At 36.9% G+C, this 62,781-nt stretch overlaps 1 protein-coding gene and 1 pseudogene across 1 annotated transcript; one reads left to right on the forward strand and one right to left on the reverse strand.

Annotated features, from left to right (window-relative positions):
* Positions 1 to 36,250: 36,250 nt before the first annotated feature.
* LOC133286241 (chloroplast envelope quinone oxidoreductase homolog) lies at positions 36,251 to 45,682 on the reverse strand. Its single transcript, XM_061483631.1, has 4 exons — positions 45,533 to 45,682; positions 38,799 to 38,940; positions 38,113 to 38,204; positions 36,251 to 37,319 (listed from the first exon to the last, which is right to left on the reverse strand). The coding sequence occupies exons 1-4, from the start codon at positions 45,593 to 45,595 to the stop codon at positions 36,630 to 36,632; spliced, it is 987 nt and encodes a 328-aa protein (XP_061339615.1). The 5' UTR covers positions 45,596 to 45,682; the 3' UTR covers positions 36,251 to 36,629.
* Positions 45,683 to 54,097: 8,415 nt separating this feature from the next.
* Positions 54,098 to 54,642, forward strand: LOC133286242 (RHOMBOID-like protein 13; annotated as a pseudogene).
* Positions 54,643 to 62,781: the final 8,139 nt, after the last annotated feature.

Raw genomic sequence — 62,781 nt, forward strand, 5'->3', positions numbered from 1 at the left:
TATAATTTTATTTAGAATAATATAAAATCATGTCCTTTAAAATAAAAAATATTTTCCCTTTTTTTTTGTAACTAAATATTTTCCCTTTAAAATTTAAAAAAGAGGACTAAAAAAATAAATAGACAACCTTATAATTTTGAAGAAATGCTTATGATAAAATAAATAAATTTTCTCTCTTTCCACCAAACAGATCATGGATTTAAAACAACAGTTATTCAGTAATCTAGATCTATAAGCGAGCACAAATATCTAGAATTTTCTCCACCTTTCATATATATATATATATATATATATATATATATATATTATTAAGACATTTCTGTTTCAGAATATGGTAGTGGACTAGTGTCATCTCTATACAAGTCCATGTATCATATATATTTGTCATCTTCTTACGTCATATATGTTTTTATCAATTAGGTAGAATAATTACTCCTTTTCAAAAAATATAACAACTCTTGTTGATAATTTTTACTAAATCGTCGTGAGTTTGATTCATGTTGATGCTCCTTCATAGGTCAATTACATGTAAGTACCACTGTAAGCACTTGCTGAAACATGTAAATAGAACAATTTTACCCCCTTTACTCTTGTCCCTTTTATGTAACCCTGCTCAATCATAATTTGAGGCTATATGATCCAAAGAGTTATCTACTCCTCTTATATAACTCAAAAACATTAACATATTGAATAATCTATGGACATTTATACTAGTAATTGACACTTCGGTATCATTCACAAAAATTTTAGAAAGCTAAATTTTCCATCCACATTAGACTCATCAGTCTTTACAAATAATCTTGTTCAATCATTCACAAAAAATGTCGATGTTGATCAGACTAATTATTAACCAAACAAGAACAATAGTGAAAATAAAAGTATAAAAATAGAAAGAATGCATGGTTACGTGACTTGTTGGTTATACAAACTCAAAGAAAATACAAATGAATGGAGGTCAATCTCAGTAGAGAACAAATCTGGGAAGCCAAAGAATTAAATTTGAATCCCATTTACAACTACATAGACAACAAATAATTGGTGTTATCAACTACATAGACAACAAATAATCCGAGTCAATCATTTGTGTAATAATCCGAGTCAATCATTTGTGTAGGATCATAAAGATCAAAGTCAGAATCAAAGTCCAAGTCCAAGTCTTCATTTAAGATTGAGCCTATTGAGCTTAAATTGGTAAGATGTGAAGCATAACTGCCATCCTGGCTTTGGTCAGCCAACCCCTGAAATGGAACAATATTACTTGTTTGCCTAGGACTAATCATCTCACCAGATGAAGAGGATATTTAAAAGGACTGACTTGCTGGGTTGCCTTAGACCTGATTCTTTTCAGTCGAAGTCTTTATTTCTGCAGCAATTAAAAAAAACAAATAAAGTTCTATAAATGAAAAACTATGGTTTTATGAAATTAAAGCAGAAAGGAAAAGAAAAAAATACCTGCAGATGGCTGGCCACATGCGCCCTAGTAAGATGCTTCTCAGCCTTCATCAATTGAAGAATTTTTCTAGGTACAACCTCTGCAGTCAAAAGAACATACAAATGTGTCAGACTTCATTAACAATAATGCCATGACATCTACTCCAGTGCACTACAGATTAGGAAGAGTATTTGAGAAACCATTCAAAATAATGTTGAACAAAAAAATACAGCAATTGGAGAAATACAACAAACATATACTTTTGCAATACAAAAAAAAAACCCAGAGTTTTCACAGGAATGGAAAAAGGCATCATTGTTCCATTTTTGGCAGCGAATGGAAGACACAGTTGGGACCAATTGGGCAGCTTCAACTCTCATGAGACCAAATTAATCATGATCGAATTAAGGAAAATTTGAATTTTGATTTGTTCAGTTTTCGAGAGATGCCAAAAAAGTATATTAGCTTACTCCAAGGAAAGGATTACTGAAATAGAGGAATACATGGGCAATGGATTTGTTTGTTATTTGGAAATGCACACTGGTATTAACAACGGAGAAGCCATTTTTTATTTTGGTGCAGATTCCAATATTATGACAGAAATTATATATCCAAGTGGGGCTGAGACAGATGTTCGAAGAATTATGGTTGGATTCTGGGCAGTGGATGTGAAGACACTTGTGGAAATAAAGTTTGCAAAGAGAGGTGATGGAACTAGTTTTCACATTGTAATATTATTAGGATTTGATTGCTATTTCTACACAAAAATATAATAAAAGTATTGCTAAAATAAAGCAGAAACATCAATTGATTGACCAATTGTAGCAATTAATAACAATTAAGATAACAACTACTTTGCATTGTAGAGAAAGAGTGAATAACTTACTGTCAACACCCAAGTCATTAACAGCGGCCACAAAACACCGACCGATGTAGCTCTTCGGTCCAAACAACCCGAGACTGCTTTTGGGTTGATCGGTCCTCTTGGTTAAGACCTTTCTCAAGTTCTTCATGAACTTCATCCTTATCTTCTTCCATCTTCTGAGCTTTTTCATCATCTTTATCCTCATCTTCTTCCATCTTCTCATCTTCATCTTCATCTTCATCTTCTTCCATCTTCTCAGCTTCATCCTCATTTTCATCCTCATCTTCTTCCATCTTCTCAGCTTTTTCATCATCTTCATCTTCTTCCATCTTCTCAGCTTTTTCATCATTTTCATCTTCTTTCTTCAAAATGAGGAAAAACCAACATGTTATCATTCCAATCGAAACCAACATCTAAATATTGCGAAAAAAAAACGAAAGAAAGAAAGAAAGAACCATTAATATTTAAAAAATAAATAAAATGGAAAACCCACATATCTAAATATATCCAATGTTAGTTTTGTTAAATAAAACACCAACTGAAAAAACTAACAAACTCAACTAGACAAAATCAAAAAAAAAAAAAACCAGTTAATAGTCCAGTAATAAGATGTCTGGGCAGACAGAAACAAAAGCACACAATCGAACATCCACTGTATTATCAAGAAAAAAAAGAAACAAAATCGAAAGAAAAGAAAAGCAAGAACATAATGGAAAAGCCACACCCTCAATATTGCCAGAATAATAAAGAAAAAGAAAGAAAGAAACATATATTTCATATGGTATTGACAAAAGACAAGCCACACCCTCAATCTCTATTTTATTTTCAAGAAAATAAAAGGCATATAATCAAACAAAGGAAAGAAAAGAAAAGAAAAGAAAGGGCAGAAGTACCATACCTAGGTAATGACACCTTTGTAGGAGTGTTGCCAAACAATACAGGCTGGTTGGGTCATCATCTCCCACTGCATCCCATCTCCCATTGCATCTCATCTCCCATATTCATCCTCATCTTTTTCCATCATCTCAGCTTCATCCTCATCTTTATCCTCTTCCATCTTCTCATCTTCATCCTCATCTACTTGCATCCCCTCTCCCATTGCATCCCATCTCCCATATTCATCCTCATCTTCTTCCATCATCTCAGCTTCATCCTCATCTTCATCCTCTTCCATCTTCTCAGCTTCATCCTCATCTTCATCCTCTTCTACTTGCATCCCATCTCCCATTGCATCCCATCTCCCAAATTCATCCTCATCTTCTTCCATCATCTCAGCTTCATCCTCATCTTCATCCTCTTCCATCTTCTCAGCTTCATCCTCTTCTACTTCCATCCCATCTCCCATATTCATCCTCATCTTCTTCCATAATCTCAGCTTCATCCTCTTCCATCTTCTCAGCTTTTTCATCATCTTCAACATGATGAAAAACCAACATGTTATCATTCCAATCGAAACCATAGATATTTAAAAAATAAATAAAATAGAAAACCCACATATCTAAATATATCCAATGTTAGTTTTGTTAAATAAAACACCAACTGAAAAAATTAACAAACTCAACTAGACAAAATCAAATTTACAAAATTAAAAAACAAAAAAACCAGTTAATAGTCCAGTAATATGATGTCTGGGCGGACCGAAACAAAAGCATACAATCGAACATCCACTGTTATCAAGAAAAAAAAGAAACGAAATCAAAAGAAAAGAAAAGCAAGAACATAATGGAAAAGCCACACCCTTAATATTGCCAGAATAATAAAGAAAAAGAAAGAAAGAAACATATATTTCATATGGTATTGACAAGCAACTGTTGACAAGCCACACCCTCAATCTTCTATTTTCAAGAAAAAAAAGAAACATACTGTATTTTCAAGAAAAGAAAAAAGAAAAGAAAAACGAAAACAAAAGAAAAGAAAAGTAAGAACATAATGGAAAAGCCACACCCTCAATATTGCCAGAATAATAAAGAAAAAGAAAGAAAGAAACATATATATTTCGTATGGTATTGACAAGCAACTGTTGACAAGCCACACCCTCAATCTTCTATTTTCAAGAAAAAAAAGAAACATACTGTATTTTCAAGAAAAGAAAAAAGAAAAGAAAAAAGAACACAGTCGAATATCAGCAAGAAATATCAGCAAGAATATGATGTCTGGGCAGACAGAAACAAAAGCATACAATCGAACATCCACAGTTATCAAGAAAAAAAAAGAAACGAAATCAAAAGAAAAGAAAAGCAAGAACATAATGGAAAAGCCACACCCTCAATATTGCCAGAATAATAAAGAAAGAGAAAGAAAGAAACATATATATTTCGTATGGTATTGACAAGCAACTGTTGACAAGCCACACCCTCAATCTTCTATTTTCAAGGAAAAAAAAGAAACATACTGTATTTTCAAGAAAAGAAAAAAGAAAAGAAAAACGAAATCAAAAGAAAAGAAAAGCAAGAACATAATGGAAAAGCCACACCCTCAATATTTCCAGAATAATAAAGAAAAAGAAAGAAAGAAACATATATTTCATATGGTATGGACAAGCAACTGTTGACAAGCCACACCCTCAATCTTCTATTTTCAAGAAAAAAAAAGAAACATACTGTATTTTCAAGAAAAGAAAAAGAAAAGAAAAAAGAACACAGTCGAATATCAGCAAGAAATATCAGCAAGAAACCCACATACTCAATCTTTTCAAGCAAGAAATATCAGCACATAATCAAACATTTTCAAGAAAAAAAGAAAAGAAACGAGAAGAAAAGAAAGGGCAGAAGTAACATACCTAGGTATTGACACCTTTGTAGGAGTGTTGCCAAACAATACAGGCTGGTTGGGTCATCATCTACTTGCATCCCATCTCCCATATTCACCAATTCCATTGTCTTGATAAAACAATCCAAGAACAAGAGAAAGAAACAAGCAAGAACAAGAGAAAGAAACTAGGAAACCCAAAGAAACCAAGAAAACTTTAAGAAGGAGTGAAAACAGAGAAAGAAACCCTAAGAAAACCTTAAGAAAACAAAGAAAGAAACCCTAAGAAAACCTTAAGAAGAGTGAAAAGAGAGAAAGAAAATTTTTAATTTATATTTTTTGGCGGCAAAACTATGATGACCGTTGTATTCTCTTAACTCTTAACTCGTAAGTTATTTTCGTCCCTCTGAAGTTCTAATTTAGCTATTCTTAAAATTTATTATATTTACTAATTTATATTAGCTAATGTATATACATATTAAAAAATATATGTGTGGATGGACAGCTGAGAAATATATATTCTAATTTTAAGGAAATAAAATTCATTTTAATTATTAAAAATATGAGACATGATTGGGTTGAGAAAAAATTCATCACAATATATATATATATATATATATATATATATAATTCATTATAGTTTGACTAATTACTTTGATTAATTTAATAAAAAAACCCGCGATTCACACTGAAATAAATATAATCATAATAATATTTATTAAAAAATTGGCTTTACTAAATGCTAACATCTTTTAAACAAGAGTAACAGAAGAAAGCTTGAGAAGAAGCATTTACAAAGACCTTAATCTAGATGACTTTAAAGAAACTTTGGTTATTGATACCACCATTTAGAAAAAAATTCAACAGACGCTTAAACGAGGATTAAAATGCAATGAACATTATTTACCCCCCCCCCCCCCCCCCAAAAAAAAAAACAGAAATGCAAAGAAGATTGAGAGAAGACAATCTTAGAGTTCTATTGGTTGTGTCCCCACAATCACAACATAATACAGAATGAAGAAGAGGTACTTACTTACCAGAGAGGTGACTACTTCAGTTGTTTGATGATATACTTCTGAGGGATCTACACCCCAGAACACTGGCAGGACCTTGGTATATTTGGTTCTGCTCCGCTCCATTATTACCTCCTTAAAACATTTCCAGAGAAAATAGTAAACCAGTGGGTTCCGGAAGTGTGAGGAGGGAAATGAAGTAAACTAGAGCAGAAATGGAAAGCAGGAAAGTAGACGGACTACTATATGAAATAAATGACTGAAATTAAAATGCAGAAATTAAAACATAAAATAAATTTAAGGTGAGAACCCAAGCTGTATACGGTAGGCCGAAGTCAAACTTGGGTGGAAGGATGGAGAAGAGAAGAGTTCATTACATAAGCAGATATGAAATAAAACTTTTATTCAAAACATAAAGATGGAGATTACAGTTACAGATTGAAAGATTAAAGAGAAAACAGAGAAGAAGAGAAAACTCAGAAGTACCTCGCAGTCTCTCTCTAGACTATCTCTCTAAACTCAGCTAATAAAAGGATGCCTTCAACATACTGAAGCAACCCTTTAAATAGATTGAAAAATCACTATTGCTACAGTACAAGTTACATGACCGGTACTGTTTGAACAGTGTAGGTTAAGTGAACAGTAACTGACTCGTGATGCTACAGTTTCTGCCGACACTTTGATTACGTCACTGTATGCGTCACCTTATGCTGACATCATGCTCATGTCATTTTGCCATCAGCGTTACTACAGTGGTTTTCTTCAACAGTCTTCTGCTAAGTTGATTCCAAAACAATCATCCTCATTTTGGTAGAAGTCTTCTGTTGAAGAAGAGATAGAAGGAGATGAAGAACCTGTCTTCTGTTTAGAACTCTCAACTTCTTCTTGGAGTAATTGAAGAATACCTTGCAAATTCTTTGCAAAATTTTCTTTGCTGGTTGATGCTGCTAATGCTGCTGTGATCTGAGCCTTTTGATTCAAGAAAAGGGAGGTTTCTGGATCAGCTGGCTTGATGCTTTTTGGATGTTTTTTAAACCAGAGCTTGACATTTTCTGGGTAAGCTCTTGAAGCATCAAATTCTATCCACCATTTAACAAAAGCTTGTCTCCTGAGTAATGGTAGTCTGATGCCTGTTTTCTCGCCGTAATTGTACTGCCATGAAAATATCCATGCCAGAGAGAACTTTGAGAAAAAATGCAGATCTATTGGAAAGGGATCTGCTAGATTGTCAAATTTTTTGGAAAAGATTGTCATTCCTTCAAAGACTTGTGGAGGAAGGATATCAAGGATTGGTCCAAAATAATCCCACCATTTATTAAACCATTGCGGGAAATTATATTGGATATTTTGCTTAAAGTAAATTAACCATGAATGTTTGTTTTCTTTATTTTGCATGAAGAAGACATTGGTCCAGGCTAATTCATAGTCCCAATAATTATATCCAATTGGATCATAAGGCTGGGAAAATTTGGTTATTTTATTTGGATTTCCATATTCTGCTGGGGTGATCACCTTGAGAATCTGGATGGTTGAATGAGTAATAAACTCAGGGTCTTTTGGACTCTTATAGTGTTTGATGGAAATAGAGTTTGAATCAAGTAGAATAAACTCATAAAAATTTTGGGATTTAGTTGGAGAATGTGGTTTGAAATGAAATTGTCGTCCTTTGAAGTCTTTGGGGAAGATCTTCACAGGAACCTTGGTTGGTTTATTATCCCAGTAGGATGGTTCCATTTGGATTACGTCTAGAAACTTGTTCTTTGAGACATATGGTGTTTGAGGTTTTGGTTTCTGGGTAGAAATAGGTTTGGGTTGGATTTCTAGGGCCCTGTTTGGACGGTTAGAGATCTGCTTGGTTTTTAGGTTATCAATCAAAACAGAAAGACTTTCTTCCTGTTCATCTTCTGAAGCTATTTCAGCCCAGGTTTTCTTTGGTAGATGGGTCAAACCTTGGTCTTGGAAGGCTTGAAGTGTTTGGATTGGCATTGCATAGTCTGCTTTGGATTGTTTAGAAGAGGAAGTATCCTCAACTCTTTGGGTAGATGACCCAGTTTGGGGTTGGGTAGATGACCCAGATTGTTGTTGGGCTGGAGACCCGGTTTTTTCTAATTTTTTAGCTAACCCGGCCAGGATTAGCTTTCCTTTCCTCTCTTTAGAAGAGGTTGATTTTACCGATTTCGGCATGACAGGACACTGTTTATCTTCCCTGCAGAAATTCACGAGTGAGATAATCAGGGAGAGAGTTTGAGGTGCCTTTGAGATATTCAATTTCAAAATCAAAAACACTTAAGATAGCTTGCCATCTAGCAAAAATTTGTTTAGATGCTAGATTCTTTACGTCCTTTTGTAAAATGTCTTTTGCAGATTTGCAATCAACACGGATTAAAAACTTTTGATTTAATAAATCAGATTGAAATTTTGAAATACATAAAACAATTGCTAAAACTTCTTTTTTGACAGTGGAATACTTTTGCTGTGCTGAATTCCAATGTTTTGAAGTGTATGCAATGATATGCTCTTTGTCTGAGACTCTCTGTTTAAGAATGCCACCATAACCTATGTCAGAGGCATCAGTTTCAACAATTTTGAAAGCCTGAGGATTGGGAAGATAAAGACAAGGAAGTTCCTTTACCTTAGCTTTGACCTGTTTGACTACGTCAGTATGAACATCAGTCCAGGGAGGAGGGTCTTTCTTAAGACGATTATGGAGAGGCTTGATTAGATTATTAAGCTGAGGAAAGAAGTCAGCTACATAATTTAAACAACCAAGAAATCTTTGTAATTGAGTTTTATCAATAATTTGATTGGGAAATTTGTCAGCAAATTCAATAGCTCTACAAATTGGAGTAATAGTCCCTTGATAAATAGTATGACCGAGGAACCTGATTTTTGTTTGAAATAGATTGATCTTTGATTTAGAAAGAGCTAAACCACTTTTCTTAATTACATCTACAAAAATATGAAGATGTTTAAAATGTTGATCAATAGATTGAGAAAAGACAAGAACATCATCAATGTAGACGATAGTGAAAGTTGAGTATGGATTGAAGATATCATTCATGATTCTCTGAAATTCAGAGGGAGCATTCTTCAGTCCAAAAGGCATTACCTTCCATTCGTATTGACCAAATGGAACAGTAAAAGCTGTCTTGTAACATTCATTGTCATTGAGCTGGATTTGCCAAAACCCAGATTTCATGTCAAATTTAGAAAAGATTTTTGCTGAATACAACCGATTGAGAAGATCTTTCTTATTTGGAATCGGATACCGAATCCATTGAAGAGCTTGATTAAGAGGTTTGTAATTGGTAACTAACCGTGGAGATCCACGCTCAATTTCAGATTGCTTATTGACATAGAAGGCAGAACAAGACCAAGGACTCTTGCTTTTCCTGATGAGACCTTTAGCAATGAGATCAGCAATTTCTTTTTGACAAAAGACAAGAAGTTCACCACTCATTTGAATAGGACGAGCTTTGGTTGGGATTTGCCTTTCATTAAAATCCTTTTCATAGGGAAGATCTACGATATGTTTTTTCCTTTGCCAAAAAGCATTCGGAAGATCAGAACAGATTGTATTTTGGATTTGTTCAAGCAAAACTTTGATCTTTTGTTGAACTTCAGGCTGCTTTAACTGATTTTCAATATTCTTAAAAGAAATTTCTTCTTTAAGGAAATTGATTTGTTTTTGTTTGTAATGGATAAAATTCAAATCTCTTATGATGGGTTTCTTAAGAAATTTAAAAACAATTGGTTTGTCCAAATGATAAGTAATTATACCCTCATCTGTGATAGTTAGAGGAAAAAGAGATTTGATGAACGGAGTTCCAAGAATAACTCCATTTTTGAGGTTTTTAACAAGGAGAAACGGTGTTTCAACTTTTAAATTATCATTTTCAATGATTGCTTTCGGAAGTTTATAATTAACCTGAAGTTTTGAACCACTAGCAGTACTAAGCCGTTCAGAAGTCTTTTCAAAATATTTAGTAGGAATTAGACCTTCTTGAATGCAGTTTGAATCTGCCCCTGTGTCAAACAGAGCTTCAATTTCAAGGTCAAAATTACCTACATTGAGTTTGATTGGGATATAGAATTTTTGAATTGTTAATTGATTAATTAATCCTAAAAATTCTTCGTCTTTAAGATTTTTATCTTCATCTGGTTTAGACAGAGTATTTTCCATACTCGTTCCCGTTGATTCTTCATTTTGTAATTGAAGAAGGATGTTCTGATGAGTTTGTTGTTGTTCTTTGATTTGTTTAACTTCAGTTTTGAGAATATTGATCTCATACTGAAGATCTTGGACAGTTATAGGTTTGACAGTAATACTCTTTTCTAGTTTTTTAAGGGTATCTTTAAGATTAAACTTATTAGGAACCAACAACTCTTTAGATTTAGAAGAACTGGTTTCCAAGGATGATTTTAATTTTGCTAAGTAAGCTTTCTTTTCATGGGGATCACTGATTGAATCTATGACCTCGAACAAAAGATCTTGTTCTTTAGTCAAGACATTAATTTCTTGCGAGGATTGTGAGTCCTCACTAGAAGATAGATCATCTTCATGAATTTGGTTTAAATCTTCTGAGGATTCTTTTCCAGATTCTTCATCCGAGGATTGGATTAGAAGATTATTGATTTGTTCTTCAATAGAAGGATCAAGGTTTAGGTTATTTAGTTTTTTCTTAAGCCTACAATATTTACTAATATGTCCAGGTTTACCACAGCTGTAGCAAATAGTTGGCTTAATTGGTTTGGATGTATTTTGTGATTTATTTGTTTCAGTATTTGGCTTAGGATTTTCATTTTTAAACCTTTTATTGTAATTGGGTTTCTTACGAAAATTCCTAAAAGTTTTAACCTGTTTTTGTTCCTGTTTTTTATGTTTTTTAGGTTTTGTAGTACAAGGCAGACCAAATTGTTCACAAAATGATCCTAGATCTTTACGATTTTGAGTTTTTTCTTTTGCAAGTTGACGTTGGATTTTATCATCTTGACAGATTTTTAAAGCTACCTTTTGGATATAAGCAACTAATTGTCCATAACTTAATTGCTCATAAGGGATATCTCCAGTTAGAGATTGATGACGGATTTTATCCCTAACTTTGTCTCCTAAAGATTTTGGAAGACCAGCTAAGAATTTTTCTTTCCAGAAAGGTTGTTGACTATCATCTCGAGTGTAAACCCTAGTTAGGAAGGTATCTTTATACCAGCGAAAGTCACCTAAGGTTCTACATTTAAGATTGGATAGGAGTTCAGCAGAACGATCTTTCCATAAGGATGGATCACCAATGAAATGTTGGATAATGGTGAAGATTAATTGATTAACAGCATCTGGAATAGTTTTTCCATCAGAGACTATAGGAATGCCATCAGGATCAACTTTAATGGCATTAAGAACAGAATTTTTTTCATCTTCAGAAAGATAATTATCCCACCAACCTTTGAGTTGACCAGAGAAGCCAGAGACAATAATATTGACTATAATTGCTTCAGAACAATTATGAGAAGTTTGATAGGCAGTTGCAACCATAGTCATATGGTGCATTATATTGAGTATGTTATACTCTGATTGACCATCTATGTTCCATTCATAGACGTTGTTACCATTAAAACTTTTGAAACTTGTATTCTTTTCTTCAAGTAGAAGATCAGGAGCAGTTGCTTTTTGGTAATAAAGTTTGGAAGGGTTTCTCCAATTATTAATACCAGTTATAGGATTAATTTTAATTTCAGATTTGTTATCTGACTCAGGAGATTCATCATAATGATTCAGAGTATTGATAGTTTTTGACCGAGTGTTATGTTTATGAGACTGTTGAGTCTCTTGATCAGAATGTTGTGGGGTATCAGGAATGGTTAATGTACTTAACTTCTCATCAATTTTTTTAAGAAATTCATCCTGAGACTGAGATTGAGCAGGTTTTAACTTTGCAAACTCTTTTCTAAGTTGATCATTCATTTTGAAAGGTTTGAACAAAGGTTTTTCTAAGTTTTTAGAAGAAGATGCAGAGGATGAAGGTTCAATAGTTTTGATAAGTTTTTCACCCAAAACTTGAAGATATTTGTTGGTGTAATTAGATTGCTCAATAAGATTTTTAAAATCCATTGGAGAGACTTGTTCATTTTCATCTTTTAATTTAAAAGGTGAAGCAAGAACAGACCTACTTTTGTTATCACAAACTTTTGGGAGATAGAAAGAAGTTGTGGGAGGAAATTCAGACTTGATAATCTCTCCTTCTTTCAGGTGCCAATCAGTGATGACATTAGCAGATTGAGGAGTCTTGAATGGATAATCAATGTCCTGTTGGACAGAATAAGCTTGAAACCAATCAAAGAAAGGAATATTTAACTCTACTTTGTCAAGAAAGTTATAAAATTCTTCTTGAATTAGTTGTCTTTTAATTCCCTTATAATTTTGGAAGAACCATTCTTTTTGAGGAGACCGTTCCTCAGAATTAAAGTCTTTCCTAAGGGTTTCCTTATCTATAATGAACTTATATAACATCATAAGAATTATGCATAGAGGAATAGGTTGGAGATTGAATAGATTTTGGGGATTGGATGATACTTTGTTCATTTTCTTCTTCTTTTTGGGTATATGAAGGTTTAGGAATAGAAGAAGAAGTGTCCAAACCTTGGAGATGGAGATTGAACCTACTAGGTTCAGAGATTGTAGAGAAAGATCTCCTTGAAAGAGCAGATTGAAAATCTTCAGAACGAAAATCTTGAGTTTGAACAGACCTGGAAGAACTTGCAGAACTGAAAGAGTTTCTTCTATCGAAGATTATTTCAACAGCACCACTTGGGAACTGCTTGATTTCTCTAAAGTTTGGAGTATCTCTTGGTTGAGCAGGTGTTGCCTTCTCAAGTCTCCATTTATCTGGTAGGACTATGTCAGTCCAACGGATGGTTTTGGGAACAGTGACATTTGCTCTAGACATGTCAGTAAGGAACAAAGTAGTTTCCCCAGTTTTCTTGGGTTTAAGAACCCTAGAGATGGAAGAATTCAATACTTTATATTGAATCCTAAAAAGCAAAGCTGCTGGAATAGATCCGGATTTCATGTCCAGACCACTTGTCTCAATGTTCAAAGTTAAGACATCCAAGATATTTTTATCTTGAAGACTAACCATACGATCAGGATAACAATTGAAAAAGATTGGTCCATTGCTTAGGCTTGTTTCAACAGTTCCAAGTATAGAATCTGTAAATTTGTTATGCCTTGTATCACGAAGGCATAGAAGAACAGAAGCATTTAGACCTTCAATTCCAAGAGGTTTAATAGCCACTTGGACACATCCGATGTGCAGATAGTTATAACTTTGTTTATGAGTTTGTATAGACGATTTTGAAAGTAGTTGAAATTCTTCAAATTCCTTATTTAAAGGGATATTTCTTTCAACTGTTCTGATGATATAGTCAGATTTCCGAAAGAAGTTTCCTTCGGGTTTGTACAGTTCATTAGTTGGAATTCTGGGAATTTCCCAGTTATCCAGATCTTGATTGATATCTTCAAAGGAGATTTCTTCTTTAAAAATATTTTTTGTATGATTTTTAACTCAATCTTTATGTTATATATATATATATATATATATATATATATATATATATATATATATATATATATATATCTATGTATGTATGTATGTATGTGTGTATACATGTGTGTGTGTGCGCGTGTATAATGACCCGTGAAAAACTGCAAATTCAAATATCTATCCTTTGTGAGGATGAGAAAAGAAATTTAAAAGTGAAGAAAAAAAGATAACAGAAAAGATGAATGGAAGAAACAATTAAAGAGAAAATTTATAATTCTCTCCATATACTCAGATGAAGAAAAAAAATAAGAGAAAAAAATGGCAATTAAGGATGAAGTTATTAGAGCACTTTATCAATTAGTTTAATTTTAATATCAGGGTAAAATTATTTATACTTGCATGTAATAATGTGGCATCACGTTATTTAATAAACTTGACTATTTTTTTTTTTTTTGATAGCCATAAACTTGACTATTTTAACAATGGTATAAATTGTCAAATTTATTAAGATATGTAATTAAACATAAATATTAAAAAAAAATTATATTGATAAAAAATATATTATTAAAATCTTTGTCTATCCCCTTCTTTTTACAACTTTTAATTTTTTAAACTCATCTTAATTGAATAGTTGGTTTCAATTATCAAACTTTTTGTCACAACTCCAATTCTAGGGTTAGACATAATTGAATGGTAAAAAAAATTACTGATGAAAAGAAAATATTAAAAGAAAAAATATAACAAAAAAACTAAAAATTAAAAGCATTAATATTGCTATTGAGCATGAATCCAGTTTTTATTAAGCAGATGGCAATATATATATAATCTTCTCTATGACAACTTTAGTTCATTGTTTACCAAATTAACCTTAAAACAGGTCACCAAATCTCTCTCTTGGTCAAACACGTGTTTGGTGAGGTCTGTTTTGAAAACGATGTGGGGTTCACGTGTTAGCTTATTTTAAAGTAAAATGATCACTGTCTCATTCGGAGGGTCATGAATGTGTTTATGCACTTTCATAAGCAACATGACAACGACATTATTATGGTTGAAATTTGCATATTTAATTTTGTAGCAGCCAGTAGAATTATCATCGTATTTGAATATTTTATATACTTGATTGTTTCAACACTTAAACGTATGTGATCGATAAAATAAATAAATTATATCTTTACTCATATCAGTGCCGAATCCAGAAAAAAGAATTCATGTCCGCACATTTAGTGGCGGGGTTCGGCCGCCCCTGAAATTTTTTTTATATAACTTTTACATGGAGGAGTTGACTTATTAATGTAGGAAAAACATATAAGGTGAATAACAATTCTAGACTGATAAAAACATAAACTAGTAAAAAATGATGTATAAATTAAGGGAAAAATGTGTCATTTTAAATGATGTAAAATTGTATCATTTTAAGTGAGAGAAAGAGATAGATCATGGGGAGAGAGTGGATAAAAAAAAATAAAGGTGTGGGGTTCACCTTTTTGTGAGAGTGAAATGGCACAAGTTATGTCATTTAAAAGGACAAACACTTTTTCCATAAATTAAATGTTACTAGTGAAGCTATGTCCAATTATTATTGAGTTGAGTGATTGAACTGTTCAAACTCATAAAATCAAGTCATCCTATCTCTTCAATTACTACATGAAAAATAGTAATCTTCCATAAGAATATTGACATTTAATCTCAACACAAAAAAGGTATTTAACATTTGCATTGCAAAATTAACGATGACTAATATAAATATTGAACCAAAAAAATAAATAAGGACCTCCAACAAAGAAGAAGAAGAAGAAAAAAACTAAAATCAAAGTTTTCATGTCCGCAAGTGCGGACATGTGCCCAGTCGTGGGTCCACCGCTGACTCATATCAAACTCCTATATTTGAGAAAATTGTTTTTAAACTTAAATCCCGAAAGTCCGGAACCTTATTGAAAAACTCAATTTTATGGAATATATTTGATGATCCATATCAAATGGAATACAATCCAGTCGCCTAAAAGGTCCAAAAGACTTAAAAAGAAAAGAAACACGTATGTTATGCCTGCATGCAATCCCACAAACACACAACTGGACTGACATAGTATATGAGTCCCAAGACTCATTTATTAGCCAATGGTTAAGGCACAAACATTAGACTTCAACTAAGTTTGCATAGTATAAAATAGATCACCAATAGGCATTATGCGCATGGGATAGGCTGGAAAAGCTACCACAATCAACCAATAAGAATGAATGTTGACATAATAAGGCGACATAAGCAAGTCATGCAGCTCCTATTAAAGAGAGACTCAAAGCCCAAACATGGTCATCTTCTCTAATTTACTTAAGCTCATCACTCAAACACTGACTCGAATGTCAAAGTTTGTTGTAGGTACCCCTTCTCTGTCCCAAACATGCATACTTCTCTAGCATCCATTCAATCATCCCATAGACTCTATCTCGTGTAGCAGACCAACTAATCTCATCATAATCACCCTTGAAGCACTACTTGGACCTGATTCAACTGTGTGTGGTTAGGCCCAACTTCTCTTGGATAGATCGTTTGCGTCATTCGTAGGAAACCATAAAATTCTATTCCCACTCCACACAAAAAAAATGATACCAGGAGCAATATGTCTAAATCCCAAAACATATTCCAAAATCACCCTGAGAATGCTAGAAGAATATCTATTACCCCTACCTAACCTCCACAAATGACCAAAACTCATACCAAGAGCTTATGGCCACCAAACTTCAGATTTTTGACACCCTCAAACATCGAAACCTAAGGCTTGAAAACAAAGAATGTGAATTGCTGGAACTCAAAAAAATTCAACAAGCAACTGAAAACCGTCAGTTTATCTAATTTAATGTGTTGACAAAAATATCCAGTAATCTCTTCAAGATGAAGAGCAAGCCTAATAAACGAGACAAACCACTTCAAAAAGGAAGGAAGTAGAAAATCAAAATGTGCATCCACTGCCAAAGAAAGTTCGATGAGTACACCCCATTGAATAGCTCAAGATCTCGCATCCTCAAAGAGTTATTTCACACTTGAGTATTTGAATATTGAGAAACCTCCTCCAATCCACAAGAAGAAAAACTTGGATAAATCATAGTTTTGTGATTTCCACGAATGTCATAAACGTACTATTCACAAATTTTATGATATGAGAGATGCTATGGAAGCATTAATTTGTAGTGGAAAATTAAAACAAATTATCTAGGATGTAAGAAAGAACCAAAAGGAAGGAAGCGAGATAGAAGTATTGATTAGGACATAAACCAATCAAGAAAAAATTATGATAACCAATGATATGAACGAGAATACAACAGGACACCTCCCCTTGAAAGAAGGCATCAGCAAGAGAAAAAACACACACACAACAAAGAAATCACAACAATACCTAGTTGACATGAACTACATCATTGGTCGGCGTCTCACCCGCATAGAGGACCATCTTGGCATGCTTAACACTGATGACGGTGCTGAGAGTCATCCCACTCATGGCTCACCTGAGATATGACACCAGCAGTCACTTTTCTTATGGCTATTTATCTTTTTGTTGACACTGATCTATGATGCTGACTTTTGCTTTTTGGGTTTATTTATTTTTATTTGGTTGGATGTTGATATTTACCTAGATGACTGTGACTTTATCTACTTTATGATGATTTGCACTTCATTTTCCTACTTGTTTTGCTTTGAATTGTCCTTCATTCTTTTTGATGTTGCGAAAGGGGGAGAAGCATTTGCAAATTAAGAAAAACATGCACAACTTACTCTCTACTTCAAAAAGAGTACAAACAAAGGTAAAAAGGGGGAGCATAATCATAAAAGGTAAAAACAAGGTAAATGTAGATCTAGAACTCCGCTTTTTCAATTCTTTCAACTATCCACATATTAAGGGGGAGTCCTAGTACAACCTTGTCAAAATACATACTACGCTAACCCTTCTTCTCAATTTGAGTTTGTCATCATCAAAAAGGGAGAGATTGTGAAACCAATGCACTTAAAATGAAGAGTTCATTTATACAAGAGTTTTGATGATAACAAACAAGCTTAGAAGTGACGTCAAAGATAATACAACTTGCAACAATCAAAAGTCCAAGGAAACAATTCAACAAGACAACAAGAGCAAATCATTCAACACACATGATCAAGATCAAAGATCAAGATTGCAACATATCCTTGAGAGCTTAGATCTAAATGTAAAGGTAATTGATTAATTATGCATAAATGAGCTCAAAGGATATTTAACTCTATGCATGCATTATATATGACACCAATCACTTGAAAGCTTTAATACTTACGAAAAAAACCCTTGACATATTTCGTAACCTCAAAACATTTTCAACAAGTCAAGGAATTACATTAAAAGTGATTAGAGGCAAGTAGGAACGCTTTACAACTCAAAAAACTGCAGTATTTATGTTCTGTCAAGAAAGTAAATACTTTCTTGACTGTATTTATAACACCTCACATTTTTAAAATATATATTAATATATTAAATGAGAATTAAAGGGAAGGATTAGTGAAAATCCTGAAAATTAGGCCAAAATACAAAGAAATGGCAAAACGGTAATTAGCCAACACGCAACCCTAGGCAGATAAAAATTGAGTAGAAGGTTTCAGATGATAAAAATAACCCTGGAAATGGATTCAGAACGAAAAATTGAGTGGTTAGGCAAGTTTCAGAAAATTCAGTAAAAAGTGTTTTATCAGGTCAAAATATCGTGGTACAGTTGCACCATAAAACGTGCCGAATGAATTTTGAGCTCTAGGTTTGGATATAAGCTATAAATGATACATAGGACTAGGAAATATGATTTCTGGTAAAAATTGATGGAAATTAGTGTGTTTGGGAAAGCGTGCCCACAGCGCGCATAACAGCTTAAAACTGCGATTTCTCTGAACGACCGAAAAACTCCGGATTCATCTGATCAAGGGCACTTAAAGGACAATGGTTAATGTTAAAATTTAGAGTTTCTAAATAGTTTATGAACTAATGAAAGATTAGTGATGAATTTAAGTGAATTTAAGTGAGTTTAAGTGAGGTGGCACTCGTGGGGCCCACCCCCACTTAAGTGACTTATGAGCACATGTGAAAAATCAGATTTTTGGATCATCTTCCTCCTTCCTCCTTGCAATTTTCGTGGCCCTCCATTGTTGGTGAAAAAAGAAAAGCTTGAAAACTTCAAACCAACATAACTTGAGTTTTAGGGCATGGATTTGAGTGATTCCAAAGCCAAACTTGTGTAAAATCTTGAGAGGAACACATTGCTACCCTTAGTTTCGCATGAGGATCATTGTAGAGAGAGATCTAGGCAAAAATCAGCCACGAAATCATTGAGAAATTTTGTGTTCATGGAGTTGTTTGGAGCTCCAATGGTGGAGTATGTTTAGGAGGAGTCTTGTGCCAAGCTTTTGTGTAAGTTTCCTTGCATTTAAACGGTTGAATCATGTGATTGGATTTATGAACCCTAAAGAGGGATTAGTTGATTGATGTTTTTAGAGAGCTCAAATGAAAAATGTTTGTACATGAATGTGTCTTAGAATGATGTGTAGTATCCATAAATGCAATAAAAATTATTGATGAAAAATGTGAAATTTTAACTTCGAAAAATTTTAGGATGTCAGGACTTTGAGTTTTGGGAATGTGTTAGGATTGGATTGATGAGTTGTTGCATGATTGTAGGTTGATATAATGAGATTGTATGATGTGTGAAGTGGTTAAAATTGGATTGAAAATCTCTTGGGAATTACCTTGGTGCAATTCGGCCATTTAGAGGAAAAATGGGGAAATTGTGTTGAAAAATTATTTGAATGATGTGTCGCGTAATTAAATGGAAATTAGATGGGTTGTGTGGTGGTTGGAAGGTTGGAAAATCAACGAAAAAATAGTTGGTAGTGTTGAGTGTTAAATTGTACATAGAGCAAAATATTAAGCAAAACGATGTTTAAAAGACGTAAAGTGAAAAACGGCACTTGATGTGGCCTTTCGGCAACCTAAGGATGCCTAAGAAAATGAGAAAGAAAAGTTACAAAAATAAAATGCAAAATTGCACCTTAATGGCCGAACCTACATGGTGTAGGGGAGGATTTTTGACGTTTTCGTAATTTGATAGATTTGTCGTGTATTGATTGTTCGTACATGGTTGTTGTAGGTTACCGTACGTTGAGTTGAATCCCGAACCGTGAGTCGGTGGATTACCATTGGTCTTGGACCAAGTGGGATTGAGGTAAGTGATTGGAACAATGCTTGAATAATTGTTAACTTGCATGTGTTCGTATGAGTTTTAAGTAATTGAGAATGTCCTCTGTGTAGGCATTTCTGTTGAGTAACGAGCTCAGAGAATATATTGTTTTGGAGCTAAGTGGAGAGGCTTATTAAGGTAACCTCTTGGTACTGGGGCTTGTTCCCCTTGTGTGTTCCACCATATCTGTTGAGGGTGATGGTAGGAAATGTATATGAGTAGTGTAGAACAGCATGAGCATGCATTTAGTATGTATATTGGTACATAAGTACCGAGTCTATGGCCAGTAGACAGTTAGCCTTCGGGCATTTCGGACTTCCATTGGATAGGTATCCGAGAGGGAGTTCCAGTTGACCTAGGGTCGTGGTGTGTGATCCGGATAGGAGCACACTAGGAAGTCTCGGGTGTATGCGGATGGGAGGGGTACTTTGTTTGGATGTTCTTGGAACACGCCTTGGATGAGACCCGTAGGCTTATATGCCAAGCCATTCTACCAGGGCGTTGCGTGGTATTGGTAGCTACCATTCCAGCTTCGTCGTATTTTATATTCCTATGATCCCCAGTTTCTCTAAACCCCTTGCTTTATCTCATTTTTAAAGATGTTGTTTTATATTATTTATATGCATCGAAGTGAGCCATTGGGCAGAGTATTCTCCAGAACCTCTGGGTTACTGAGATATATTCGTATATCTCACCCCGTCTTGGGGGCATTATTTCATGAGGTAGCAGTGGCACAGGAGCGGCGGGCAAGAAGCCCGTAGGATGAGTCATTGGAGGAGTTTATGTTTTTGCATTTTGATGGCCATTGGGCCTGGGCTAGATTTAAGGCATGAACATGTTAATTATTGCTAGGATGAGTTTTATGTTCTTATTTGTTCATGATATTTTGCCTAGGTCTAGATACAAGTATTTTATAGCATTTGGAGAGTTATGAATTATGTTGTAATTGGATAATTGTAAAGATTGTATTTGGATCTTGTGTAATTTGAAGCATGTGTAATACGATGAAAGGGCCATAGGCCTATTTTAGGATTATGATTATATGTATGTTTAGAAAATGCATGTAAACGGGCATTGGTGATTGAAATAAGTTAAGGATTAATAAAGTGAGCAATATGGTATGAATTGTGTAATAACTATAAACTGAGTTGGGTTATAAGTGCCCTAAGACATTATTGGTCCTTGTGTGTGCCACCCATTGGTTATTATGTACATTTGAGGTATTAGAAAGCATTTGCAAACTTGGGGATTTTTGTAAAAACAAAGGAAACTCTGGCGAATTTTCTCTAGAATTGGCAGAATATGGGCGAACTTCGGGAGAGCATATCTCCCTCCATAGAGGTCCGATAGGGACGTTCCATACGCCATTTTAAAGCTTGAGATGTCCCCTACATTGTGTTTAATCTGAGAATTTTATGGGTTGCACGAAATCCTGTAGAAGCCTGTGAACACGGACTATCTAGAACGCACCTTTGCAGGGGCTGTTTCTGGCAGTTTTTGGGAATTTTATTCCCGCTTCGTTTCTCAGTCAAATTAAGCGTATGATATATAAAATTGAAGGTTGTGGTGTCTAGTTTGTTTTTTAAAAATTTGAGAGAAAATAGTTGAGTGGATTTTCTGCAGTAATTCATGGAGTGAGGGATGTTTGGAGCTGTTTTGGGGTTGGTTGGCAGTTTTGCTTGTCCAACTTCAAACGGCGATAACCGGAGCAAACGAGCTCTAAATAAAGCGTGTGATAGCTTCCTAGAAATTTAATTAAGTAAGAAAAAAAGATAGCTAAAAGGGAGGGTCTGGTTTTGTGTGGTGTGTCCGCAGAAAAATAATTACCGAACCTTATTCGGATAGGTAGAAAATGTAAGATTGAGAAAATGGCTAAGTGGGTTTATGGGAACCCCTTAGTGACTTGTATTAAGTAAAGTAAGATCTAAAAATAGTTTAAACAAGTATTTCGCAAGAGATTACAGTTATGGTCACAACTTTTAATTATTACGCTTTTTATGGTTTTAAATGCTCGCGTAATAATCGGAAAAAGTTTATTCAAATTTTTATAAATGAATTGCTGTGATTGTAACTGCGTTTAATATCATAATTAATGTTAACAATACCGGTATACAACGGGCTGTTACAGTATTCGAATACTTGTGCTGTGAACAAAGTATTCGAATACCTTAAGAAAAATATTCGAATAACTGATGAAGTATTCGAATACTTCATGAAAATTATTCGAATACTTACTGAGCAGTAAGCTTTCTAACGGCTATAAACGGCTAGTTTCATGCCAACACCTATAAAAACTCATTTATTACGATTCAGAAAGCTAAGATTTACTGTTCCATTGATTTTACAATCATTATTGATCATTCTCATTGAATCAAACTCATTCATTACGTGTTCTTACTCATATTGATCATAAAACTCCCTTGAGCTTCATTCTTGTGTTATTAATCAATACCTATAAGCTTCAACTTGTATAATCTGTACTTCAAGAGTAGAAATCCATTTCTAAACACTCTCATTCTGTTTATTTGAGTTGAGAGTAGTGAGACCCTAGTGAAAAGGTTTCTCATAGCCTAAGAAAGTGAGTGGAAGTGTAAGGGTTTCAAGAACCAAAATTCTTGAAGGTTGTAGTGGTTTGTCAAGCACCCTTGAAGCTTAATCATTAGTGGAAAGTTGAACGAGCGGATTCAATCTGGACGTAGGTCACGGTGGTGATGACCGAACCAGAATATATCTTGTTTGCAATCTCTCTAACTTTTTATCTCTTTACATAAGCACTATTAGAATACTTGAGTTTATTTAAATCTACACTTTGCATACTTTTTTCTTGTATTAATTTATATTCTTTAAGCTTTGCTTGTGTCAAAATTAAATTAACTTAAGAAAATCGTTTTCAAGAAAGAAAGTGAGGCATTTTGCGAAAATATTTTTAAAACTCAATTCACCCCCCCCTGAGTTTGAGGCCACTTGTCCAACAGTTCCATGACCCATAATCCCGCTCACCTATCCCAACACCATCTATGTCTCCTTCCTTGCTACCTCCTGCGTCATCAACAAGATTTCTTCTATGCTCATCACACGCTGAGTCCAACCCCAGCTCCAGTTTTCTTATGCCCAGTAGTTGTCCCACTCTTTTCTCAAATCTTCTTCTCATATTCATCTTTCTGTGTTTCACCTTCTTCTTTTTCTTCTTCTCCAATTTCTTTTGCTTCTTCTTCTGAGTTTTGATTTGCTATCTCTTCTATGTTTCCTCCTCCTCCTCCCCTTATGTCTTGTGCGTGTCTTTCTTTTCTTGTTCTTTTTTCCTTCTTCGTTGTTCACCTTTTTCTACTTCAATTTCGGCCTCTTGTTCGACAAGTCCTTTTGCATCTTTATTTTTTTGTCTTCTGGAACATCATCTTCGTCTATTTCTTCTACGATTCTCTTTTCTAACTGAATATTGTGTTCAAGTTATTCTTCTTCTTGATTTCAAATCTTTGTGTCTTCATCTTCTTTACTGCCTCATCTAACACATTCGTCATTTTTTTTTTCAAAATATCTTTGAGCTCTGAATTGTTGATCCCTCCCATGATTAGAATCTCTTCACAAATCTAAACTAGAAGCACCTCCGGATCGAAGATACTCTAAGAGCAAAATGGTGGAACCCAAAATCAAAGTGATATTAGATTGAATGGAAAATTTGGAGACACTGCTCCTACATACACTAATCACCAATTACAGATTCGAAAAAAGTCACTAATGGCTTAAATAGCCTTTCAGAAAAGCAAAGAACAAAAGTACAAGTACTCTACCTAGAAGACCAACTCCTCTTGATTCCCTACCCATTTTTTACAAAACATTCTCAATATGAAAACACCTCACATTCCTAAGCACTATATATTCCACTCTTCACCAATTTTGTAACAACCCGCAAAAATATTAAAAACCATAGTTAATAATCAGTAGGTTGCATAAAATAATGATTCATTAGGAGTTGAAGATTTGGACCTTATGACCTTAAGGGGCCACGGCCCAAGCCTAAAAGGTGAGGATTATAAGCAGTCAAAAATCTCTTTTCTTTAATCTTTAGCTAATTTTTAGATTATCCAAATCAAATTCTGCATTATAGTTTTATTGGCCAAGAACCAAACCACATGTCCACCCTTGTAATTCTTTTATGCGCTTGGTGTAAAGGAATAATGATGATTTTTTTGTCTTAGTATCCAAGCCCCAAATCTGCCCTAGCCGCCCCATGCAACCAATGAGGGGAAAAGCCAATTTATTTGGTGCCTCTTGTTTAAAGAAAAAGAAAAATGTCATCAGCCCAAACCCTCTTACAATTGAACCGTGACTTACTCTATCCATTAGGTTATCTTGACAAAATCTGAATGCATGTTCCTCATTGGTCAAGGGCCACACCTTACTTCCTTCACTCACCTATCCTTGTGCACATGGTAGAGAACAAATGAAGCTGAGTATTAGTCAATTATAGAAAACCATTCAGCCATTATAACTCTCTCCCTCCTTTTCCTTCAAGCCGTGAACTCCCAAGAAAAATTATCGAATTATGCATGCCCTTTTGAACAAGAATTAGATCAGTTCTATGTGCTCCCTCCCCACTTTCTCCACAAGCCGTAAACTCCAAGGAAATGAACCAAACATCAACGCTCATCTCCTTTCATCTTTCTCTTTGTTCGACCGTACAACAATCAGCAAGCTTGCATGTGTTTTATTTGCTTCCTCCTCTTGACACGAGCTGTCGAACTCGCGCAAATTAAAAATTATTTTTTATTAGGGTTCAGAAAATTTGCAGTAGAGTGGAAACCCTAAGTCGTCTCTCTCAAGAAAATTGCTTGGGTAAAAATTGTTTATCAAAACAGAAATTAAAATGGAGGGGTTTTGAATTTTGGTTGAATAATTAAAAAGGCAGAATATGAAATTGGATTTAAAATTCGTAATTAAAAATAACTAACCTAAGGTTTGGGTTCCATGGACGTCTTTCCTCGGATAAGAAGATATCAGAATCGTGATTGATTTGTTAATCAAATCAGAATCCTTATTTCCAATTGACAACCCTCTCTAAGCGATCGCTTACCATTTGATCAAAGACGATGCTTCTACTCATACAAACGCAGAGTATCAGCCCGCTTGATTTAAGGTCATAAGGTCAATCAACCTAATCATCAAATCTGATGATTAATCCCTTTCCATAATCGCAATCACGAACCTCAGATTGAATATCCACGATCGCACGATATCAATCTGAGTTTGGAAAGGAAACGAAACTGATTTAAAATAAATGCAGACCCTCAAGACTAATCCATGGAATCCGTTACCCTTAGGTTGATTAAAAGGTTCTTAGCCTCGCATGGCTAAGGTAAACATAATTAAAATTAAAAAGAATAAAAACATAAGATGAAGAAGAAGAAAAAGACGTAGAACACGAAGAACTCTTCAGAGAAAATACTTTGATCTCCAAATATGAAAATTACAGAATGAATAAAGTGTTTCCTACTCTGCCGTCATATACCCCTACCCAAACCGGGTTAGGGTTAAGTTCTGATCGGCCCATCTGTTTAAAATACGAAATAAAATAAATAAAATAAAACTTGGTTTTGGGCCACTTATGTAATTGAGTTTTAAATTACAAGTCTAAAACTTCAGCAAAACGTGTCCGACTTGGCGCACGAAATCGACCAGCTTCCAGTCCGAATTGGGCTTCGAGCTCTGCATAAGAATTGTAGCCTTCTGTGTTATCTGAAAAACCCAAAAAGAACGGAGTCAATCCGAAAAATGTGGACCAAGATATGTCCAAAATACAGAAGTAACGTAAAGCTGAAAAATTCTAACGAAAATAAATTAAATCCAATCAAAAACTAAAAATGTAAATTAACTCAAAACATCATTATTTTATTTAAATAAATCCTAAAAATACTAATCAAGAGTAAAAAATAAGTGCAATAAAATATGAGTTATCACCTCTCCACTAAACCGTCAATCCCTAAGAGATGAACCACAATCCAAGTTTACATCTTCTTTCCTCACGGGTTCAGCCGTGTGCAGCAACCAGGGAGATCGCTCATGAGCTCTTCCTCCACCTTCTTCCTCTTGTTCGGTCGAAGGGTAATCTTAAGGAGGTGAAGTAGTTTTTGTTGTTTTCTCGTTCCTTCCCACTCAATCGGTTCTGATTAGGCTCCTTCCCCTTTTGCATGCTTATGATTCAGTTTTGATGGAGTCTTCTCTTTCATTGAATGCGGCTGAAAACTCGATCTCTTGCAAGGCAGCCCACCATCCTTTAATTCTGACTTATCTTCCATTACGTGCAAGAACGAGTGAGCATTTCCTACCTTAACTGTTTCTGATTTCGGTGCATGAATATATTAGTGAGCTGCCTCTTAGTTGCTCCCTGTTTTGATTTCTTATATGGTAGGAGTGTGAGGATCCTAGAACCAAATTAGTGTTTGCAAACACATAGAATTCTGATTTGTGAGCTCGGAAGTAGCTCCCCTTAATGTGGTTGAACTGTACTTTGGATTGGAAAATCTTCTTAGGTTTGCATGCGTTGATGTGTATATGGGCAGCATGTGTAGGTCTTATTAGCACGCTTTTATGATTGTAGGACATACTGTGTTAAAGTAAAAATATGAGCCCTTGGTAATACTCATAAAATCGAACCTGCATGTGTAGGCAACTTTGGGATTTTGTCATTTGATAACATGTGGTAGAATTAAAATTAAATGCAGGAAAATTATTAACATTGATACATGACAACTCGGTTAGAAGCTTAGGATTTGGAAGAAGATAAATCTGAGTTTTAAGCCTTTCTTTTCCCCACTCTATTCGACCTCTACATGCATTCAAACGGGGGGACGTATTTTGTTATCCCGTTTCTCTTGTTTCTGCTCATTTAAACAGCCATTGAACATAGTGCATTTAAGCACAAAAACCAAATTTGAGAGCTTGGAAAAGAGCCCTTATCTATCCTTTGGACTATCTCTTGGACTAGGTTTTTGTCGAGTCTTGCTTATGTTAATAACCTATGTAGGCAGCATACATTAAGTCTCATTAGCGCACCTTAAAACTTGTAAGTAATGCTATGTAAATGATAAACTTGCAGCACCTTATGGATTGTCAAGAAAACCGAATTACATGCATTGGAATTCATAGTTATGTTACTTGCTACAAATGACAAAACTAGAGCTATTAAGTCATAAATGAAATTAGCATTTAAAGCATGGCAGTACGATTAAAATCCTAGAATTGGACGCTCGGAGAGTGCATGTATTTTATTGGTCTAGTAGACAAAAATTCTGATTTTTGGTACCTATTGTTTAGGTGTGCCAACATTTAAAAGAGTGGATCGAGTTGGTGATGTTTGATTAAAAATGTTAGAGCATCCAGGTAAGTGTTTGGTGGTGAAGCCTTCTGTGACTATTAGATAGTGTGTGGAATTTTGAATTGTTGCTCACATGTGCTCTTGGATGTGTATTCTGTTAAATACTATTCGTAATCTGCCCTTGGACTTGTGATAATGGAAATTTTGTTTTGGAACTCCTTGTTATTCGAGATGTTGGTATTAAAAATCTATGATAAATATGGTACTCTGATTCTGATTTTGTCATGCTCATGTGCATCATAAATCCATTTGTTTTTTTGTGCGTGCGAATCAAATCATGCATACATACATCATCATTCCTGTTGCTCTGAAAATCGTAATTTATGAAAGGAAACATTTGTTTGAGCATTCATCATGTAGGCATCCCTCAGGTACCAGGGAGAAGGAACCGTGGCTTAGTTCGTATAGATCGCAGTTGGAATTCCCCTCTGATGGGCCAAATGGAATCTCCACTGTGTTAGTTAGTAGTACGTGCAATGTAGTGATATGAACGTACATTATTCTGGCGTTATATACGTATTCTGATTAGTATTCTGGCGTTATATACGCATTCTGATTATGTTTTAGCATTTGTTCTGAACTTAATTGTTGATGCGACTGTTTTGAAATTTTGTACCTAGACTAATATTGTTGCACTACTGGGATTTTTCTCACCCCTCTTGGGGCTCAATTTTTATAAAATTGCAGGAGGTCAGAGAAGCAATTGATGAGGTCTTATTTTGGGAATTATTCTGTTTGACTGCTGCTGTTTTGGAAATGCTGTTGTTTATCTGCTATTTTTGTTGGGTGTTGGCTGATTAATTTAATTGATGTAATATTTTGATAGATGGATTACTGTTGGAAACATGTTTTGATTCGCTGTATTTTGGATTTTTACTTTCAGCTGGAAACTTATAAAATTCTGATGTTATTTTGTCAAAACGATTTTTGTCCGTTTTAAATTCAGATTTTGAAACTGATTTAGCGAGCACTTTGTGAGTTCTGTTTCTGGGGCTACAGACCTCCGATTTACATATAATTTATATGCGCGTAAAGCCCCATATGTCTAGTTTCCTTGTGTCAAAGAAAATTTTTGTAAGCTGGCGAATTCGATTTTATATGATTTTTGCAAGACAGATAGGTTTTCTGGAAAATGATAAATTCAGCAAGTAATGTGTTGTACCAAATTCCTCACTGTTTTCATGCGCAAACCAATTTCTGTACATATTTTAGTTGGGATTTAAAAATGTAAATTTTCAGAACTTAACTCGTTGACGTTACGACTCTAATCCTCTTAGCAGGCATCTCCCTTGGATGCATACAGGGGAGGGTGTCACAAATTTGATAGACAATTTTTCTCTCTTCTAACTAGGCCCACTTGTCATAGCCCCATCAATACTCCCCCTCCAAGAGTCACCTTGTCCTCAAGGTGCAGGAAGAGATAGGGATTTTTGGCACAAACTTCCACTGGATCTCATTGCTCGAATTATATTCACCCAATTGTTGGAAATCGACCACACACAAATCGAAAACAGAAAAGAAAAGAGAGAGAGAGAGAGAGAGAGAGAGAGAGAGAATAGACACATCAATTTATCCAGGTTCACCTAATTTAGGCTACATCCAGCTTGTCTGTACTATATTCACCTTACCGCCACTCGTTACAAGTCTCTCGGTTTACAAGGCAAATATAAATAGGATTACAAAACCCTAACAACAGTTATTCATGGGCCCAAGCCTAAACTGCTAAGAAAATTACAATAAAACAGAGGCCCTCAACATTACCTAGCCTCTACGGGACCCCAGTTGCCTTTCTGCTGACCCCGACAACTAGGGCCATCATCAACATGCGAAGTATGAGCCATACCCAACATTCTCCCACTTGGTGAATGCTTCACATGTTTCTTCAATCCCAATGCGACTGTACACCATTCAAACTTCTCTGAAGTCACTGCCTTGGTCAGGAAATCAGCATCGTTGACCTTTGTGTCAACCTTCTCCAGTAATACAACCTTGTCTTCAATCTTATCTCTGATGAAGTGGTATTGTATGCCGATATGCTTGGTCCTCGCTTGGAAACCTGGGTTCTTAGCCAAGAAAATGGTGCTCTGACTGTCACACCCAACAATCATCTCTCCTTGTACAAAGCCAAGCTCTTTTCACAACCTCCGTAACCAAATAGCCTCCTTAACAACATGTGTCAAGGCCATGTACTCAACCTCTGTAGAAGATAAAGCAACAGTGTTCTGCCTCTTACTCATCCAACTAATAGCTTCGCCAAATGAAGAAACAACATATCCACTTGTAGACCTTCTACTATCAATGTCACCTCCCCAATCAGCATCCTCAAAGCATCGCAGCTCTAACAATGTCTGTCCCCTTGAGCCCTCCATGCCTTCATAGCACAACCCAAGGTCAGACGTACCACGAAGATAACGGAACACACGTTTCACAGCCGTCCAATGCTCCTTTCCTGGCTTGGACATATACCTGCTCAATACTCCCACTGCTTGAGTAATATCAGGTCGAGTACAAATCATAGCATACATCAGACTCCCAACTGCACTAACATAAGGAACTGACACCATCTCTTCTTTTTCTTCTTCAGTCGTGGGACACTGGTCAGCCGATAACTTAGAACCAGTAGACATGGGAGTCAACACAGGCTTGCAGTCAGTCATCTTGAATTTCTTCAGAACATCTTCTATGTACTTCTGCTGACTTAACCATAATCTTCCTTTGTCATGCTCCCTCTTAATCTGCATACCCAAGATCACATTTGCAGCGCCTAGATCTTTCATTTCAAACTGCTTTGCTAGCAGTCCTTTAGCAGTGCTGATCATCTTCAAACTGTTTCCAATGAGTAACATGTCGTCAACATACAAAGTTAGAATAACAAAGTCACCTTCTAACCTTTTCACATAAACACAGTGATTAGCATCACAGCGGTCAAAGCCAAGCTTCAGTACATAAGTGTCGAACTTCATGTACCACATCCTCGGGGACTACTTCAGACCATACAGAGATTTATTCAGCTTGCAGACTAGCTCCTCTTTGCCTCTTGCAATGAACCCCTCTGGTTGCTTCATGAAGATAGCCTCCTCCAAATCACCATGAAGGAAAGCCGTCTTCACATCCAGCTGCTCCACCTCTAGGTCATATGCAGCTGCTACAGACAAAACCAGTCTTATGGAATTTAACTTTGCAACAGGTGAAAATACCTCACCATAATCAACCCCTTATGTCTGTGAATATCCCTTTGCAACCAATCGAGCCTTGTAGCGCTCAATCTCCCCATTGGCACCAACCTTCTTCTTGAACACCCATTTGCAACCAATTGCTTTTCGATCTGCAGGTAGATTCACCAAACTCCAAGTTTGATTTTTCATCACAGACTTCATCTCTTCTTTCATAGCTTCCTCCCACTGTTTGGCATCCTCCGAGCTCCTCGCATGTTTTACAGTGCTCGAATCATCACCTGTAATACTAAATGCACAAACATCTTCACTAGCACACAAGATATAATTTTCAGGTGTATACCTCTCAGATGGTCTTCTTTCCCTCGTGGATCTCCTCAGCACTGGTGCTTCAACCTCAACCTCGGTTTCAGAAAATTCATCCTCTACCTCATTATATTCAGCGGCTTCAGAATTCAAATTTCCCAATTCAACCTGTGAGTTTACTGTATCCTCTTTCAAACCCACATCCAACTCCATCGTCTGTGACTTTTCAGGAGCTTTAGGAAAAATTTGATTCAACTTAGATTCTCTGAATACAACGTCTTTGCTGTAAGTTACACTTCTAGTATCCGGATTCCACAACTTATAACCTTTGACGCCATCCTTATACCCAATAAAGATACACTTTTCAGATTTACTGTCAAGCTTGTTTCTTTTCTCCTTTGGTACGTGCATATAAGCTTCACAGCCAAACACTCTGACATGAGATATGTCTGGCCTTTTTCCAAAGAGTGCTTCATACGGAGTCTTCTCCTTCAAAGCTGATGTAGGAGATCTGTTCTTCAGATAAGAAGCAGTAGCCACTGCCTCTGCCCAAAACTCAGCTGCCAAGCCTGCACCGCTCAGCATACTCCGTGCTTTCTCCATGAGAGATCGATTCAACCTCTCTGCCACCCCATTCTGTTGAGGTGAGTAGGGCGTAGTCTTCTGCCTTGCAATTCCATTGCTCACACAAAACTGATCAAATTTTGTTGAACAGAACTCCCGTCCATTGTTAGTTCTCAGCACCTTGATTTTTCGATCAAACTGATTTTCTACCAAAGCCTTAAACTCGCGGAACTTATCAAACACTTCATCCTTGCTGCGCAAGAAATATAACCACACATATCTTGAAAAATCATCAGTAAAAGAAACATAATACCTTGATTTTCCATGTGATGCTACAGGTGTGGGGCCAAACACGTCGTTGTGTATCAGGTCCAGAATTCCCTCAGCTCTTCCTCCTATGGAATCTAAAGATACCCGATTTTGCTTCCCTTGCAGGCAATGCGTGCAAAATCCAAACCCCATAGAGCAGCTCGAAATTCCATCCACCAGCTTCTTTGATGTCAGAGTCTCCAGACCTTTTCCTCTAATATGCCCCAGCCTCCTATGCCACAACATAGTAGTGTCCTCTTCCGCCTGTTCTGAAACATAGCTTTCACCAGTGAATATTGTGCTACCCAGCAGTTTCCACAATTTACCATGATGCTCTCCTCTTACAATAACCAAAGCTCCTCGAGTCAGCTTGCAAGAATACTTGTCACTGCTAAAATTAATACCAGCATCTGCCATACTACCAACAGAGATCATATTTCTGGTAAGCCCCGGAATATGCATCACACCCGGCAGATTCTTGACTGTCCCGTCACTCATCTTCAGCTTTACCTTCCCACGCCCCACAATTGCATGAGTCGTGTCATCTCCCATTCTAACTGTACTGCCAGAATACGATTCATAGGTGCAGAACCACTCCCTATGAGGAGTCATATGAAACGATGCTCCAGTGTCAATAATCCAGTCATTACAGTCACTATGACTGTCAAACGCCATGTACAGATCCCCTGTACTTTCTTCATCATCCTTCTTTGTACCCGGAGCAGAAGATTGTGAATCATCCCGCTTATCAGGACCTACACTTTTACTTTAGCAATTCCTTCTCAGATGTCCAACCTGTTTGCACCTCCAACACCTCATTTCAGATTTATCAGATTTATCACGGGACTTTGACCGTCCCCTCGATCTTCCTCTGTGACCAAACTTTGATCTGTCACCACTCCTACCTCTAGCAACCAGAGCCTCATTGCTTGTACCTTCAGAACCTACCCTTCTTATCTCCTCGGACAATAAGGCAGCAACAACTGTCTCGAACGACAGTTTATTAACACCAGTACCAATTGGCACAATGATGTGCTCCCAAGAGTTGGGCAGCGAACACAACAACGTGCAAGCTTTATCTTCCTCATCTAGATTGATGTCTATAGAAGAAAGTTGCGCACAAATAGTATTAAATTCATTTAAATGAGCAGAGAAAGAATCACCTTCGCTCATCCGCAGATTATACAGCCTCCTTCGCAGGAACAGTATGTTAACGAGTGACTTGCTCTGATAGAGACCTCCCAGCTTCGTCCAGAGATCCTTCGCGGTCTTCTCAGAAGTTACGTTCACCAGAACGTTATCTGCCAGGCATAACCAGATCAGCCTTCGCGCCTTCCGATCGTCTCTGGTCCATGCCTTCAACTCCTTCGACTCGCCTTCACCTAACGTTTCATCACCGACAGGTTTCGTCGGTACCGATGGCTTATCATCTTCGATCACGTGCCACACGTCCCTGTCAACGAGCAGAGCCTCCATCTTCAGCTTCCATAACTCGAACTCTTTTCCTCCGAACTTTTCAACCTTGACCCGTGATTGCCAGTCGACATCCTCTCCGGATCAATTTCGCAGTTTTATCTATGCCAAGAAAAAACGCTAAATCGCGAAACCCCAATCTGTCACAGGAACCCCGGTCGCAGAACCAAAGCTCTTGATACCAAATGTTGGAAATTGACCACACACAAATCGAAAACAGAAAAGAAAAGAGAGAGAGAATAGACACAACGATTTACCCTAGTTCACCCAATTTAGGCTACGTCCAGCTTGTCTGTACTATATTCACCTCACTGCCACTCGTTACAAGTCTCTCGGTTTACAAGACAAATATAAATAGGATTACAAAACCCTAACAACAGCTATTCATGGGCCCAAGCCCAAACTGCTAAGAAAATTACAATACCCAACATCATCCACATGCGAAGTATGAGCCATACCCAACATTTTCACTTATATACTCTTCACTTAGCCCATTACCAACCAATGTGGGATTCATCACACTTGAATATCCCAACAATCTCTCCCTCAAGTGTGAAACCCACCATTGGTATGCTCCCCCTCAACCGAGTACCCCAAGCGCAAAGTACTCGAACCGCCTCCTAGCCAATCACCAGGCTAGCTCGAGCCCAACCTGGCTCTGATACCACTGTCAGGCGGGTCCAAGGGAAGCCCGTGGCGAGGGGCCACCACCAATGACTCCAAGTACACCAAGTGGGTCCGACACCACATCTCAACCCAAAACCTTAAGGCATTAGGTTCATGGGTCCTTTCACTTATATACTCTTCACTTAGCCCATTACCAACCAATGTGGGATTCATCACACTTGAATATCCCAACACCAATTATGTATAAAGTTGAAAATCTTCCATAGAGTCCCACCATACCCATGTAAATTGATGTACCTCAATTTTCCTCTAATATTTTGTTTCTTGTAATGTTTTTGGCCACAAAATTGTGCTCTATTTTCTTTCTAGCCACCAAACAAATTGTTCTTGAGGAAGTGGAAGGAGATCCCATATGTACAATTCTTGCTCCACCATTTTTGGCTCATGCTCTTGATTTGTTATTTTCAAGTGTAACACTAGTTCCTCTGTTGGCCCATGCTCCAATATTGCTACTAAAGTGGATTTAATGTGTTGGGCAAAGCCTCTTTTTATCTTTCTAACCACCATTGCTTTTGGGTCTGGCCTAGTATGCAAATATTTTAACCCATTTGGCAAAGTTCCATTTCTGCCTTAATGTTGCTTACCTAAATCTTCCATTGCTTGTACTTGTCGCTAATAGGTTCTTCTTGCTCTCCTTCTTCATCTTGTGGTTGTTGTTGTTCTTCTTATACTTTTGCTATATTTTCTTCTTGTTCTTGTTCTCTCTTTTTTTCTCTTCTACTGCTTCGGCTTCAGCCTTTTCTTCTTCCTCCTCTATTTCTGTTTTTGCCTTTTCTTCTTCTTCTTCGATTTCTTCTCTCGTTCCTTCTTCTTCTTCTTCTCCTTCTATTTGTTGTTGTTCATCTTCTTCGACCTTTTGTTTCTTCTTCTTTTTTTAATTCTCCGTACTCTTTAGTTTCTACCTCTTCTTGATGTTGCCAAACCAAAACATTGTTACTGATAATGTGCTCTTTCTTGACTTCTTTTCTACCCATGCATCTAGGATTTTCAACATGTTTTACATCATTGTTGTAACATCTAACATGATGACTTTCTCCAAAGCTCCAAGATCTCCCATGGTTTTCACTCCCTCAAAGATATGGATTAAAAACACTACCGAATCAATGATGCTCTGATACCAAAATGATGGAACCCAAAATGAACACACTGATTTTATTGCTTCAATGGAGCCATGGCCTCTTTTTACAAACACTAATACAAGAACAAGACACTAAAGACCTCTAGCTCACCTTTAGAGCCAACACCTAGGCTCCAAGAGATCCCCAATATTTACTCAATACGTGCATACCTCACTCCACACATTCTCCTCTTTTATCCTATCCTCTAAGAATATTCTAAAGGAGTTCTTTAACTGACTGACTAACACACTCACCACTTTCATATCCATCAAATTGGTTTAAGGATAAGAAGGCTCGTAAAAGCTCTTTAGAAAGATATCTCTTTCTAAGTTGAGAATTTATACACGGATGGTTGTTTTGATGATTCACTTTGTTATGAAAATAATTGTGGCCGTTCTTACTTGTAATTTAAGAATGCATCCCAAATCTAATTTATTGCTAAATTAGCAAAAATATTACATTATTTGGAGCTTGATTTCTCTAAATTTTAGCCACAACTCAAATTTCATATCAAGTATCAGACTGGGTTGACACGAGATGTTACAATAACAAATCACACCGTGCTAATTCAAAACAAAATGATCAGCCAATTTGGAAGCACTTACTTGGGTAACAAGACTGTTTACTCGGGTAACCAGTATGTTACCACAGTGTAAAAGTTCGTAATTAATTGATGGTATTACAAGAGCAAATTTACTTAGAAATCAGTATTGCAGCAATACAAACACTGAGCTATTTCAGGGTTAACTTGTCAAGTCAGATGTATAGGTGAATCAAATAGAATACGTTTGCTTTATTTGGAAGTAAGAGAATTAGTCTATATGCAAACCACTAAGACAATAATACAAATATGATAAAACTGTGTATCATTTTAAAGGACGTAAAGTTGTGTCATTTTAAGTGAGAGAAAGAAATAGATAAAGAAGAAAAGAGTGGATAAAAAAATATAAAGATGTGGGTCCCACCTCTTTGTGAGAGTGAAATGATATAAATTCTGTTATTTAAAAGGACAAACACTTTTTTTTTTTTTTTTTATAACAAGGACAAACACTTTTACCTACAAATATACCACATTTGAATAGGACTTACACGAGTATGCTAAAAATTATGCAGTTATTTATCTTCCTTCAGAAACAGAGCTTAACTAACATCAAATTTCCAGAACATTACTTCTCGTCATTTTCCCTACTCTAGTAAGAGTATTTTACTTTCTATATCCACTAAGATGATTAGATAAGGAAAATTTGAGCTAATTTATTACATGTAAACTAGTTTTACACCTTTCAGATATTTCCAAGGGAGGAGTCCTTTATCCTACTTTGTGGTTTGGAGTGAACTACAAGTTTTTTTTTGGATTACAAGGAAAAGCAAAAACAGAAAAAGACAACAAAAAACAAACAAAAGTCATTCCTTGTTTATGGATTACAAGTTTTTTTTTTTTGGATTACAAGTTGAAACCACATAAAAATAGTAGTACTAGATCAAGCAGTTAACCTCTGAACTGCCACTTAAAATCATTCCTTCTTGAACCAAAAGTCACACATTTAAAGTACAAACAACAAAAATCCAATCATCCTCTATGATATAGACAATACATAATATCAGTGAAGCCTCAACTTTTTTACCCAATAGATTGAGATCCATTCACTTGTTTGTGGTAAGTATCTAGGGACACAACAAATGATAACTGATTCATGTCATACCAATGTAAAACTGCACGGTATTCCTGAATCATTTCATATAATGTAGTGTCCAACTGTACAAAGTTTATGGAGCATTATTAAGCAATATCTAGAACTCAAGAATTATCTTCCCAGTTGCATGACCATCAATACACTTAGCCCAGGCATCTTCAGCCTTGGTAAAAGGATATTTGGAGTCTATAACTGTTTTAAGCTTTCCTTCCTTAACCAAATCAACAAGATATTGAAGGTTCTTACCCTTTGGAATTAGAAGCAGAGGCACAAGTTGCTTTTTGGAGAAGGTAAGTTTCTTCAAAGCAAATGTCATCATGGAACCAGAGCTAGGAGATATGTCTATAACCTTTCCATTCATGCTCAAGTTAGGCTCAAAGGTGGACCAAGGAAAGCCAACTGCACAGTGGATCACTGCATCATATTTCTTTCCAGATGGACTCTTCAAAGCGGCACCATCCAGGGTTTTATAGTCAATTACCTCATCAGCCCCTAAGCTTTTGACCAATTCAATGTTGCGAGCGCCGCAGGTGGCTGTCACATGAGTGTTTCCCAGCTTTGCCAGCTGAACTGCATAGTGACCTACACCACCTGATGCAGCAGTGATCAAAATGTTTTTCCGTTCACCATTTCCATCAAGTTTGATCCCTATGGATTGGGTTATTGCCTGGAGAGCTGTCAGACCAGCAACAGGTAAGCCAGCACATTCAGATGCCGAGATTTCTGATGGTCTCGAAGCAGTGACACTCTCCTTCGCAACAGCAAACTCGGCTAGTCCTCCACCATTCTACCAAAATAAAATTTCTTGAATCATAAAACAAGTCTTTTCTATGATGAGGCAGGTTGATATTGGCACATGATAAATAGCAAAGAAAAGCTGAAAAAGTATTAGGAAAAACTTATATTACTCATCAAATCTTGAAGTATTTAACTCATCCAAGCTGTACTTTGGTATATTGATAACATCTTTGTATCATTTCATTAAGTGTAGTCAATTCAAGTCCACGGATTAGATACCCTAAATACAAACATGAATACGTTTTTGTTTCCTGTTTATAATTTAAAAATAAAACAAGAAATAGATCATAGACAAAAGAAACATTGTAATTAGTGATGTAAGAGGGGTTTTATCGATTTAAATCAGGCTAACTACAGTGATAAAAAAAAATTCTCTCAAATTACAAGAATTCGTCTTATACATTATGGTAATAGATAATTTAAGGCAAACACCACCATAATGTACTTAATTAATAGAAGTAACAAGTAAAATAAGATCAAATGCAATTTATAGATCAATATATATGTTCATGTACAATAAGATACAAGAAAAAATTAGTATGTAACTAATAATAGAAAGTTAGGTATAAATCAAATGATCATTTCAGATGCGAACAAAGACTAAAGAGCTAAACGAAAAATTAGAAAGATTTCAGCACAAAGCAGAAGATGTAAAATTCTCTGATGATTCTCTTTCTGAGTGAAGTCTTCAAAGAAATGATCTATTAATAGAAGAGACTGGATACCAGCAGTAATGTTTTCAAATGAGACGCGGCCACAAAAATATATGCACAACAACTTACAAAGGGATTAACAACGGCTACAACTTTGTCACCAGGTTTGAACTTTTTGACAACTTGACCAACCTCCACGACCTCTCCTGCTATATCAGTGCCTATTACAGAAGGTAAGTTTCTTCAACATGACGCTCTTGAAAGATTTGGAACACATAAGATAAATTAAAACAGTAAATGTTTGGTAGGCTCAAGCTGTAAACTACATCGTAATTAAAATCAAGTTTCAACAATAGGAAAAGACGTAAATATCAAGTTCAACTTGTATGATGTAATTCACATTTGAAAACAGTCACGTATGCTCTTGATTCCAGATCTTTTGGTGAATATGCAATTGCACAGTGAGATCTAAGATTGCAAATTTATATACATAAGAAAACCTACTGCATGAGTACATGTTTTGATATAGATATGGACTGTGAGATGTGAGAAAGGCATACAATGCATCGATAAACAGTATTTTAATAGAGCATAAGATCATCACATACAAATTTTATACATTTAAGAAGAGAAAGATATTCATCAGATCCTTGTCAAAGAGAACTGCTTGAAAATATTATTATAAGAACTTACTGTTAATTTCTAAAGGTGAAGACGCCTATGTTTAACCAGTACATACTAAAATCTATTTAATATAAATGAATATACAAGAAGAGAGAGAGAAGAGAGAGAGAGAGAGAAGCAAAGAAAGCTACCAGGTATATATGGAAATTTGCGAGGAAAAATTGGCCACAACATGCCCTTTTGTACTTTCCAATCGAATGGATTTATACTAGCTGCTTCCAATTTGATCAAAACCTCATCTTTACTGGGAGTGGGTAAGGGAACTTCAACATGCTGCAATAAGTATAAATTATAAATAGCATTTGTAATTATTGAAATAAAAAGAATTGTTTTTCTATATTGATTCACAATGATTTACACATAATGAGAAAGAATTAACGAGGATGACTCAGCAATGAGTCATTAGTCCTATCCACGAATTAATAGAAAATAAAAAATGAAAACGAAAATATTTTTAATTCTAATTTCCTACACTCCCCCTCAAGTTGGGAGGTAAATGTTGATCATTCCCAACTTGCCAATCAAGTCTTCAAAGGCTAGACGGTGTAGACCCTTAGTGAGATCTTTGGTAGGAACATACATCTTACGCACACTTCCATCATCTAATTTTTCTTCGATGAAGTGGTGATCAACTTCCATGTGCTTTGTTCGATCATGGTGAACGGGATTTTGAACAATGCTGACAGCTGCCTTGTTGTCACAATATAGTTTTATTGGTAGGGAATATGAGATCTTTAACTCTTGAAGAAGTCTTCTCAACCAGATTCCTTAATAAACTCCATGAGCTAAAACTCGAAATTCTGCTTCAACACTACTTCTTGCAACCACTGTTTGCTTTCTGCTTCTCCAAGTAACAAGATTTCCCCACACATAGGTGCAATAGCCTGAGGTAGATCTCCTGTCTACTGATGTGCCTGCCCAATCTGCATCAGTGTAGATTTCAATTGTCCTTTTATACCCCTTTGTAAAGAATAATCCTCTTCCAGGAGTGTTCTTGAGGTATCTAAGCACCCTATAGACTGCACTAAGATGTTTCTTCTTGGGTGAGTGCATGAATTGACTAATCATACTCACCGCAAAGGCAATGTCAGGTCGCGTGTGAGATAAGTAAATTAGTTTGCCAACCAATCTCTGATATTGTTCTTTTTCCACCCCATTCCCATCTTCAATACCTAACTTGGTATTAGGTTCCACGGGTGTCTCAGCAGGCTTACACCCTAACATTCCTGTTTCCAACAAAAGATCTCGAACATATTCCTTTTGTGTGAGAGTGATGCCTGTTTTGCTCCTAGAAACTTCCATACCAAGGAAATATTTGAGAGTTCCAAGATCCTTCAGTTCAAACTGAGCTGCTAAATACTTCTTCAAGGAGTTCAATTCCTCACTATCGTCACCTGTAAGAACTATATCATCTACGTACACAATAAGAATAGCAATTTTACCATCCTTAGAATGTTTGTGGAAGAGAGTATGATCAGTCTGTGCTTGAGTGAAGCCTCTTCTTTTGAAAGCTTGTGTGAATTTGTCAAATCATTCTCTAAGAGACTGTTTCAACCCATATAGAGACTTTTTTAGTTTACGCACCGATCAATTTCCCTTTTCAAAACCATGTGGAGGATCCATATAGACCTCTTTATGTAAGTCACCATTTAGGAATGCATTCTTCACATCTAACTGTTGCAGAGGCCAATCTAGGTTGGCAGCAAGTGATAAGAGAACTCAGATGGTATTGACTTTAGCAACTGGAGCAAAAGTCTCATGATAATTTATCTCATGAGTCTGCATGAACCCCTTTGCAACTAATCTTGCCTTGTACATATTGATGTTATTATCTGCATTGAATTTTATTGTAAACACCCATTTGCATCCTACTGCCTATTTTCCCTTTGGTAAGGTCACTATCTCCCAAGTTCCATTTCTTTCCAAAGCATTCATTTCTTCAAGGACAGCATCCCTCCATTTTTTTATCATTGAGAGCCTCATGTATATTTCTTGATATCTTCGTACTATACAACATAGTATTGAAAGCACGGAACCCGGGGGACAACTTTTCATATGAAATATGATTAAAAATAGGATGAGTAGTACAAGATCGAGTACCTTTTCTAAGAGCAATGGGCAAGTGTAGATCATTTTTATCATGGCACTCAAGTGTTGGGGTGCTGGAACTAGAACTTGGTTCAGAATCCTGGCAGTGTAGAGGCTCTGGATTACTCACACTTTGAGGAGGCTTTTTTGCCTGCTATAAACTTGTCCCCACTTTGAGGAGGCTCCTGATGGTGAGGATTCTGTAGCTCCTCCTATTTCCAATAGTAGAGGTAAGACTGTGGCATCAGTAGGTTCCCATGAATGATCTTCATCTGCTCCTATAGACTCCCCCTGAAGAGAAGTCAAGGGAAAGAAAGGTTGAGTCTCAGAAAAGGTGATATCCACAGAGACAAAGACCTTACAAAGAGAGAATAACACTTATAGCCACATTGAGTAGGAGAATAACCTATAAAGACACACCGAAGAGACTTAGGTACAACCTTTGACCATTGATGAGAGGAAATATGGACAAATACAACGCAAACAAATAACTTGAGAGGTAGGGAGGAGATGCCTCGGAAGGAAGGGAAGGTACGGAAAAGATTAGAAAGAGGAGACTGAAAGTTGAGAGTGCGAGATGGCATTCGATTGATTAGATACAAGGCAGTGAGAACGGCTTCCCCCCAAAGATATTTAGGAACACTCATAGAGAACATAAGAGCTCGAGCAACTTCAAGGAGATGTTGGTTTTTTCTTTCCGCAACTCCGTTTTGTTAGGGTGTGTCAAGATACGAGCTTTGGTGAAGGATGCCATGTTGGGAAAGATATTCTCCAAGAATAGAGTTAAAATACTCTTTGTCATTATTTGTACAAAGAATTTGTATAGCAACTTGGAATTGGGTTTGAACCATGGCATGAAACTTTTTAAAAATGAATGCAGCATCTGACTTGTCCTTTAGAAGGTATACCTAACAAACTTGGGAATGGTCATCAATGAAGGTAAATGAACCATCGAGCACCTGAAATATTCTTTACACGAGATGGTCCCCATATGTCACTATGAATTAAAGAAAATGGGGAAGAGTCATGGTGAGTTTTAGAAGGATAATGAACACGAGTATGGTTGGCAGGTTGACAAATATCACAAGAAAACAAACTAGGACTTTTATTAATAAATAAGTTTGGTAACAACTTCTGAAGATAGATAAAATTGGGATGGCCTAGTCTACGGTGCCACAGTATAACATCATTACATGAATCAAAAGGAAACATAGAGTCTTTTTCCACAAAAACAGCTTCATGAGTCACATCCTCCTCAAAGTAGTAAAGTCCACCATCCTCTCTAGCACTGCCAATCATCCTCTTCGAGTCTTGCTCCTGAAAAACACAACCATGTGGAAAGAATTTAGCAAAACAATGCAACTCAGAAGTCAGCTTGCTAAAGGAAATGGGATTGCAAGCCAGAGAAGGAACATGGAGAACTGATGTTAAATTAATCTACTCAGAAAGTTTAATGCTTCTGTGTCCTGCAATCTGGGAGAAGCTGTCATCGACGATCTTGACCCGAGAAGGTTCAGAGTATGGAGTGTAAGAACAAAACAAGGTCGGATTACATGTCATATGGTCAGAGGCTCCAGAATCAAGGATCCAATGATTTTGACTATCAACATGGAAAGTTGTACCTTGCTGGGCCACATTACTAGTGGCCTTAGGAGGTTGAGTTAGAAGTCTCTGAAGTTGTTCAAACTGAGTCTTGCTAAGAAAGACACCATCAGAGTCAGAGGATACATGAGGCTCATCAACCTTGTCATCAGCAAAGACCTGATATGCACGACCTTTATTTTGTCTTTTTGGCTTCCAATTTGCAAGTTTCTCATGGATTTCCCAACATTTCTCACGGGTATTGCAGTGGGTGCACCAAGGACGACCATCCCGTTTTGATTCTCCAGAGGAACGGTCAATGGTACGTTTGGCAGCCAATGCAGACTTATCAATTGACTCATTTTCTCCTAGCATAACTCTCCGTCTACTAGCTTCTCTACGAACTTCAGCAAAGGCATCAGCAAGTGAAGGTAACGGTCGGTGCCCCAATATTTATCCACGAACCTCATCAAGATCTCGGTTGAGGCCAGCAAGGAAATCATAAAGTCGTTCCTTCTCCAAGTGTTTTTTGAAATGGGTATTAGCTTCCAATCCTTTAAGATCGGATGCATAATAAAGATCCAGCTCCTGCCATAAATTTGTTAGTGCAGTAAAATATTCAGTAATAGTCATACCCTTTTGACGAAAGTCTCTCAACTTATTTCTCAGTTCAAAGACTTGAAAAGTATTCTCCATATCTAAATAATTTCGTTGAACAACATCCCAAATCTCCTTGGCAGTATCGAAGAATAAATAGGTTTGGCCAATCTATGGTTCCATGGAATTAGTAAGCCATGCCATTACCAAGAAATTATTAATCTCCCAATTTTCATAATCAGGAGCATCCTCAGCAGGTTTCTTAACTTTTCCCTCGAGAGAACCCATCTTACCTTTTACCCGGATGACCAACTTAATCGATTGAAACCATTGCGAAAAATTCTTACAGTTCAACCGATGACTAGTGATCTGCATACCTAAGTTGTCTCTAAAGGACTGAAAATTTAGGGCAGATGAGGAAGCGGAAGAACGATCTGAGGAAGCCATGAATAGAGAGAGAAGGTTTGACCGTAGATTAAAAAATCAAGTTGCTCCGATTTTAGATCTGACCACTAGAATAGGTAGAGAAGAGGCCGATGAGATGATCTAGGCAGGTCGTGCCGGAAAAAAATTCCGGGAAGGTGGCGTGTGGGCTACACGCGCCAGAGAGTGGCCGCGAGTGTGACAGTGTGTGGGACGTCTGACGGCGATGGGTCCGGTGGCGTTCAACTCGTCGAAGCCTACTGAGTTGAATGGTTACTCCACCTTCTCGATTGGAGGTCTGTAGGTATGGTTTATGGGATTTGGAAGAGGTTGGTTCGTGTTTGGATGATTTTTGAATTGGTTTCAGCCTTGAGGGTGGCTGATCTAGGGTAGGAACGAACCTGCTCTTGATACCGTATTGAAATTAAAAGAATTGTTTTTCTATATTGATTCACAATGATTTACACTGATAGAGAGATTTATACAAGAGAGAATGAGAAAGAATAATGAGGATGACTCAGCAATGAGTCATTAGTCCTCCTATCCACTAATTAATAGAAAATAAAAAACGGAAACGGAATTATTTTTAATTCTAATTTCCTACATTAATCTACAAATATTCTTTATATCATTGATGCTTCCTAAGCACAAAGTTAAAATAAAATGCATTTTCTATATCAGATTGAACTTTTTCTCATAAAAATATGAAGGGCACACGGATAAAGTTGCTAGAATGCTTGTTATAGATATTATCTTCAAATGGTATGGATATGGAGGTGACGATTCTAAGTGATCCTTTTAAATGATGCCAACCCAAAATCCCTGTATGTCACTCATAAACCACAGATAAAGCATCTCTTGAATGAGGAGCAAGGTAAACAATGCCTCTGGAGCTTTATTTATAATTTGACTATTGCCCTCGCCCCACCCTCGCCAGTCAGGGTTTAATGGGGAGTGGTGGTTTTTTTTGTTGTTAGCAGAAAAGTCTATTCATAGCTCCCTTTTTATCCTCAATAAAAGAAGGGAGTTTATTAAAGAGAGGAAAAAGGTATAAGTCTCTTCTCTTCCAAAGAAGTCATCATAACATACTGCTTTTGATCAGTTTCTAGAGAGAAGCACAACATGCTTGTCCAAGGAACCTCATATAATCCACTAAATTTTGATAACAATGTATGTAATACAAGGACAAAGAAGTTTTCTCATTTGAAAAAGATTGAGGAAGTCAGATTTAGGTTAGGAGAACAAATTCTTATTAGATTACATTGGACTCCAAATGTCTTAGTTTCAGTCACCATATATGTTTATATGGCCATATAATGTTTGACAAGTCCTCGTGCACAAGGCTCTCCTACTTTGCAAGGGTAAGGATAAGGATCGATTATACACAGCCTTACCCCTACAATTTTAAAAAGGAGATGTGAAGAAAATGTTTGACTAGGCCAATAACATTGGTTTATATAATTACACATACTTAAGTTAACAAGAAGAGAAGGCATATTTTGGTAGAGGAGGTTCGGCCTATAATAACGCTGTCATAATTCGACAGAAGATAGGATTGAAAGAAATCAATGTCCTTTCTACAAGAGAGAGACTACTAATTAATAACGGAAAAAGTATTTCTCATTTTAAATAACACTGTTGTCATTTCACTCTCACAAAGAGAGTAAGAGGTGGGACTCATACCTTCTTCTTTTTTTTGTCCTCTCTCTCCTTTATCTATCTCTTTCTCTCACCTAAAATGACACAATTTTACATCCTTTAAAATGATACACATTTTTTCCCATTAATAATACCACCAATTCTTAACACAAGTAACAAGATGTAATTCCCAAATTATAAATCTAATCACGGTTGCTAGATCTTTACTGCAATTTGGTCCATGAATTCATTCTTTCTCTCACATCTTCTGTGTTCTCTTATATCAATTATTGCTCTATCACTTTATCAAATAATCCACCAAATTCACATTCACAGAAAAGAAGAAACAGTTAAGACTTTTTCCACCTTCTGGTCAGCATCATGACTAGTAATCAATACAATAAAAGCACAACAACAACAATGTATGAGGATTGAGGAACAAAAACAAAAACACCCAGAGGCATGAATTGAAAGAAAAATTTTAATCCCAAAATAAATAAAAAAATGAATTAACAAGAATATTATGAAGTTGAAAAACCTTTAAGCCAGCAGGGCCTCCACCATAGCCATTGTACTGAATGGCATGCATAAGCTTCCCCATATCCACAGCAAGAAACTAGAAAGGAGAGTGTTGAGAAAGTGTCTTAATGTGCAAGACAAAGTAGACTAGAAATTAGAAAAACAAAGAGAAAATGACGAACAAGAAACGTAACAAAACGTGTGGTTAGCAACAGGACAAGTAGTGGCATCGGTTATGGTTCTTGGCCATGACAAAATGGGGAATTCATTTGGCTTATTTTAAAATAACTTACTCAATTTCTTTATACAAATTAGTGTTTTCATGATTTTAGATGGCGAAAAATATTTCTCATTTTAAACTATATAATTTTACGTCATTTTTAGAAATTATATTATTTTGATATGTTTTTACATTATTTTTTCTCCACTTTCTTTTTTTTCTAATTTAATAAAAAATATATGTATAAAAAAATCAAAAACATATTAAAACGACATAGTTTCATTAAAAATCATAGAAAATTATGTCATTTAAAATGACAAATACTTAACCCTTTTTACATATATAAAAATACATGGAATTGTCATGTGAAAAGAAAAAAAATATGGATCCCATATGTATAGGAGATAAAATTATTTCTTACAAGATAAAAAATATTAATTCCCTTTTTAATCATTTATTTTTATTTATTTATTTTATTTAAGTTCATCAAAATTTTGATTTTTTTATTATTTATTTATTTTATCTAAATTTGGATGACGTGGACTAACGACAATTATCTGGCATTGGGGCTGTTATGTAGCTTAGTTTGGCAAGAGAAACAAAAACAATATCATTTTAGGGCTGTCTAACACCATTGGGTATAAGTAAGGCATGTTCCATATTTCATATACTAAGCCAAAAATACACAACATCATGACTATGATGAATAAAATATTAAGCCAAAAATATGTAGAAACTAAAATAGTTCAATTGGGCGTTAGAGCCCAAAGAAAAAAAAAAGTTCAATTGACTGCAAATTTTGTAGTTGTCTATTCGTTATTTGAAGTTGTAGCATATTCAAATTTAAAATGAAATTAAGATTAAAGTATATTTTGAGTCCTAAATAAATATTACGGGATCTAATTTAATCTTTAAAAAAAGTCAACTTATGAAATCTTTTTAATTTTAAAATAAACTCATATTAATTTTTTTTTAGGAATTAACGTGAATCTTCTTTTTATTTTAGAAGGACCATGATTTAAATTAATTAGATCTATTTTAAATTTTAGAAAATAATAAATCAAATTTTTTTCCTAAAAAATTAAAATGAATTCCATAATTTTTGTTAAGGATACAAAAGATATTTCCTCTCAAAATAATTGGAATGAATCAATCCCCATTTTTAATGGCCGGTCACACAAACTTGCCACTACGCTTTTGTATCTCCTTTTATATGCTTGCACCCAATGATGGTAAATTCTGCTCGGACCGGCCGAGTCAACTTGGTAACCGGTGAACCGGTCCTCTCACCGGTTCGAGCCACGCAATAGATCGGTCATGTATTCAACCCGGACTCAACCGAGTTTAACCGGCCGGTTTTACCAAAACCACTGACCCCACGGTTTATTTACAATCCACCCGGTCTTGATGGGCACGCAACTAAAGTATCATGTGAGCTTCTCTGAATGCTTATAAATGTTTTTCTTTTCCATATCCGGGTCGATGTGGTACCCCTTACTCTTACCAATATGCAACAACAGAAACGTTTTTCAAGTGAATTTCTAAGAATGCAAGGTGTTGAAATGAGATAATATTTACTGAGTTGTACAGTTGTTGGAATTTTAATCATTGATTACACAATTACATAATCATAAGAGATTTGTATTAAATAGATTAATTTTCTTATTTGCAGTTGATTGACATAATCATAGGAGTTTTGTGTTAGTATATGGATGTCCTAGAGACAATCTTTTAATTAGATTAGGACATATGTGGACCTTTGTATTGTCGCAAATAAATAAAAGCACTATTTATCCTGTTTCATATTTTGTCTCAATATTACTGTTAATATTTTATATGAGTAACTGGATAAACCCCTTGGAATAAAATAGGTATCTCTTGAGTATCTGTGATAAGATCACGATCATGAGGATTCAAGGATACTGGATATTTATTCCTAATTTTATGTTCCTAGTCTAGAGACACTGAGAATGGGGATCAGTGATCTCGGGTAAGACTAGCACGACTTATCTACTTGTATTCGGATGCAAGGTAAAGACCTCATGAGCTACAGATATGGAGATGTCTTAGCTAAAGTTGTGGGTGGATCTATAAGGGTATAGCTCGCACTGAACAGACTCACAAAAGAGACTCTATGAGGAAATCTCACAGAGAGTATCATTATATTTGGGTATGTCTTTCCTTAGACCAGAAGTTATTACCTAGACTGTGTTCTAGAAGGCATGCTTTGACTGTATACCTCGTCTTCCTGAAACATGGAGACTCATAGGTATACTGTTGGGCTTGTCCTGAAAGAGCACAGGGCTAGGGTGATAAGTTGAAGGAATTCGTCAAATCTCTGTGAGAGATTAGGTTATCTGTAAACCGGAGAAATCGAGATGACATTTATAGGGACGCGGGAATCTATGCATAGTAAAAGAGATCATGAGATGATCTGCCTTTAGAGTCAGTAAATTGAAGATTCCCAATTTCGAATAAAGCTTACTCTAAACCGCAAGGGTTGATACGCTTCCTTACCCTAGGTTTTATGGGAAGGTAACCGAGACGAAAAGAAATACATACGGAAACCAAATATGTGTAATAGGATGATCAAGTCATTAATCTAACTAGCTCTGGGGCAACAAAGCATTGCTAGTGCTCTGTGTTGTCATTAAATGGGTTGTGGGCTTGTTGGGCCCGAGCCCATTTATGTCAGTGGCTATATTGGACCTAATGGGTCATACACTAACACCTTAATGTCATGATGATATAGCATTAAAGGTATTGGGCCTAATAATGGTTGTTAGTCCAAGATGAAGTTTGAACTCTTCATCTTTCGCAACCATCAATAAGGTTTCACCTTCCTCCTTTTCTGCAAAGTTTGAACTTTCTCCTTTTTCTTTGCTATTTGGCAGCTTAGTATAACATTCAGATTTATAATGACCAAATTTATGACACCTGAAACATTCTACCTTGGATTTATCAGGGGCTCCTCCTCTGCCTCTGCCTTGAAATTGATCATTATTGGCTCTGAAGTTAGTGGACCTTCCTCTGCCTCTGCCTCTGTCTCTACCTCTACCCCTTCCTTGAAAATTGTTGGAACGAGTATTGGTAGAAGCCTTTAATGCTTGCTCATCTGTGTCTTCCTGTTTGAACTTCTGTTCATGCACCACCAATGAACTCTGCAATTCATCAAGTGACAAATCATCTATATCTTTAGATTCTTCTATAGCACAAACAACAAAGTTAAATTTTGCTGTTAATGATCGAAGAATTTTTTCTATGACAGTTATTTCTTCTATCCCGTCTCCATGAATTCGCATTTTATTGACAATGGTCATCACGCGAGAGAAATAATCTGCAATTGATTCTCCCGACTTCATTCGAAGTGTTTCGAATTCCGAGCGTAAAGCTTGAAGCTGCTGCCTCTTTACTCTTGCAGAGCCTTGATACTTCTTTTTCATGGAGTCCCAAATATCCTTGGAAGTTTCTTTGGAAAGAATGGTTTCCAAGATAGAACGGTCAATGGCCTGGAAGAGATAATTCTTCGCCTTCAAATCCTTCAACTTTACTGCTTCATGAGCTGCTCGTTGTGCTGCTGTCAACTGAGCTCCTTCTGCTAGTGCTGGTTCAACAACACCATTGGTAACTACATCCCAATATTCCTTGGATCGAAGGAAATTCTCCATCAACGCCTGATCATAATGACCATCGTCTTCGGAAATCCTTATATGGTCTCAAGCAGTCTCCTCGAGCATGGTTTAGTCGTTTCAGTTCTGCTGTTCAGGCGTTTGGCTTAATCCGCAGTAAAGTTGACCATTTTGTGTTTTATAGGATTACATCTCTTGATAAGTGTATCTATTTGTTAGTCTATGTTGACGACATCATTCTCACCGGAAGTGATCAAGACGGAATTCGTCAGTTAAAACAGTTTTTGTTTAGTACATTTCAAACAAAGGACCTTGGGAAGCTGCGTTACTTCTTGGGAATTGAGGTGGCGCAATCCAGACAGGGCATTTCTATCTGTCAAAGGAAATATGCCCTGGATATCCTAGAAGAAACTGGTATGTTGGGGAGTAAACCAGTTGATACACCTATGGATCCTAATGTCAAGTTATTGCCCGGACAGGGGGAGCCGTTATCTGATCCTGGACGTTATCGGAGGCTAATTGGGAAGCTCAACTATCTTACTGTGACTAGGCCAGATATTTCTTTCGCTGTTAGTACGGCTAGTCAGTTTCTTGATTCCCCTTGTGATTCACATTGGGATGCTGCTGTGAGGATCCTCCGATACATCAAAGGAGCACCAGGAAAAGGTTTGTTGTATTCAGATCAGGGAAATACAAAAATTTGTGGTTATTCAGATGCTGATTGGGCAGGATCACCCTCGGACAGACGCTCTACTTATGGCTATTGTGTCTTCTTTGGAGGAAACTTAATTTCGTGGAAGAGCAAGAAACAACCTGTTGTTGCTCGATCTAGTGCAGAAGCTGAGTATCGTGCAATGGCAAATGCTACCTGTGAGTTAGTCTGGTTAAAGCAGTTGATTCAGGAGCTTCATCTTTGTGAACAGAAACAACTCATGACACTCATCTGTGATAATCAAGCTGCGCTACATATATCCTCTAATCCTGTCTTTCATGAGAGGACCAAACATATAGAGATTGATTGTCACTTCATTCGAGAAAAGATTCAGTCAGGAGAAATCAAGACTGCTTTCGTCAACTCCTCTGATCAACTAGCGGATGTTTTCACTAAAGCTCTTAGAGGTCCTCAGGTTGAATACATTTGTAACAAGCTTGGTGCTCATAATATATACGCACCAGCTTGAGGGGGAGTGTTAGAATATTAGATATGATATGATTAAATATGATTAGATATGATTGGATTCCGTCTTATCCGTAAATATTATGACTGTATTCTGACTGTATTAGGATTAGGTTTGGGTTAGGTTTGGGCCTTTCACTTAAGCCCATTAGGGTCTCTATATATTGTAACTCTCTGACACAGATCAATACACAACATATTATTCTTCTATTATTTTATATTCAAGTGTAACATCACATGCCATAAAGCATGATTTTTGATTGCATGTGTAATTCCGCATATGAAAAAAAAATTCCCTCTCACATGCTACGGCCTTCAAGGCCATTTTACTTTCATTTTGTACTAAATAGAAATAGTAACAGGTTATTTCATTTCCTTATTCATAGCTGATTGACAGCTAATTTGTAATGGATCTAGAGTCCTGATTATGTATATAATTACCCTAGTAAAGGAAGAATAAACACACAGAAATATTCATAATATGGCACCATTGTTTTGACATGGTATCAGAGCACAAGTTCGATCCTCACTGCCCCCACTTTAAAGTGGAATTAAAATAAAAGCACAAAAGGTAAATCAAAAATTGGGCATGTTCAATATCCACGCTTCTAGCCCAATGGGCTCTCGTGTGAGGGGGCGTGTTGAGATATATAGTCCCACATTAGTTGTATGTGCAGCTATTGTGGAGTTTATAAGACCTTGGACACTCCCACCCTTTGAGCTAGCTTTTAGGGTGGTGTATCCCAAGGTTCTTTACATGGTATCAAAGCCTCGTATCCCGGGTTCGAACCTCATCGCCCCTCACTTTCTTTGTAATGGAATTTCTTTCTTCGCACAGGTAGGTGGGCATGTGCATTATCCACCCTTCAAGCCCAATAAGCTCTCGTGTGAGGGGGCGTGTTGAGATATATAAAACCATTAATGTGGCCTCACCAAAACAACTTTATGAACCAGATCCAAACTCTAAGGTCAAATACCCTATCGGTAACTACATGTCCAATCATAGGTTGTCAGAATCATATATTGCATATGTTAATCAATTGTCTAGTGTATTTGTTCCTAACAATGTGCAGGATGCTTTGGATGATCCAAATTGGAAGGAAGCCATGAATGTAGAAATGAAGGCCTAACAAAAAAAACTCAACGTGGGACCTGGTTCCTTTACCAACCGGTAAGAAATCAATTGGATGCAAATGGGTGTTTACTGTGAAGCTTAAAGTAGATGGCAGCCTTGACAGATATAAAGCCAGATTAGTTGCTAAGGGATACGCACAAAAATACGAGGTTGATTACCAAGATACATTTGCACCAGTAGCAAAACTGAACACAATTCGTATTCTGATTTCTATAGCAGCTAATAGGGACTGGCCACTCAAGCAGTTTGATGTAAAGAATGCATTTTTAAATGTTGACTTAGAAGAAGAAGTATATATGAAAATTTCACCAGGCACCAAACATGCCAACTTGAAGGAAAATGAAGTGTGTAGATTAAAAAAAGCACTATACGACCTCAAGCAATCACCTAGAGCTTGGTTTGGCAGGTTCTCTCTAGTCATGAAGAAGTTTGGATACAAATAAAGTAATGCAGACCACACCCTATTCATAAAACATAATGGAGGAAAGGTAACAGTGTTAATAGTGTATGTTGATGATATGGTTTTGACTGGTGATGATTTATTTGAAATGGAGTTATTGGAAAGACATTTAGCAAATGAGTTTGAAATGAAAGATCTAGGATCATTAAAGTAATTTCTTGGAATTGAAATTGCTAGATCAAATCAGAGAATTTTTTTGTCACAAAAAAGTACATTTTAGATCTACTTGCAGAAACAGGAATGACAGCATGTAAACCAGCAGAAACACCAATTGAAATGAATCATGTATTGGGTTTATATCCTGATCAAGTATAGACTGATGTTGGCAGATATCAAAGGCTAATTTATTTATCACGTACTAGGCCAGACATTGCTTATGCAGTTAGTGTTGTGAGCAAATTTATGCACAATCCAAGTGAGGAACACATGGCTGCTGTGTATCGAATATTGAGGTATTTAAAGGGGTGTTCAGGGAAAGGTATGCTTTACTCAAAAAATAATAGTCCCAGAATTAAAGGCTACACAGATTCAGATTGGGCTGGAGATAAAACTACCAGACAGTCAACTTCGGGATATTTTACTTTTGTTGAAGGCAATCTAGTTACTTGGAAGAGTAAGAAGCAAAAAGTTATTGCTAGATCGAGTGTAGAAGCAGAGTTTAGAGGAATGGCACATCGAGTGTGTGAATTGTTGTGGATTAAGAGCATCCTACAAGACTTAGGAATCTGCTACAATCAGCCTATGGAGCTACATTGTGATAATAAAGCTGCTATTGAAATTGCTCATAATCCAGTTCAACATGATAGAACCAAGCATATAGAAGTGGATACACACTTTATCAAGGAAAAGCTAGATCAAAAAATTATTCAATTCCCCTACATCAAATCTGAAGATCAGTTAGCCGACATCTTGACAAAGGTTGTGTATCGATGAGATCTATAAGCCCACTATGTTCCCGATGGGGATGAGTCAATGTATGGATAATACCCTTAGCACTGATACAGACCAGGCTAAGAAGTATAAAGCCAAGTGTAAGCAGTGAATAGATAATAAGCAAAAGGATGATATGACTCAAGTAAATGGGCAATATAACGATACATAAGATACCTGTAAGGTGTGCCCATGGGGGCTATTTATAGGGGAAACGGTGTGGGTTGGTGAGGGGGAGGTCAACTCTCCTTGGGATTTACTCCCATGATGCAGTGTTAGGCGTGCTGGCGCTGTCATTGTGGCAGTGCTGCGCACTCTGTATTCTGGCGATGTCAGCACCGGGCAAAGGGGGAGTTTCCCTTTGCGGTGTCTGTCGTAGTCGCCTTCGATGGTTAGTGTTCCAAGGTGGGGCATTTTGGTGTATGCCTTGGACCTACTGCTACATTGGGGGTTGAGAAGGTCCATGTCAGCCCTTAGGGCTGACGCGGGGTCACGCCCGGTATTGGGCCTGGATAGTTGGGCCACTTTAGTACTTGAGCCATCCGGAACAGGTTATATCAGGAAAAGTGTTTGAAGAAGCAATTAACAAGTTGGGCATGATTGATATCTATGCACCAACTTGAGGGAGAGTGTTGAAATGAGATAATATTTCTGAGTTGTACAGTTGTTGGAATTTTAATCATTGATTACACAATTACATAATCATAGGAGATTTGTATTAAATAGATTAATTTTCTTATTTGCAGTTGATTGACATAATCATAAGAGTTTTGTATTAAATAGAAATAGTAACATGTTATTTCATTTCCTTATTCATAGCTGATTGACAGCTAATTTGTAATGAACCTAAAGTCTTCATTTATGTATATAATTACTCCAGTAGAAGAAGAAGAATAAACACACAGAAATATTCATAACATGACACCATTGTTTTGACACAAATTTTTTTACCAAATGGGCATCCTTAAAATTTGATTTGAATTAAGATTAAAGGATGATCCGGTGGTGGGAAACCTTTTTAAGCTTTTTGTCGATGGGAGCAGAAAAAATGGATGTGCTTCCCTACCACGTGTTGATTCAAAGATTCAAGCTTGAGTATTTTCGGCGTGTGACGGTCGTCGGGTATTCCTGTGTTGTTTTTGGTTGGATGACAATTCTGAGTGTGAAGCAACCTTCTTCCAAGTTGGATCTCTTTGGATTTCTTTTTCTTCCTATCAGTTTTGCGCCGTTTGAATCGCTTGTTTTTACTTCAATTATTGTTCCTCAGGCAAGTTTTCTTGGCCATTTATCAAGGATTGTTGTTGGGTATGCTATAGCTTGAGGTTTGATTCATGGGATGAGCAACTACTGGGCGCTTTCCTTATTGGGTTGAACTGTACTTGTCTTTGTTTTGAGTTTGAAGAGATCTGGTGCACTTGATCTAAACTTTCTTGAGATTGAATCTGTTACTGATCCTTCCTTACCATCTATACGGTTTTTAGCATCTGGCAATGGCAAAACACTGCAGATGAGTGCATTGCCAAATGGAAATGTTGAAATTGTCTAATGTTAAACTGATATATCATTGTGATATCAGATGTTGCCTTGACACACTTAATATTGATAGCAATATGATTCTAATTCTTCTAATATAGAATTTGTTCAAGGCTTCTTCATATCCGTTTTCATAGTTTTCATCTTTATCTATGTGATAATGAATGTTCTCAGATGATTCTGTATATCAATTTTTGAAGTGATACTGCTCATCGCAAATGTGCTGCTACTTTCTACTTATTTAATTTGTTTGCTAAAATCAGTTTCTGTTGTGTTCATGGATGATAAGATCATATTAAGATATATTATCACCATTTCCAAATTGGTTGCTAGATAAATAGAAATAAGTGACTAAGTTTATGGAATTGAAGTTGATTGTATGTTACTGACTGTACGTATGATCACTGAATGATCTGGTTTGGTTTTTTCATGATCGCTGAACATTAGGATTGTGCAAATTCCATAATAACATCTTTGTCAAAACTTATTATGAAATCTAAAATCTTTGTTAGATAATGGTTTGTAATTATTATTTTTCATATTAGAATATTTGAAATTGGTATATTTTTTTATTTGAGTATGTTTATAATTTTTTTAATATAAATTATAAATTTCGAGTCATGCGGTTGAACCAGTGACTCATTAGTTGAATCAGTGACCCAGTGATCCGATACCTCGACCGGGTCAATCACCGAGCCGAGTTTAATAACATTGCTTGCATCGTCTCCAATTTGTTCTCATATAAAAGACAAAATCATCTTCGTTGCTACACCCAAGGAAGCACAGACACTTGTAAAAACAAGGAGAGTCGTGTCCGACACGATTTGACACGCCGACACGCTCCGACACGGTATCCGACACGTGGTCAACTTTACCGACACGTTGACCATTTCGACACACGAATTTGACCGTGTCCGACACGGTCAAATGGCATTTTCATAAAAAATATAATATTTTTAAAAAAATTATATTTTTAAAAAATAAAATATATCACCTCATTATCGCCTCTCTCGCTCGCGTCTCACTGATCTGAGCATCTGGTCTCTCCGTCTCTCTCATCCGCCTTTCTCGCTGTGATCTCTCTCATCCGCATCTCGCTGTGGTCTCTTCTCTTCGTTTCACTGTCTCTTCGATTCACCTTGAACTAACTCTTCGATTCACTGTGAACTAATGGCAGACATGTTTTTTGAAAACTAATGAGTAATGACAGACAACTTCTATATTTAGGTGGTGTTTGGTTCAAGTTATTGAAAAACAATTCTATGGATCTCACTTTGGTGTTTTGGGATCACCATGTTTGGTTCAAGATATTGAATAATTTCCCCATCTAATATGTTTCCCTAGCTTTTGAAAAATAGGAAGCAAATGAGATAGAGAGCACTATTTAGAATACCATTTCTAAGATGGTATTTTGCACTTAGATGGGTAAATGGAAAGACACATTCTATTGAAAAGACAAAAAAGACACTCATAAATTTTTTGGTATTATTAACCAATTTTCATAAAGTATGATAAAGGTTATTTTAGTATTTTTAACCGATTTTTCTATCAATATTTTACCTTCAACCAAACATACACTCAGAAAATTTAACCCAATTTCTCCGATAATATTTTGACATACCAAACAACTTTTTTTAAACTTTCCTAGCAAAATCACTTTCTCACAATATTTCTAGTAATTCTATTTTCCTGGTAAAAAAATTTTCTCTTGAACCAAATGCCCATTTAGACTCAAGCAAACATATTCAACTTTTTAACTTGAAATGACCAAGTTGACAATGACATGATATTAATTAATTTTACTTTAATACACTTAATCAGTAACTATTAGGATTAAATTGAATAATGCATTACGATATTATTTCTTTATTTGATGTAGAAAGGAAACAATGCAAAATGCTATTATTTTTGCTTTAGATTAATATAATGGTATTACGAAAATGATTTAATTTTGTTATCAAAAAAAAAAAAAATGATTTAATTTTTTTGTTAAATTAATGGGTATTATTAGTTTAGTTTTATTTTTTTGTTAAATTATTGAATATTAAATGAAATATACACTATATAAATTTAAAATATTTAATATTAAAACGTGTCCCGACGTGTCGAAATTCATATTTTTTTAGAATTGACGTGTCAGAGTGTCACGTTGTGTCGTGTCACGTATCGCGTCGTATCGTGTCACGTGTCGCGTCGTGTCGTGTCGCGTCGGTGCTACATAGACTACACCTATATCATAGGTAAAACAGTAATATAGGTCAATGCCTTGATTTGTGAAAAGGTAAAATTGGTTGATGCGGAAAATACAGCAGGGAAATTTCAAGAAATTTTATGGGCTAACGATAGATTGCAAAACATCAAATAGGATTTATATTTTTTACTGGGAGACGTTTGGTATAGGAAATTATTTTCAGATAAGATACGAAAAAATGTTTAGTAGACCAAATTTTTACCGATAATGTTAGGTTAATTTTATAAATGCTATATTTGGTTGATTGTAAAATATTAATAGGAATCTGATTAGAAATGACAAAATTACCTATCCTTTTGAATTGTATGTGTTGTTAGTCATCAAATGTTCATTTTAATACTGAAAAAGCCCTCTCCATTTTCTTCCATTGAAGAAGCAAGCGATAACGTGGAACAAAGTCAAAACAGAATTATTCTCTGTATCCACACTGCATATCAACCCATACAAGACTGACTTATTCGAATTTTGTTCCACGAAATTGCTTGTGAAAACATGAATATGAAAGTAGAAGACTGTGTTCTTGGATTTCTCATGCGCAACATGATGATGCTAGTAATAATAGCATGGTTGCTCAACTTGAACATTGTTTCTGGCTTTGCTCACATTCATGGTGGACTTGGAGACAAACCACTCCCTAGAATTGTCATCCATAACAACTTGTTTTGCTAAACAGTAATGCCTCCATTACAATTTACAGCCTCTCTCACGGAAAAGAAAAAAAAAATGGTAGAAACGCGATTCCTAGTTCATGGAAAAAAACAATTCCATCGGTGAGTTGAGAAATTTTTTAGCCAGTAGTTCAAAATGAGAATGAAAACTATCCTGTGGTTATTTTTTGTTTTACTCATGACAAACATAGTAAAAAAAAATTTCCCATCCCACTTTTCCAACATTTCTCCCAAAAAAATTCATATCAAACATGTCTTACAAAGTAGGGGTGTTCGCGGTCTGGATTGGATCGGTTTTGGAAGCAAAATTCATCCGATCCAATCCCTTCGGTTTGATCATATAATCATCCATTCGGTTTTGATTTTTTTTCAAATCCGATCCGATCCAATCCAATTTTTTTCGGTTTGGATTGGATCGGTTTTCGGTTTTTTGAAAATCCTAAAATTTATTTCATGATTATTGTGCAAATAACATCTTTTGTATATATTGGCTTTGTAAAAAAAAATTGAAATACAAAAGCATTAATAAACTATAATATAATCTTTTTAATTTTGGCAATGAGATATGAAGCTCTATAAAGATAAAATTTTGTTGATAAGATATGACTAGATTTTTTCTTGGGTTTAGTTGATGGGATAATGGGTCTTGGGTTTAGAAATTTTTAGGCTATGATTAGGGAAATAAGCAAGTAGGTAGAGAGAAATTAATATATTGGATCGGTTTGGATTGGATCGGTTTTCATCAACCCATCCAAAAACCGATCCAATCCAATTAAAATTTGCGGTTTTTAATCGGTTTTCGGTTTTCGGTTTATTCGGTTATCGGTTATTCGGTTCGGTCACCGCGGTTTGAATCGGTTTGGATCGGTTGATGAACACCCCTATTACAAAGTTACACAAAATATATTTAATAAAGAATTTATTATAATAATCAAATTTTTAATATCAAAATAATTTTTATTTCTTATTTAGAATTTTAATTAAATATCACTAGATTTGAATACAATTTAAAAATATTTTAATTGTTCTAATTGAATGTCACATTACTTTTCTAGATTACTTAAAAAGCATAATTGAATACCAATGTTTTTTTAATTAAAAAATAATACTTTAAAATCTTAAGTGAATCCATCCTCGTTAGTATCTTATCCCTTGGCGACTTGCCGTAGCCACTATCAATTATATTGACACTTTCATCATTTTTCAATCATTCTATTTTGCGTTTGAATTAATTCCTGGGGTGTTAATTTGTGTTGGTACTTGTACCGTTCAGTTCTGTGAGCCTACTATGTACCCTTGAGGGTAATGTTATTATATGGATTATACCCCTAGCTGAGGTAAAGACCAGGCTAGAAAGTATTATTCCAAGAGGTAGCAAGCTGATATCAATGGCAGATGAATAACAAGAGTATGACTTGGAAGTAAATGGGCATAACAACAGTACATAAAAGATCTTTTCTGGTGTGCCCCATGAGGGCTATTTATAAGGAAGATGATGCAGGTTGGTGAGGTGGGGGTCAACCCTTCTTGGGATGCACGCCCATGATGGCAGTGTTAGGCGTGGTTGGCACTGCCACAATGGCAGTGCTGCCACCACTGCACCCGGCAATGTCAGTACTGAACAAAGGGGCAGATTCCTTTGCAGTGCTTATGGCGACTGTCTTTAGCGGTTAATGTCCCGAAGTGGGACATTTTGGTGTATCTCTTGGACGTGCTGCAGTCTTGGAGATCGTGAGTGTCCACATCAGCCCTAAGGGCTGACGCGGAACAAGGCTGAGGGTTGGGCCTGAGTAGTTGGGCCACTCCAGTACTTGGGCTGCCACTCCAGTACTTGGGCCATCCAGAACAGGAGCCCCCTAGCTTGGCAGCTACCGTGGGATGGTGCCAAGTTAAAGACTTTGGTCGTTCCCGTCAGGGCGGTGTGAAACCGGCGCTCTACTAAAGCATCTTCGAGAGGGAAATACTGGCGCTCTATTGGGGCGTCCTTCAAGAGGGAAATGACTACAAAGCCTCGTATCGCCGTGGCGCTATGAGCATCATCCTGGTTATAAGCATAAGTTGGCGCCTCGGTAGATAGGATTTGGCGACACGTTGTTTGGCGATGTGAAATGCTTGAGTACGGGTGATTGCTTTTGGTGATAGCTGTAACACGGTCATTGATGACGGGGATTGGTAGGTGACGGAAGCGAAAAGGCTGCCTCTTAAAGACACTTTAAGAGGCTTTTCGGTTTCCGAGGAGCCGTAATGATGAGTTATCCCATCATTACTATTTATTGCAGGCATCCAAAGGTCATAGGGTTCGGTGCATTAATGCGACACGACTGGTGACTTGTCCCTTTGAAGTGACCACTTTGCCCCCTCTCCTTAACCGCCCATCGCACGATGAGCGTGTCATCGTACGGTTAAGTGAGGAGGACTTACACGTGTCTGTGTGAGACCTCTTCTTTCCTTACACGTGTTTGTCTGAGACTTGTGTGAGACCTCTCTCTTTCCCCCCCCCCCCCCCCCTTTTTTTTTATAAAACGGGAGGGAGTCCCTTTGTTGGGACTCTTTCTTACGCAAAACCTACACCGTTACGCTTTGCTCAAAGCCTTTGTTCCCTATCCTCAGTTCGGTGTGATAGTGTCGGTCTTTTTTCTCTCCCTTTCTGCGATTCTCAGGTGTAGTCCTTCTTCTCTTGTCGTTTCTATTCTCATTTCTGGTTGTCTTCTACTCCTTTTTCTGCTGTATCGGTGGTTAGGTTTACAGAACCTATCCCAGGCCTCATACTTCCTGAATCGGAAGTAGAAATCAAGGAAGAGGAGTTTGACGAGGCCTTTGAGGCACTGGGGAATAGTGCGGTGGGGCCAGCAATGCGAGAGTATCTTGCTAGTTGCGCCCAAAGTCGTCCCTTAGTTCCTGGGGTTGAGAAGTTTCCGCACGGGAAAGTACCCGAACTTCTGGGTTTCAGCGAAAAGGAGATTCAAAATCTCCTTCCCGAAAGAGCTTTAGGTCCTGTCCTACCGTATGCTGGTGAGGCGTCATGTTCCATTCCCCGTAGTGGGCGCCGCAGAGGGCGCCACGATTTAGTTGGTGAGAAGAATTCCAGATCTGGTGGGCGTTCGCCTGCTGGCTCTAGGAGACAGAATTTCGCTTCACGTCGTCGTGTTTCTCGGCGTTCTGATCTTGGAACTGGTCGATTAATTGGACCCGTATCCAACATCAATCGCCTGCGACAAAACCGTCCCTTGGAGTATTATTTCCACCCTTGCCCTTCTTCAGTTGCCCTTCGTTCATCTCATGGTCGAATTCCCTCAATTCCCCAATCATTCCATCGTCGTATGTATGATGAGTCTACAGAGAACCGTTTGGGTAGATACCACCCGGAGGATGGTCGCCTTACAAGGAATGGCGTGTGGGACGCCATTTTTGAGGACATAGGGCATTATAAGATACCACCTGCTTGGTGGCCTTCTAACCTGAGTTGTTCAGATTTTTATTCAAGTTCATCAGATACCTCGGATTCTGATGGTGAGTTAACTGTTTAATTTTTCCTTTTTCCTTTTCGTTGTGCTTGGCGTGGGGGGTGTTGGAGGTGACAGGAGTGTTGATAGGGTGGGTTGGACTATCTCGTTTCCTTTTGCAATGGTCTTCCTGGCGTCAGTGAAGTTTAGAGGATTGACTATGTGTTTGTCGCTCCTAGGTAGGACTTATAAAGATTTTCCAGACTTATGGCGACTGTTCAGTCGGACGACGGTCTCGGGGCGCGGGAGTGGGTTGATTCAGTAGTGGCCTCAACCTCTTCAAGCTACTCTGACAAGAGCATCTTACGCAGCGACTATAAAGGTGAGCCTAGCTTCAGCATAACTGAAAATGGCGCAATAGAGGTGAAGTGGCCACCGGTCGTGGTCGGCGCTGATCGACGGGCTTGCGACGCGCCTCTTATGGCGCAGCGATCACGGTGGCGGTTTATGGTGTACAAAACGCACTTTACTGATCAGAAGGTGAGGTTTTCGTTGTCAGAGTTCGAGATGGGTGTGCTATCTCACTTACAGGTTGCGCCTTCGCAACTGCATCCCAACGCTTGGGCGTTTGTTAGAGTTTTTGAGAGTATATGCAAGTATTTCGATATGGCCTACTCTGTACGATCATTCTTCTATTGTTTTCAAGTGTCGCCCTCCAAGAAAACGAAGCTTGGTTGGGTTTCTTTGAAGGCGGGCAATGCGATTGGATCAATATTTGCCCAGTACGCCAACTCTTATAAGAATTGGACGCGTACCTTCTTTTGGATTGAACCGGTGCTAAGCGAGGGTGAGCTCCCTTTCTTTGTTGATCCGTCGAGTGGGGAGTGTTGGTTTCCCCTATACTAGACTAAGGCTCACTACGAAACGCCGGCCGGTCACTACTCGTTTGCTCTAGGGGTCTTGTCTCCTGGGGAGGTAAAGGCGATTAAATGGTTTTTGGAAGTAAAGGGGGGTCTTGGCAGGTGGCCCACGAAGCAAGTGTTGTGCCATGGAGGTGTGGTGGCGTTCATTGTTGTTTTATTTGTGGCGGTTTATTCTGTCGCTTCTTGTGTTTACCCTTTCTTGTGTTTATACTGACTCGTGTCTTTATTGTTTGTAGTTGGAAACATGGCGACCGATGCGTTAAAGCTTGCGCGTGATGCAGCAACTAAAGTGAAGGCCAAGCAGGGCGTAGCGCCTTAGACTAAGACCATCCTTCCTTCAAAAAGGAAAAGCTTGGACAAGGGTAAAGCCATAGAGGTTCGCCCTAAAAAGAAGAAAGTTCGGTCTGCTGCTGACATCCCTGCTGGTGAACTTGAGAAACGGGCTAACCGCCCTATTATTAGAGATCCTACTGGCGTGACTGGCAACTCTTCTGCAAGTGAATCAACACTTGGTTCTGGATTACGAGGTGCGACAACGAGCTTAACACCTCCAAGATCTTCCCAGGCGAGGCGCACTGAGCCTTCTGGGGGCGGTCTGACCCGGGACGGCGCTTCTGAAGGCGATCCGACAATTAACAACGCTTCGGGCGATGGAGGAGATGACCACCCTGTTGAGCCGTCTGAGGCTATAGGTTCACCTCCTCTTCCTGAAATTCTTGTGAGCAGGGCGCTCAGCTTGTCGGAGAGGGACCTTGTCCACGGCTTCCCCAACATCAGGCGTCCCAAGATGGTAATGCCTGCGCGTTTCGACCGTCAGCAATACATGGACTGCACCCAAGTGATAATTGGTCGTCTCCTGGGCCAACAAGAGATTACTCTGGATTTTGAGGAACGATGCT

Source organism: Gastrolobium bilobum, unplaced genomic scaffold, assembly GCF_033153095.1.
Source record: "Gastrolobium bilobum isolate Gb01-03AN ecotype WA unplaced genomic scaffold, APGP_CSIRO_Gbil_v1 utg112232, whole genome shotgun sequence".
In the NCBI taxonomy this organism is placed as follows: domain Eukaryota; kingdom Viridiplantae; phylum Streptophyta; class Magnoliopsida; order Fabales; family Fabaceae; genus Gastrolobium; species Gastrolobium bilobum.

Bases quoted from the DNA above. Each gene is read 5' to 3' on its own strand.
- LOC133286241 (XM_061483631.1), bottom strand. From the start codon at position 45,595: ATGGGGAAGCTTATGCATGCCATTCAGTACAATGGCTATGGTGGAGGC. The intron at 38,205-38,798 runs GTAGCTTTCTTT...CTTCTGTAATAG, and splicing joins CAAATTTCCATATATACCTG to GCACTGATATAGCAGGAGAG. The intron at 37,320-38,112 runs GTAAGTTGTTGT...TTATTTTGGTAG, and splicing joins TAGCCGTTGTTAATCCCTTT to AATGGTGGAGGACTAGCCGA.